Genomic DNA, 72,089 nt, shown 5'->3' with positions numbered 1-72,089 from the left:
CTGGGATGCTTCCCTGTAGGATATAGTTATAAACAATTATTGTAACAGATCATTCAAACAGAAAATAATTTATTCAATATGATCTGAAAACTCACTTTACTATAAAGGTTGAGATGACCTAGTTGAAATGAACTTTCCATTTCTACTCACTCTAGTTGTCACTGCGTAACATTAGTCAGTTACAGCACTCCCTGCAGAACCCTGATATGTGCATTTAATGTTAACCAGGCCAAGGAAGCAGTAAGGTGAGGATGTCACATATCTTCTTGAAGAATAAAACAAATCATGAATTATGTAATGATGCAGGCATAACATTTCTACAAGTAGATATCCTGTAAAGTATTTTTCCTACTGAGCTATCCTATACCTTATTGAAAATGATAGTAGCTCTCTCTTATGGAAGTGCTTGTAGCCAACTTAAAGATGACTGCAGATGTAACTGAGCGAGCTGTGTTATAATTAGAACCAACACATCCGACATTTCAAGGCCTTATATGATTTATCCTTCTGAACTTTACAAGGCGTGTGAGATCAGTTTTAAAAAAGGCTGAATTAGTGTTGATTTCGTTCAGTATTTTTATCTTTTAAACATTTGCATTTGGGTCAGATGATGGTCAGCTTTACCTGCTGTTGCTGGAGCCACTGAGCAGGTAGTAGTGTTGCACCTTTCTTACACCTTGTCCAGTTGAACAGAAGTTAGGTTACCAGCAAAAGTACTGCCTTAGAGCAAGTAATAATTCAGATTATAGATTGTGTCTATGTACACACACACACACACACACACACACACACACACACACACACACACACACACACACACAAACTCAGTCATCATTTTCAGTTGATCTTTCTCTCTCTGTCTATAATATATATATATATATATATATATATATATATATATATATATATATATATATATATATATATATACCATCTCTGAGATCACACAACAGTGGGGAAATATATTTCACATTCCCTCTATTACAGTGATCTTGCACAAACAGCATCAACCAGCTGATCTGTTGGATACATGGACTTGACAGAACAGCTTTTAACTATATACACTCATCTATCAACTTGGAGAAACCCATATGTGTGTTGTATGTATACATACACACACGCACACACACACGCACACACACACATATATTGTATGACAGACTAAAATGTTGGTGCTACTAACGCTGTACAAAAAACATCAACAATGTAAATGTTGGCACATTAGTACACATATGGCAAGCAGTAACCTTTGCACATGTAACATTAAAATAAAAAAACAACAATAAAATTTTTTTGCATGGGGCAAGCTCCCTGCACATCTCATGTGGGGAGGGCTGTGCCCCAACACACCTGAAAATTATATATAATACCCCCAAGATTGCAGAATATTAAAGAATTGGCATATTGCCCAACCCCAAGAACTGGGCGAACTTGCACACCTTTTGACCATCTGCTTAGTCAACCAACTAAACCGATGACTAAAACTATATTTGATTCCTCCAGATATCTATGGATGCATGCATGTATTTGTTTACAAGGAAAGCCCAACTTGGAACAAAGCCAATTTTTCAGCGGTGGCCCAGGATGAAACATTCCAGACGCAGGTCTTTGAAATGTGGGAGGAAACCCACACGAACACAGGGAGGACATGCAGACTCCACACATAAGGCACCCCAGCCAAGAATCAAACTGAAGAATCTCTTGCTGTGAGGTGACAATGCTACCACTGCACCATCTATATACCTATCTATCTATCTATCTATCTATCTATCTATCTATCTATCTATCTATTTAAATGTATAATCCGTATGAGGAAAACTGTAACAAACTTAAAAATTATTGGGGTATTTTCAAAGAAAAATATGTGAAGTGAACTATGTTGTGTTAAAGCCATATCAGATTAAGAAAAGGTAAATCATTTTAAGATATAAGAATCTGCATTGCACTTGTCTTTTCAGTAAATGCAATATGTGAAAGAAAATGTATAAACTGGTATATAACTATATTTTTTCTGTTAAAATGTGCTACAATTTGAAAAGTAAACTTATCTCTGCTTCACAAATGTGTGCATGTTGCTAGGTTAATGTTTCTTGGAGACACTGAGCTAGGTCAAAGATCATTTCCTTACTTGGACTGTGGCTTTCTAAATCTAATCCTTCCACTTAGATACGTAACTGGGGAATCAAAAAAGCATCTTCCAAAATTTCAATCAAAGCAAAAGATACATGAAATACTGTTTGAGTCTTGTATAAAAAGTGACAGGGGGAGTTATTAAGAAAGAAGACAGCATGACCACACTGCTATAAATAGCACAGTTTAAACTGCACAATGTGGCCCAATTGGGATTAAGTATGTATAACTAATGACATAAAGCAGACATGCCAGGGACAGTGCTGCATAATGAAGCCATGCATCTGTGAAAACTGCACTGAACACACATGCGAATAGGCTGCACTGAAATAGTTTGAGTGGTCATCAAGCAGTTTACATGCTCAATGCAATAAGTGATCACACACCCATCAAAGTGTTGCATATATGCAACATGGGCAAAACTTTATAACGGTACAATGGCTACAGAACAAAGAAACAACTAGTTTTGTTTTATAACTGGGAAGGAAATGGTTGTTAGAAGAGACAGTAAGGGAAAGAGCAAGCAGAGAAATATATAAAAGCACTGTGAGAAGAAAAAAATGTCAAGGGATCGAGAAAGGGGTAGTCTTTTTCTGTGGGACAGAAGCAGAGAATAGAGATGGATGTAGGGACGGACACATGGACATATAACACAAAGACTGGCAGGTGAAATAGTGATACAAATGGAGGAGCAGCAATGAAAAGAGACAGACAGACAGCAGGCAGATTACTAATGATAAGAAGGACTGGACAACAAACAGGGGAAGCTGAATGACACACAAGGAAGGGGGGGCACAACCTGAATGGTCATAGGGTGAGCTGAGGAATGGCTGCCAATCCTTCCCAGCAGGAAAGCCCCCAGAAGTCTGTCACTGTCACTTCCATGTCTGACATCATTAGATGGGCTACTTCACCGATGGCCTAATGGTCAGGGCTGGTCAGCTTTGTGATTCTGCTAGCCACATGTGGATGTGCCCCAGGATGCCAACATGAATACTGAGTCACTTGTTCACCTTAACCCTGACCAAATGCCACATGTCCTGCCAAATGACACAGGAGGGCCCCTCTGTGCCACTTTCTAATAAACAGCCCACACCACTCGCTAGGGAAGCTGCACCAGATGTTAACCCTCTAGGTAACCTTTCACAGGATGACATTTGTCACTCTGTAGACAGGCTGGCCTTTGGAGTGCTGAGGACCAAGCAGTCAGTTTATAGGCTGATGCAAGGCACTGTGGCTCCTGCCACACCACTTCCTACTCCACATCTGATGCTGCAGAAGAAATGAGTGTAAATGGATTGACATAAAATGAAAAAGAAACAAAATAAAAAGAAGATTATGACAGATAGAAAGAGAACAGAATACAAACATCAATGGTCAGTATGACATGGTACACAGGATACAAACAGAGATGGACAGTATGACATGACACACTGGATACAAACAACAATGGTCAGTATGACACAGTACACAGGATACAAACAGTGATGGTCAGTATGATGTGGTACACAGGATACAAACAGCGATGATCAGTATGACATGGCACACAGGATACAAACAGCAATGGTCAGTATGACACAATACACAGGATACAAACAGCGATGGTCGGTATGACATGGTACACAGCATACAAACAGAGATGGTCAGTATGACATGGTACACAGGATACAAACAGCAATGGTCAGTATGATGTGGTACACAGGATACAGACAGCGATGGTCAGTATGACATGGTACACAGCATACAAACAGAGATGGTCAGTTTGACATGGTACACAGGATACAAACAGCGATGGTCAGTATGACATGGTACACAGCATACAAACAAAGATGGTCAATATGACATGGTACACAGGATACAAAAAGCAATGGTCAGTATGACATGGTACACAGGATACAAACAGCGATGGTCAGTATGACATGGTACACAGCATACAAACAGAGATGGTCAGTATGACATGGTACACAGGATGCAAACAGCAATGGTCAGTATGATGTGGCACACAGGATACAAACAGTGATGGTGAGTATGACATGGTACACTTTATTAAGACATGCCCTGACAGGAGAAAAAAAGCAGTCAGCAGGTTATTGTTTATGCAGACTGTTTGGGAACACCTATGAAAAGACAGGGAATAAAACTGGAGGGTTAAGATTGGCTGTGTCATTCACGCATGGTATGTATGGTATCTAGTGTGTGCGTGTGTGTGTGTGTGTGTGTGTGTGTGTGTGTGTGTGTGTGTGTGTGTGTGTGCGTGCGCATGCACACGCAATGGACAATGAAGCAAGAAAAAAAAGAAATAATCAAAGTGAATACAATAAATGTCCAGCACTATAAAAACAGTAGTACATGGCATTGTCATACAGACTGTGGCAAATGCGGAGATGTGTGGCATAGGGCTGGCAAAGTACCACAAATGAAATAATACAAATAGGTAAAGGGCAACTAATTACTGTTGTAAGAGTCTATATGGAAAACTGAAAGTCTGATTGCAGTGGTAAACAGCTGCAGTACAGTTGTCATACTGATACCATTTCAGGAATAGCAAGTTCACTGAAGGAGAACTGCACAGGTACAAATGTGTTTCAAAATGGCAGTCTGACAAGGGCAATGAGCTGCTACAGCAGTAATCACATACCTAGGAGCCAATGACAATGAAATGATGAACTACTACAAAGGAGAAAAAAATCAGCCTGATTTCAAGGGTGTACCAAGGACCATGAGAGTTAGTAAGCCTATGTCAATGCCAAGAACAACTAGTCAAGGGCATTAGCACGGCTACAAATGCATTTAAAACCATTTAGCAGTCCTATAGCCACTAAAGAATTATGAAATAGTTATGAAATAGTTACTTTTAAATCATAGTCCAAAACTGAGTGGTGCTGTAATAAGCAGGTAAAGCAGATCTACAGATCAGCAATACAGTACACTTATTCTGACCACTGGAGAGTTTAGCATTCGTCCTCTTGAAGGTAAGTCTGCTTTCTGTAATTTCCTCCTCCACTGCAAAATACAAAACAAAACACAATAATGAATACAGTATACCCATGGATATCACAAAGAAGCTATATCTATCAGTAAGGCCTGTTGTAGGATGTGAAAAATATAAATGAAGCCTTATTGTAATACTCCAGTTGTCTTTCTGCCTCTCTAACCTTTTCTTCCAATTGATTGGTTAAAAAACACAAAAAGAAAAATCTAGCAAAGCTGGACTTTCCACTGCATGATACCTTAAACCTCTTGTGTCAGAGGCAACCTGGGATATATGCAAATGACTCCTTAAGGCTATCAGGTGTTTCAGCTAAATGGCAGTTTTGAATGTGCATGACTTTTTATTTTACTTTTAAGTCTATTTATGGACAATTGCAGGCCAATAAACCCAAACCCCTCTAGCTGTGGACATGCATGTTTCTGCCTTCATATGGCATCATCAGCATGGCATATCCAATTGATTGGTGGAAAATTTTATTTATTTATTTTTACATTTGATTACTGGGAAAGTCTGACTGGACAGAATGTCCATTTTCAGCAGAGGCCCGGGGAGAAAAGCTCCACAAAGAACAAAGAAAGAAAGAAAAGAAAGACAAGATGTCTAAAGTAAAGATAAAAAAGAAGGAAGATTACAAATAAAAAAACAGTTGTTGGAACAGGCCTAGGTGGCACATCTTCATATCACTATAACTGTGCTGGCGCTGCTCACCAGAATATTTAAAGCCTGCTCCATCATTCGCCACCCTGACAAGTGAGCACCAGGCATCAGCTCTCATAACTAGCAGGCATTTCCTGTGGTATATGTGCAACAGGTACAGAATGATTTTATGTTCCACATTGCAGCATGCAGGAGCCCTACTGTGCACAGATCCTGCAGATGCAATGTCCACTCACTAGTTCAAGTGTGAAAATGATAGTTGGGGCATAATGCCACAAGTCACAGGCATCGTGTAATGTACAACAATGGTAGTACAGTACTGTGATGCCCATCTATGGCAATGTGATGCATTTGGTCAATAGTGCAGGACAGAGTTACAGCAGGGCACACACCTTTTGTGACCTACATGCCTGAGCATGGCAATGATGGATAGCTGCTGGGTAGCGTGATAATCATGTCCATTACCACACTGCAGATGTGTAGTAATCTGACCTGGTTGTAGAGCTGTGCACATTTTAATTGCCCACAGTGCACATGCAGGCAATTTGCAGTATAGGGAGCAACAGGGCATTCATGCATTGCATTTATGGTGCGATTATTCTCATTAGCATAATCATCATGGTCTGATCTCCTCAAAAGTGTGATGAACAACATGGACACTATACAGTGAGACACCATACTATAGACAGCCACGGAGGATAGTGAATAAAACTAACATACAAGGAAACTGGCAGCAAACATTGATGGGATAAATCCATGGTGTATTGTTGAAACAACAAGGCCACAGAGAATATTGTGGTGGGGTGAACTTTCACTCATGCCTCACTGCCCAAGAATTCCAAGGTCCAATGTTGGAGGCTCCCTGTGTCCTTACTGATTAGTTTCATGATAAGTCTTTCCATGGCTGTGCATATGAGGTCTTATGGGTCTATAATTGCCTTGGGATGCAGGGGAATAATTGTAAGCTGTTCTTCATTCACTAGGTACAAAAACTCTATGGAGGCTGAAGTTGAACAATCTTGTTATGGGGTAGCTAAATCATGCTATTTAAGATGCAACCAGGGATAGTGTAAGAACCCATCAATGCTGATTTTTATTTTTTGATAGCGCTTTTAGAAAATTTTCTTGGTCTTGTTTGACATCTGGAAGTGAGTCCGTTTCAGGTGTATATTGACGGACTGATAGAAGGGAAAAAGGAGTAAAGTTACAGATGAATTTATAGACCCTTTGGTTCATTATATCTTCGGCCTTGGTTTGGGTAATACTGATCACAATCATCTTGGTGCATTGCTCCTTTCTGCTTTTGAGATTATAAATATAACTAAAAAAGACCATCTCATTATTTTCAGCTTAGGTAGCTATTTTAGCCTCAAACTAGACCTTGGTCGAGTTTATTAAGCTCCTCTGTTGTTTGTTTATTTCACTGGTGAGGGTTTTATCATTTGCGGAATTACTCTTCTTACATTTGGACATGGTAAAGCTTGTTGGTATTACAGTTCCACCATATAAGTTTGATTCAGGGTTTAGCCTGTACTTGTTCCTAGAGGAAGCTGCTGCAGCTGTTTCTATGATGGTATAATGTGGTGGCGCACATTTCCATGTATTCAATGGAGTTAACTGGTTTTGGTGGGGATTTGAATCCTGCAGATGCATCACTTTGGTAGTTTGTTTTAGAAAACTTTCTAAAGGTATCGTAAGTGAAGGTGATCTCAGGTTTTAAGTTTATTTCAAAGGGAATAGCTTTATAGTCATACCTAACAAGTGACAAAGATACACAGGGATCATGCAGGATGCCCTCATATTAGTAAGGACAAGATCTAATATGTTGTTCCTCTAGTGGGTACTTTGAATAATTTTTCTAGTTTGCTTGTACTGACAAAGTCAAGGAATCTTGATGCGTGTGCACTAGTGGTGGTGTAGTGAAAAGGCATAACATTTATTTAAAAAGCATCTAGCAACCCATTAAACTACAAGAAACACGCTGGGACTCATAGTCCAATTGCATATAGTAAAGCACTAATTTGTGGCTATGTATGCAGGAATTCAAAAGACAAATGTGTAATGCATTTGCTAACAGCCTGGTATAGCCCACTGGACCCAAGTGTCCCTTTTCAGGGACAGCCCTGGAGCACTGTCTGCTGAAGTATATGGTAGATCCCTGCACTACAAGAAGCAGTTCATTAATAGCTCATAGCATTATTAGTCTGCACTAATGAAATGTTAAATACTGTAGCTCTGATTCCTAATTTTTCTAATAATGCAATCTTTGGAGAAGATTTTTTATAAGTTTTAGATAACTATAGAATCTATGCTTTGGCCAGCTGTACTTCCAGGACTACATGGCCATAGTAAATAGAAAAATGAAGGGTTTAGAAGACACACAGTGAGGTATGATTTGGCTCTGGGTGGAAAGGTTAGATAAATCAAATACTGAATTTTGTCAAACACTCCTGCTAAAATATTGAAGGATGTCAGTGTAAGAATTGTCTGGAAATGTGAATTTTAACAAAAGGATCTATCAGATAAAGTGATAAATAAGTCAGTGTGAAGACTGAGAGAGAAGTACCCCTAATTTAGAATAACTTAAGTGGAATAGCAATTTAAATTTTGGAAGAGATAGAGTGCTCTCATACTGAAGGGAAACACGCCAGGAACCTGAGCAAAGCTGTAAATGCCTCCCTGCTATATCAAAGCAGACAGTTAGTTAGAACACAAGATACACTTGAAGGGAAAAGTTAATAAAGCCACACCTGAAGAAGAGAAATGGAGGCAGTTGGTACCACTGATGGAAGAAATATTTTCATGATTTGCCATTTATAGGAGATGGAACAGTCAAGGGAGAAAGCCCATGTCTGCATTTGTAGGAGAATGGGCTTTGGTCTCCATGTCATGTCAGATTATTGAATAACTCGTTCAAGTCTGTAATGCCTTTTCTTCTATCTTTTCAGTTTACACCCTTAGCTCCTTATGGCATCCAGAACTTTTTTTGAGGGCTAGCTTCTTTAATTAAGCAACTTATCAGCTAAAAATAGGCAGCATTAGAAAGTGCAACACATTAGTAATAAAATAATAGTATGACTGTTAATCTAGGACATGCTGTGGCAGAGAAAATAACCAGTATTTGTCACCAATTATTCATAGTATTATATTTATGTTTATATTTTCTTAACTGAGAGCCCTACTTGTTATTGAGGGGTATGGTGAGATGGGTCTACCTGACAACACCGACACACCACAACACCGACAACAAAATCACACAGTTCACAAACACGAAACCTCACATGCCCGACACACCATAATACCGACAATCAACAAACAAAACAAATCCCCTGTCCAAAAAGCACACACACAACACAAGCACACCAAAATCCTTACAAACCCACACTAAACCTCACATACACAACTATCTACAACCTTAACCCAAACCCTAACCCTAAGGTCCGTCACTATCGCACACTCACCTAACCCGCACCCTAACCCTAACTCACTTAACCCGCCCCTAACCCAAAGACTATCACTACCGCTCACTTACCTAACCCGCGCCCTAACCCTAACTCACTTAACCCACCCCTGTCCCTACAGACCGTCAATATCGCACACTTACCTTACTCGCACCCTAACGTCCGTCACTACCGCATACTTACACAGCCTTTTCCCATGTCGGTGTTCTCAGCATCGGGGTTTTCATCCATCGGTCTTCTCAGTTGTTGATCTTCTTGCGTCAGTGTTCTCATTGTCGGCGTTCTAAGCTGTCGACGTTGTCAGGTAGACCCGGTGAGATATACCGTGGTGGGAGACAGGGAAATTCATTGCCAATGTCCATTTATATAACACTATACCTGAGATACTGCTCGTTTTTTGTTAGCAGTTATGAAAATAAACAATATTATCTTATGTGCTTAATACTTCAAAACCAAGGAACTTATAAACTGTTGCATGACATCATTTTAAACTTTAGATGTTATTGAAGAAAACTATCTTTGGTGTTTGCACTGTGAGTTACACATCTTGTGAGATATTCAGTGTTATTTCTTTTGTTAATTATACAATTAAGCATGTTTTCATATTTCTATAAATATATACATAAACATACATTCATAGAGAAATTTCTATGGCTGGTTAACAAAGAAATTTTAACAATATATGTCTATGTTGTACAGTCTCCAAGATATGAGAATTTGTGAAGGTTTAGCAAAAAATATAATTTGAAGTTTGTGTGCATTATAATATATTATTTGTGGAATGGCTATGAATGTACTGACTGTTATGACTGTAAAAATATCAACTCTTATTGATAGATAACATTGCTATCTGTGCAGTTTTAATAGCTTTTACTGTTCACAAAACATTTACATTTCTTTATCTAATGCTATTTAGGTGTATTTTTCAGAAAATATTCTGGAATGCAAGCTGTGTGTAGTCTGCTAGAGGTATGACATTCTACACCACACAGGTGTTAAGGAGATAATATACTGATTTTGCATGACCTTCAGATAAGCCGTGTCAATTTTGAGAAAACTCAGTGGGAATATGATGTAATAAGTAGAGCTAGAGAGGAGATGAGAAACCAAAAGAGCCAAAGAGTCCCACTGCAGATTCTTACTCTAAAGTAATAAATGACCTGGTAATCCAAGAGAATGAACAGTTACTGATCCCGTTCTTAGCTTCAAAACCTTTTAGAATACTTGTAATGAATTTAACATGCAGTCATATGCTGGGTGGTCATTTAGGAATGGACACAGAAAGAACTAGTGTTCAGTCTAGGTTTTATTGGAGTGGTATTATGAAGCCTGTCCAGAGTACAAAGGGCAGCACCCAATGTAGGATTTAAGAATCCTCTCATACTTCTGCCTGAGGTCCCATTTGAATGAATAGCAATGGAGATTATGAGTCCACTTGTAAAACTGAATAATGGCAACAGATATATTCCTGGTAATTATTGGTAATACAGTAAAATCCCTGAGGACATATTCTTGTGAAGAGTCAGCACAAAGTCCTCAGTAAAAGAATTATAATCATCTTTTTTAGTGCAGGAGCTCCCAGAGAAGTTCTTCCTAACCAAGGCAACCCCTTCATGCCTAGAGTGATGCATGAAATTTGTTAGTGTTTTCAAGTGAAACAGTTAAGGATATATGCACTCCCCCCTCAGACAGATGGGTTAATTGAACACATTAATGATACTTTAAAGGTTATATTATGAAAGGTTACATTGTTAGATGAGGAAAGCTAGAAGCACCTTCTGCTGCTCTTTGATTCACACCATTTGAATTGCTGCATGGTAGACATCTCCAGTGCTTGCTAGATATAGCAAAAGAAACACGGGAGGAAGAAAAAAACATTCAAAAGTATGATAACGAATTTTATGGATCTGCAGGAAAGATTAATAACTGTAATACCTGTGGAAAGTGAACAGATGGAGCAGGGATAACATAGAAAATGTAACAGAAATGCTTATCTGAGAAAATACAGACAAAGAGATAAGGAACGTCTACTAGTACCAACAACTGCAAACAAGTCCCTTACAAAGTGGCAAGGTCCTTTGGAAATGGTAGAAATTAAATGAAGTGAATTATAAGGTAAGATAACAGGAAGACAGAATCATTCTATTGTATAAATGCTATGAAACCAGGGTCAGAAAAAGAACTTTCTGTAGTAAGTATGCTCATACAGGCTTTACAGGAAATTAAGGTTCCCACTTACATCTTGAAGTAAAACTAGAGGAGAGACTATCTGGATCTCATCAATAAGAAGTGAAAGTATTTGTGCTTAGGAAGAAAGACATATTATCAGAGATGTTTTTGTGAAACTACTTTAATTCAGCACAATGTAAAACAGTGCATGGAGAAAAAGTAAAATTAAAACCATATAAAATACCAGAATACCAAACTGAAGGCCTTGTGGGTCTATAAGTTTTTGCAATGACTTCAGAAAGTAAAACAACAGATGCAAACTTGATTCATATCCCACATCCTGAGTAGACAACTTGACTGAGAAAGTGAGGGGAAGGCTAGGTTTTGGTTCACTTTAGACTTAAACAAAATCAATTTGGAAATCCCATAAATCCCAGATGCTAAGGACAAAATGGCAGTTTCCACATCAGATGTGATTTTTTCTTTGTTCAGTGCTACCTTTTTATCTTCATGAAACACATACTTCACTAAACCAGTGTGCCATGCAGTCACAGCCTTTAAGGCAAAATAACATACCCAACATACTAGTAATAGGTGACTCTATAGTCAGGCACACTGACGTCCCACTCACTAGGCTGAATAAGGAGAAGGTTACTGTTAGCTGCCTGTCGGGTACCAGGATCTGCCACATAACATAAGCACTCAGGTCACTCCAGAACAAGTACAAATATGACTCTGTCATTGTCCATGTTGGTGTGAATGACCTGAGACGTACCTCACTGGACTTTATGAAAAGAGACATGGAAGAGCTCTCTGATCACATAGCCCAGGCTGGTATGCCCTGACCCTGAGCAGCACCCTGCCCTCACCAAGAATGATACCACGGTATAAAGAGAAAATTCTCGATTTCAACAATTGGCTAAGTTTCTGGTGTCATTCAAAGGGGATCCAGTGTCTGTCCACCTGGGATGACATGCTCGACAAGCCACGCTGCTTTGCTAGAGACGGCTTGCACCTGTCACCCTTAGGCTTTCGAATACTGGCCAAGACTCTGGCCACCTCCATAGTGCCTTTTTTAGGCAAGGCTCAAAAGACAAACCCACCGCCATAAATAGCACAAGTAACAAAAAACTGAGGGTAATGCTACTCAATGCCAGATGTCTAAACCTCAAAATGCATGCACTCTGGGCACTCCTCAGTATGGAATAAATCTATATATGTGCAGTAAAAGAAACCTGGTTTAAGACCCCAGAGAGCACCCCAGCACTACCAGGCTACAACTCATACCATACATTTCGGCCACAGAACCCGAACCGAAATACAAAAGGCGGGGGTGTATCCATATTCATCGAGGATACCCACACCTCCAGGTTAGTGGCATAGCATGATGCTTCAGAGATCATCCACGTGCAATTAACAATGGGAAAAACTGCAATTCAAATTGTAGCTTGCTATAGATCACCCACCATGTCCCAGGACCCCCATTCTGCATTTCTGGAAACACTGGGAAACAAACGTCCTACCAAACACCCTAATATTGGGTGATTTTAATTACCCAAACATTAACTGGGAGAACTACTCAAGTACTAACTCCCTTGCCCAACATTTCCTAGAATTTATAAACTCAAGCACCCTGGTTCAACAGGTCAACACTCCCACCAGAGGTGACAACATATTGGACCTGGTCATCACCAACATGGGCGACCACACCAGAGGTCAACCCCTCAGTGGTTAGATCTGACCATAAACAAATCACTTTGGATATCCACATTCCACCTCCACCCCCAGACAAGGAAACCACAGTGAAAAACTTTTCAAAAGCAAACTTCACGTTACTTAAGACCGAGGTGGAAAGTTTCAAAGCCCCTATGCTGAAGGATAATGCTGGCCAAGCTGCAAAATCCTTTACTAATGCATTCAACGGGCACCTACAAGAATGCATGGATTGTGCCATCCCAAGAAAAAACAAGACTCACTCCTCCAAGAAAAGAAAACCAGTCTGGTGGACCCCTGCCATAAACAAGCTATACAATAGAAGGAGGAAACTAGTACAGAAAAGAGTAAAATCCCAGTTAGGGAAGACATCCCTGATCAGTATCAGCAAGAAACTACGATCCCTCATAAAATCATCCAAGGCGAGCTTTGAAAGAAAAACTGCCAAGGACTCCAAAGATAACCACAAATCATTCTTTAGCTATGTCAAGAATCTAAGTGGCAATGCTCAGATCTGCTCGAAGTTAGTGCAGAATAGCACAAAATACACTGAACCAACCGATATCACCAGCATCCTGGCAGACAGGTTCAGCGCAAACTTCACCCCCCTCTCACCCCCTAAAGGGCCCATAACCATACCAGAAGAATGTAGAGTCCATGAAATCACAGACACTCAGGTTAAAACAGCCCTCTCCAAAACCAAAAGCACAGCATCAATGGGACCGTACGGTGTCCCAGGATGCATCCTACACTAGCTCAAAGACGAACTAACCCCTCACCTAAACACACTGTTCAAACTCAGCCTCTCCACAGGCTACATACCCATAGCGTGGCGCACAGCAATGGTTATTGCACTCCACAAAGGTGGAGCCACAACAGATCCCGGGAACTATCGCCCTATAAGCCTGACTAGCTTGGTCTGCAAGGCTATGGAGTGCATCATCATGGCACTCATTAACAGAGACATTGGGAACCTCCAAACACTGGACCCTACCCAGTTTTGCTTTGTTAAGGGCAGATCATGCCTCCTAAACCTGTTGGACTTCTTTGAGACAGTTACCAAGGCTATAGATGAGGGAAAGGTGGTACACACAGCCTACCTAGACCTCGCAAAGGCCTTCAACACCATTCCCCATTCTGGTATTATAGACAAGCTCACCAGCCTGAACATAAATCCCTATGTCACAAGATGGGTTGCCAACTGGCTCACGGACAGAACCCACATGGTGAGAGTTGTGGGAGCTAGATCCGACTCTGAACCGCTTACAAGTGGGGTTCCCCAGGGCTCAGTCCTAGGACCCCTCCTGTTCGGCATATACTTCTCAGAGGTACAGGCAAGCACAGGAGGACTATGGCTGACCAAGTTTGCAGACGACTGCAAACTAGGGGCTATAATTGACTCTCTGGCTGACAGAGACATCCTCCAAAAAGGTCTCACTGAGACGGATACCTGGTGTCAAAATCATGGCCTCAAGCTAAATGCCATAAAGTGCATAGTCATCCCCATTGGAAAAAACAAAGTACCCACAAACTACCACATAGGTGGTAGTCCCCTAAATATGGAAGACATAATAAGGGATCTGGGGACCCAAGTAGATAGTAATCTCACCTTTGATAATCACATTGCCAAAGTGGTTAGAAAATCCTTCTACGTGGTCCACCTAATCACAAAATGTTCACATCCAGATCAAAAGAGGTAATTGTACCCCTCTACTCATCACTCATCAGACCCATCATAGAGTACAACGCCCCATTTGGGATGTACCTTACAAGACACCTGCAACAGTTGGAAAGACCACAGAAGTACCTCACCAAGAGGATCACTGGCCTCAAACAGATGCCCTATGCAGCTCGACTGAAGAAATTCCAGCTGTACTCGGTTGCATACCACCTACTCAGAGGTGATCTCTGCCTGACATACAAGGCCATGTCCAACCCAGAATTGATGGACATACTCCACCTAAAGAAAACCTTATCCCCTCGAGCCACATGCTCTAGGGATCTAAACCTCATCACAACAATAAATAGGATGTGCTGGAGGGATAGATTCCTGTTCCAGAGACTTCCCATGGTTTGGAACAAGATTCCAATCTACATTAGGCAGAGCTCCTCGCTAACACTCTTTAAAAGAAATCTTGACGAGTGGATGGGAAACAGAAAGTTTACCCCGGGGATCACTTCAGTGGCTCTGCTGGACAGATGCACAGGGAACTAATCTAAGGGGGCGGTGAAAGCCAACACATTCTGGCTAGGCTTATAAATGCCTTCAGGAAGATAACCTAGTACCTTCCTATGAACCTATATTGTACTGGCACACCTGCAACATTCTATAGTGGGATGGACAAAATCTTTAACCCCCCAACACCAAATATGCAGCGGCCTACCTGGATTATGTTGTCATATTCCCCAAAGTCTGGGAAAGCCATCTACCTACAGGTCAGGCAATTTCAAGCTGTTCTACCTCAAAGTGGATGGAAAGTTAACTGAGCTATTAGCAAGTTAGGAATGGCAGAAGGCTTTTTTGGCTATGTAATAGGGCAAGGGCTTTTGAAACCACAAGCTGAAAAAATTAACTACTCTAAAAGTGACCCAAACCAACCCCTTAGAAACAAGTGAAAGCTTTTTTGGGGCCTGGTTAGCTATTATCATAAACTTGTTCCTGATTTCTCTAGTATTGCTTGCCCATTGGCTGGCCTGACTAAAGAAAAGGCTCCTTTAAAGGCGAAGTGAATAAATGCACTGAAGCAATGGTTTAGGCAATTAAAAATATGTTATACTCAGAGTCTGTTCTAATAGCCCCTAATGTCAGTAAACCATTCCTGACACACATTTAAGTCTCTGAGGTTGGTATAAGCACATCATTGTCTCATGTCATACATGGGGAGGAACACCCTATTTATTATCTTAGAGGAAGCTCAGTGTGGAGAAATTTTATTCAGTCATGAAAGGAAACTTTTTGGCCATAAAGTGGTTCCATATTTCCTGGAATGCCTCTTTTTGGGGAGACAGTTTTTCCTTAATTACAAAGCATGCCCCTCTTCAATTGCTATTCTGACAAAAGGACACTAGGGTGGAAGGTTGGCATAGTGGTTAATTCAAATGATCACATAGGGCATTGACCCTCAAGCCCTTCAGCTTTAAGATCTTACATCAGGTGACCACAGTCACAAATGCAAACAGGCCATTTTAGGCATACAGCCCATCTGACTGGTTTTGAACTGATGGTTCTATGCTGAGAGGCATTATGTAACAGTAGTAACTTGTCCCTTCAAGGATGGTAGCTCAAAAACTGGCAAAGAGGTTAGAGCTAGTGAGGGTCAGCTGCATGCAGAACTATGCAAAGCTCTGTGCCTGACAGTAAGTAGATTCTCGACCTGTGGATTTGGAAAAAAGTTGTGAGAATATTTGAGAAGGTGCCACCTGTGTACAAGAAGAAAGGCAATCTGATGGGTGTCTCTAGAAGGGAAAAGGAGTTGATTACTAGCCAGTAGAGAAGCCATTAAGCTGCTTCTCCTCACATGTAAAAGTACAAGGATTACTATAGTTTGTTTCTGCCTATGTAGGGGAGTAAAGAAAGCTACTTTGCATTTGTGGCCTTTAAAAGTACTATTTTTTCTAGACAGCTTTGTGCATGTGCTCTTAACATGACACTCTGCTAAGCAGAAATTAGTATATAAACTGATCTTTTGGAGCTAGTCTAAAGGTTGCAAAACCTGAAGTGTTGTTATTTACATTAAAGCTAAGTATTTCAGATAGGACTTCCTCTGTAAACAATTGCTGGTCATTCAGTTTGCCAAATTCTCAAAGTGGCATTGCACCTGACTTAATAGCACTGAGGATGTGGGTTATATTCCTACACTAGGGAAATTGATTGCTGACACTGTAGTACATAAGGGATGCTACACTCTTAAGCATGGTGTCCTTCAGATGAGATGTTAAACCAAGGCCCCATCTGCCTGAGATTGTGGTAACTCAGATGGATGTAAAAAATCCCACGGCATGTGTCAAAAAGAGTAAAGGTCCTTTATTTAATACAACACAAAAACATCATTTGCACATTTACAAAATGCAAATATTTACATATATAAAAATTTCTATGTGTTTGCTATTTATCATTTTTTTATAACGTTATCACTCTTATTCTTCTATAATTGACCCCCCACTCCTTCTTCCACAACAATAATATATATTTTTTGTAATATATCTGCCAAAATCCATTTCCAATTAAACAAAATTTAATTCAGTCTTTCATTCCACACCAGGGCTTAATGATAAAGTGCAACTCAAACCATTTAAACTAATAAGAGAAGATCAATTGATATAGTAAATCAGTGTAAGAATGTAAGATAAATAAGGTAATGATAATTTTACTATTAGTATCAAATTAGTAGTAAATCAGTGTGAACAATAGTCCTGTAGACTGAATATAATTATTTAACTAGAAATGTTCTGTTTCCTTATGAGGTTGATTTGTCTTTAGCTTTCTTCTTACCTCATACCTCTTTGCCTCACATACTATGTTTTTTCTTCCCTTAGCCTTCCACCCTCTTATATTAGACATAGTATGTTTTTCATCCCTCCTTTCTCCCACAATATATATATATGTATATATATTTATACATATACATGCATATATATATATATATATATATGCATACATATACATACGCTGTTGTTATTTTGCTCTTACTACACAGCCACATTTTTTTTTTGTTTTAGATTGAGCTTAGGTTAGTTAGACAGTTTTGTTTTGTTTTTGTCTTCACATTTATCTTACTATTATATTTTTTGTTGGTTTGTATATTTCACTCCAACTATGCATATTTCTCAACTTTGCTTTTATTAGTTAGGGACCCTAATATGCATTCCTGGAAGTAGTATTTTTTTATTATATGGGACCTTATTTATCCATAGAGCTTTTATGTGTATTATTTTTATATGTTGTTTGCTGTTTATATTTTTTTATCTATTTTATCTGTTTATCTGTTTTTATCTTTTATATTTTTTTAATTGTTTCTCTTTTATCTTTATTTTGCCATTTTTAATGATAACTCTTTCTTGTTTGTTTTGTTATAACTTTTTTGTTTTCAATATATGTACATGTTGCCACTTTTTCTAATCTATGACACTTGTTTCAATATATGCTCTCTAGGCATAATCGAATATATATACTGTCTACTTTAGGCATTTATTAGAAATTTAAACATTTACCTTTATTTCTTATAATTTCTGCTTAGTTGCTGCTGTTCAGTACTTAGATGCTTGCGACGGTGCATTATGGCGTTAGGTTGTACTCAATTGCATTATGGTTTGCAAGAGCATTTTACATTCCTGCACAGGGCTGTTACAACTTGTTTTAGTGGGTTTTTTTGGAATCTAAGAGGTTCTCCTTTGTTTTTTTTTTAATCTTCAACAACAGCTTTCTCAGATGAGGAATGACTGATGATGAGGAATGATCGCTATTATGGCACAAATACATTATATTTAATTTGTTTTTAGTAAAGCAAATTTTTTTATCGCTATATTACTTATTTAAGTTTATTAACCTGATATATGCAAAGATGCACACTATCTTCAGTTGCATTACTAGATTACGAAGAGAAGATGCCAGATTTTGAAAGGATTGTTGATCTGTTTCTTCTGATTTTTGTGGAATGTTAAGAATGAGGAGAGGGGATGAAGAAATTTTAATGAATGTAGCAATAGTTTTTAAATGATTGTAGAATGATATAAATGCTCCTTTTATTTTTTTTTTCCTTTTTTTTTATTTATAATTTATTTATATATTTATTTTTACTTATTTGCATGGACATTTGTATTGTTGGATGTATATATTCCTTCTATATTCCTTCTAAATATTGTTGTTATAACTTTTTGAGTCTTTGTTTTTAAGACAAGAAGTAAGACAAGATAACATGTGACATATCAAATTGTAAAAACAATGCAAGGAAAAGATAAAATAAAAATAATTCATTCAAACAGTTTTATTCATTGTTTAAGAAAGAGCCTTTTTTTGCGCCTCACTCATTGGGAATAAACTTTTTTTTTTTTAATGCATCTTATTTGAAGTTCTTTTGAATTTCTGCTTTTCGTTTCATTGCCACTGGAGGGTCACACACTTGGATTTGGATTGCTTTCATTCCAAATAACCCATATTACTTAAAATAAATTATCTACCTTTCTCACATATTCTTTCTTCTTGTTCTTATAATTTCCATACATAATCATATTCATATCTATATCGTTTATGTCATTAATATTCTCAAAACATTTTTCTTCACACAACTTTTTTTCAGAGTTTCACCAACATTTTACATTAAAAAACATGCTCTGTTGTCTCTTCCTCCCCATATTCCCATTTACTGGTAATTTATTTATTACCACTCTCCACAGGAAATCCTGACACCTATCTTATTTATCCTAGTACACCACTTTTCCTTACTTTAATGGCTATAATCATTTATTCTGGTAAAATTTCCTATGGATTTACATAATAATATTGTTTCATCACTTTATTTTACCACATCCTTCTACCTTTCTGTATATCATACATTTTTATCTTCTATGTTAGTATTTTTAATTCATAATTTTGAATTTTTTTCATTTTCATAGTTATTTATTTATTTATTGACATTTGATTACCAGGAAAGTCCGATTGGGTAGGAATCCATTTTCAGCAGACACCCGGGATGAAAACTTCTAAAGTATTGCAAAACATTTTAAAAACAATCATTTTACAGTCTTTAAAAAGAATACAAAAAACAAATACAGTTTAAATAATTACACCAAACTAGACATACTATGAAAACATTGGTTAAGAATATATATAAGATATATGACATGATTTAATAGTTAGATAAATTTTAGGCATTCTGTAGAGAAATTAAAGGTAAGGTACTGTAATTCAAACAGCAATTGCAATACAATGTAAGAGAAAAGTAGGCTTATGGTATATTTAGAGAGAAAACCAGGGAAGAGAAACTGATAGAATTAAGGATGTGAGTGAAGAAGGGAGAGCAAGGAAATGTAAGGTATGAATAGGTATTTGCTCACATTTAGAGATATAGTTTATCCTGAAGATGAGGAAGAACAGAGTCATCTTTTGGCTAGGAAGTCTTTTAGAATGGCGTGAAGGATGGAATGGAGGCTAATGACCTGATGGACAGAGGTAAGGAGTTCCAAGCCTTAGTACTAGTATAGACAATGCCCAGCAGATTTGATAGGCTTGTGGATAGACAGCAGGCTTTGGTCATTGGATTGTAACATAGTAGTGTAGAATGTTATTTAGTGCTGGACAAGCAGATGGATTCTGGATAATTTTATAGCTGTTAAGAAGTTATGTATATGTTAGTTGATGGGGTAGTTCTAACAAATTTAGGCTTTTTAGTGCTATGAAGCGGTGGGTTCTGAAAGGGGTATATTGCTGCAAATTTAGCAAGTTTGTAACAGCATTGATCAAGGTTTTATTTTTGTGATTGCTGAAGGTTAGTAAGCACCATAAAGAAGTGTGGGGAGGAGATAAGTAGTAACAAGAGTAGCTTTAGTTGCGTTGTTGAGAATGTTTTGGGTTCTAGAAAGCATCCTCAGTTTTTGATGAGTTTTTCTTATGCAATTTTATATATGCAAGTCGAATGTAAGATTATCATCCACTATTATCCCCAATAATTTGCTATGAAAAGTGACTTCAATGGTTGTATTATTGAGAGAGAGAGTACTTTAAATTTTGTTTTTTTAGGGTTGAGCAAGAGTTGTGAGTTACAAAGTCATGTTGCGGTTGCTGTTAAAGCTTCTTGACTAATTTGTTGGAGGTGTGACATGTTTTCAGATGTGCAAATGAGTGTAGAGTTACCTGCATACTGTATTAGGGTGGCCTGTTGTGTGGATGTGTGGAGGGTGTTGGTGAGAATGTTAAATAGGAAGTGACTCAGGATAAAGACTTGTGCTACACTGGTGGTGACTGGCAGGTATGGAGAGAGGAGGGTGGAGTGCCATTTTACTGACTGACACCTATTGGATAGGTAGCTTTTGTACCATAGAAGGGTGGTCTGAGAGAGACCTAATGACATTTGAAGTAGACGTTTGATGTGAAAAACTGTGCTGAAGGCTTTAGACAATTTTAGAAATAAGAAGACTTGTTTCTCTTTACCTATAGCTTTATTGACAGTATCTATCTTGGTTAGAAGTGCTGTGTAAGTAATATGGGAAGTATGATTGCGAAGCGTTCGGAGGTTTTCAAGATATTGAGGTGTTTTATATTTTTCCCATTCTTTCCATGCATTTTTCTCTATCCTGGAATAGCATTCTACTCTTTTTGTGTAGCCAAATTGCATTATTGTTTTTAGTCTCTTCCTTCTAGGAGGTGCAGGGCTATTTAGGATATCAGAGATGTTGTATTGAATTCATTTACAGCTACATCTAAGTGGATGATTTTTAGGAAATTCCAGTTAATAGATGATATGTTAGTAATGAACATTTCTATGTTAAGCTTGGAAAGGTAAAGTTGTTTTATAAACATGCTGTTTAAGTGGATGTGTGAGATGTCTTTTTAATTTCTCCAAGTCTTTTGGGTTTCTAATACCATGATGGAAATTCACCTCCTTCGTAAGTCAAAGTATGATAAAGTTCATGAAATTAGTATTGTTTCAATCTTTGATGTTAGCCAGAAGTGCTCTTTGCAACACCTACAATGTGCCCAGTAATGACTCCTTCTGCAATTCATAAAGAATTACATGTATCGGTAACATATCTAAGTACAATTGTAAATTCTTTTCTTATAAGACTCATTGCTCCTACTTCTACTGGAACTGTCTAGGTATCCTTCTTCCACATTGTCCTAATTTCTGCCTGCAAATCTTGGTATTTTATGACTTTGTGTCTGTCTGTTTGTAAGACACTGTAGTCACTGGGTGTAGCAATTTCAATGATTAATATTACTTTTGTCTTCTTTTCTTGGCTACTATATCTGGTTTTCTTGCATCTATTTTTTGAACTGCTGGCAATGGGTGATCCCATGTGATATAAACTACATACTTTTCTATAATGCTTTGTGGCTCATGTTTTCAGTGTTTTTCAACTACTTCAGTATTATAACATTTGCATGATCCCCAGTGCAACAGTCTTGGCACAATATTATGCCTTTCAGTATACAGCCCTTCTGCCATTAGTATATCACAACCAGCAATAAGATGTGCAACTTTTTCCAATTCTGTTTTACAAAACCTTCATTTGTTTATTTCTCCTACATGTTCAATGGACTTTGTAAACCAACATGTACATAGTCAGCTATAACAACACAACTGAACCAGGAACCCAACGAACCACAGAAACACTTTAAACTGAAATTGCCAGAGAAAACAAGAAAACCAGCACGACCACCCAAACCAGTATAGAAGTTTAATAAAAGGTTTAGTGCTTTCGTTAAGCTTACAACACTGACTTCATCAGAAATTCGTGTTAAAACATTGCAAGGGTTATAAATACTTTTCAAATACTGTCACATGTCTGAAGACAACCAGTCAAAAATCACTAATTTATCACATTTCATTTAAAGCACCAAACACTGTGATTTAAACCTAAAACATAAACACAAAACACATGCAAATAAATGAGAATATGTAAATAAAAAATATATTTATTAAGTAAAAAAACATGTTCCAAATCTTATAAATAGAATGAGAACTATGTTTTTATACTTCTAAGGACTTGAGTTTTAGTATAATACTGATTGAAAAGTTCACATTCAACCCAGGGGTGGTGTATGCATTTAATTTAATCTGCCATACAAGCTATTTGTATTCTAGTAAAAGTTTCCAAGCTTCACCTCGGGGGTCTTCTCTTTCCATGTCAATACCCATAAATGAAAAGTAGGGCTCAGGAAACTTAGCCACGTGTTTCAACAAAGAATTGTTGTCACTGTTATTCCTGATATCTAATGTGTGTTCATATATGCGTTCATGAAATTTTATCTGAGTCTTACCAATATAAAAGCTGTTACATTTTTCACATAAAGCAACATATACTAAACCAGTGGTGTTACAGTCACAGTGGAAGGGTGGTCTGATCATAATATTGTTTATTGAAAACATTTACAGTTCAATACTTTATTGCTTGCTTCCAGTTTCCATCCAAAACACAGCATTTATAACATCCCTAAATCACAATTTTTACGAATACACAGAATCTGTTCCTCTGATCAAACATTTGATTATCAACAAAAGGATTTGATTAACAGGTTCTGTGAATGTGGGTACAATAAGGAACACATTAAAACTAGTTTTTGGGCTTCAGGTCAGGATAGGTCTTCTTTGTTGAAATACCAATAAAGGGACCAGAGAATGTACAAGACTATCCGGTTAATTACCAGCTATGGTCACAATACATATGATTTTATTGATGTTATACAGAAATATTGGGATATCTTGTTTTCAGATGACAGGTTGTAATAGTCTGACTTCCTTATGCCTCTTTTCATTTTGTATGGGAAAAACATTGGGGGGTTTCCTTCATCATTACAAAAATAAGAATAAGGTTTATTCTTGACACATGTATCAGACTATGATGGAGGGCTACTTATGGTTGTGGCCCATGTGATCATTGTTCTTTCTGGAAGTATGTTGTCAAATTGAAACAGTTTACCAGTAAGAATACACCTAAGGCTAATGATATCCAGTTTTTGGGAAACTGTAGCACTGACTAGGTCATCTATTTAGCAACATGTACCCGCTCTGCTTTCTATGTGGGACAAACTTTCCATCCCCTTAGAATGCGGATTTGTGAACACTGAAGTGATATAAGAAATCAGAGATTGTCCAATGCCCTTTATATATACTGTATTAAACGTCCTACGGCACGATTTAGGTTTGTCATTATTGATAAAATTGAGGGAAACAGGAGAAATAAAATTGGTTGGCATAATATATTAAATAATAAGGAAAATTGTTGGATCATTAGATTAGGAGGTTTATTTATTCCAGGACTTAATGAACATTTGTAATTCTCCAATCATAATGAAGCTTTGGGGACGGGTGACTATAACATGCATGTAATACATTTTTTAATTATTCACTGTTGAAGACTTGCATGCTGAAACCGGTTTGAATAGTTTATTATTGTATGTGTTATTTGGACTGTTTCTATTAAAAGGATTTGGCTCCACTTAGTAGTGCTGGCTGTTTTTTGCTGTATTTTGTGCACTTGTTGTACTTGCGGAGGCTTTGTTTTGTACTGCCGCCAATATTAACCTTTTGTCTTTTGGTTTAAATTCACCTCTCCTTAGCCATTCCTGTGTTTGATCCTGATCAACACGGATTTGTTCAAGAGTTTTCTATACTTGTAACTATTTATGCACTTTCCACATTTTTTGCCTTCTCATCTGATCCTTTGCCTTATATTCTTTCATTTGTTTTTTGGCACATTCAGTTGCTGCGTGATTTTTATCTAATTCTGGTTTGATTTCCATTCCAGCTTGACACCAATATGCTTCTGCTAATCTAAGCAGGGAAGTCATCTTAGACTCATTCTCCTCATGTTTTAAAACTTTCACATGTTTGGGTCTTGTTGGGTCAGCAGATATGTATGTAACCCCACGACTGCAGATCTATACATGTAATCAATTTCAAAGAGGCTCACATCTTCTTCAGAATGGGGAATATATAGTCTTGGTATACACTGATTTTTATAAATCATTTGATGAACATGAAACATCCTTCTTGTTTTTCTGTCCAACAAATCCAACACCTTTTGGAGCCAGTAAAGCACTTTGAAACTGTAAGTCAGGATAGGAAGAGCAAATTGGTTTATAACTTGGACTTTATTCTTAGACGTCAATGTTGTTTTCAGTATTAATTTTAGTCTTATAAAATATTACTTACTAAGTTTTATTTGCATGTGTTCATGTTTTATTGTTGATCCTTCATCAATTTCCCAATATTCATACGCTCCCTCCTACTCAAGTTCCTTTATATCACATTCCTGTCCCAAATTGATATTTTCTTGGTGCTGCAGATTTCCTGCTTTAAAGGTTGCTTTTGCACATTTATCAAGACCAAATGACATTGTTATATCATCTGAAAAAGTTCTTCCCACTTGCAGTTGTGCTTTCAGTTCCTCATCTGAACAACTATACAATTTAAGTCACCTTCAAAACGAGCATGAAAAGTCTTTACACTTTGCTGTTTTCTGGGAGCCAAATTGTAGCTATGACCTAATCTTTAAGTAGACAGCCTCACGCGTTAAGGGCAAGGCAATTCAGGTTTTATAGATTAGGAGATGATCACTGAGATAGTCAGATATTGTACCTGAGGTGGTGTATTTGCTAGGGTATGATACTGGGATCCAAGTCTAATAGGGAATTCGATGTCTTACTATAATATATTGGGCATTAATTAGCTGTGTAAAACCAAATAAGTTCACACTAGATGTACGGGAGTTAAGGTCTATGTCTAACCAACTGACATTCACATCACCTAGTAGTAGGCTCCCTATTACGCTGTCGGAGACGCAGGTTGTCGAATGTGTCTTTGTCAAACTGAAAAGTGCGAAAAGGCAAAATAGCAAAGTGGCTTTTTAGCGAATTCTTTTCCTGGGAAAGAATTTGTTTGGCCGCTTTCGCTACTTTACCTTTTTGGCACTGTAGTGTGATCTCAGAGTTGGTATATTTAAATAGTGGGGGTGTGGGGGGTGAAGCCTCCCACATTATGTAATGTTTTACAATTTTTTTTTTGTTTTTTCGGAACAGCGATTTTTTTCCCTTGGAAAAAAATCACTGTTCTCAGGTTTCGACGTTGTTAGCTTTTGCCTACATGGGGTTCATTATGTGTTGTTCACTCTTCTGAGTGTGTGATATCATAATATAGACCCTAGTAGTAGTATTTCTTCTGAAATGGTTATGGATGTCCAATGTAGGATATCTCCCAATATAGCTGTATTGTCTCCAGGAGGGATGTAAAGAAAATTACTACATATTTGTTCATAATTGAGCAATTTCAGGAATGTAATGAGAAGCTCTGCTGAATTGAATTTTGGTACTGTTTTTTTGTAAGGGGAAATGTAGTAATTGTTGGGAAATATTAAAGCAATACCACCACCTTTCCTCTTTATACAGTCATTACCAATAATATTATAGCCAGAAGGTGTAATTTCAGTCATTTATGCTGGGTTTAAGCCAAGTTTTAGTTACAGTGAGAATATTAGTTTTATGTTGTGCAATCCAGGCATGTAGTTCAGCAATTTTATTTCTTATGCTTCTAACATTTATAGCATCAAAAGTTAGATTACTGGAGTTGGGGGTTGACAGGTACAGGATTAGATTATTGTGTACCAGAGAATTGTCTTGATGTTCATTGTGATAGGAGGAACATATTCTTTTTCTGTTTTGCTTATTCTCATCATTTGCCAGAACTTTTTGTACTTATTTTTAATCATTTTCTATATTAATTTTTCATTTTCTTCCTTTATAAAGGATAGTAACTGTACACGTTATTAAAGCAGAATAAACAACTGGGTTTAACAACCCCAATCCTCTTTCATTCCTTTACCCACTCTAATACACTGTACACATTATTAAAGCAGAATAAACAACTGGGTTTAACAAGCCCAACCCCCTTTCATTCCTTTACCTACTCTAATACACTGTACACATTATTAAAGCAGAATAAACAACTGGGTTTAACAACCCCAACCCCCTTTCATTCCTTTACCCACTCTAATACACTGTACACGTTATTAAAGCAGAATAAACCACTGGGTTTAACAACTCCAACCCTTTTCATCTTCACTCATATTCAACACACCTCTTTTTTCCCTGGGTTTAATCTTGAACCGCATATGAAAGAAAACATCAGTTGTACAATTTCCTTTTCATATTTTATGAGATAATATAAACATTTGACATATATGCTATTTTCCTATTAATACTGAATTCACTAGATAAACCTTTTCCCTAAATGCTAATCTATACTCCCTCCACAGAAGATATATTTCTTTCTTTTCTTCTATCAAACCCTCCATGTGCATCATAAGTACATAATTTTTCCCAAATTTTATCTCTAGCAAAGATACCTCATTCATTGAAGAAAGCACCCCCCCAATTTTCACCACATCACCCAAACCCTTACTTGTATCTTTATTCAAGGTCATTCCATTTTCCTTTAAACATTCATTCCAACAAATCAGCACTTCCTGCATCCATATTTCTTCTTAGCAACTTTAACTATATCATCTGCATATGTCAAAACTACTGTAATCCCCCCTTCTTTTTGGATCACATATCTAGCATCCTTCATTTTATAAGCTAGTTCACTCACTATTGCATTCATTACCAGTGCAAACAATATTCCACTCATGGGACATCCTTATCTTATACCACACTTCATGCATATTTCTGTACGCAGCCACTCATTTGCTAACACTCTCACTCTATTATTTTGATATGCTGACATACCGACTCTCCTAATTCTATTACCTATTCCATACTTCTCCATAACATCTCACAATATATCATGGCCAGCTGTAGCAAATGCCTTGCTAATCTCACCTACCATATATTTCTCATCCTCCCTTTTACTTATATCATCATGCACAAGTTCTCTCACAAGCAATAACAATTCTTGACATCTCTTCCCTTTTATCATGTATATACTTTCTTCCTTAATATTCCCCATCCTTCCTTACATTCTTATCTATATTATTCTAGTAAAAAATGTAATCTGTGTTATTTAGCGTGAATGATCTCATAGGTTCATAGGTAGGTACTAGGCTATCGGCCCAAGGGCCTACATAAGCCTAGCCAACAAGGTTCCATGGCTTACGCCACCCAGAAAGTTATTTTCCTGTGCCACTTTCGAGCAGAGTCACAGAAGTGATCCCCGGGGTGTATTTCCTATTTACCATCCACTCATCAAGATTTTTCTTGAAGAGTGTTAATGAAGAACTTTGCTTGACATAGATGAGTAGCTTGTTCCAGAGTATAGGAAGTCTCTGGGACAGGAATCTATCCCTCCAGCATGTCCTGTTTATTGTGGTGACAAGGTTTAAGTCCCTAGAGTGTGTAGCTCGGAGGGACTGGGATTTCTTTAGGTATAGCATGTCCAACAGCTCTGGGTTTCACATAGCTTTATATGTTAGGCAGAGATCACCTCTGAGTAGGCGATATGCTACCGAGTAAAGCTGGAGTTTTTTGAGGCAGTCAGTGTAGGGCATTTGTTTGAGGCCAGTAATCCTCTTTGTGAGGTATTTCTGTGGCCTTTCCAGCTGCTGCAGATGTCTTGTGGGGTACATTCCAAAAGGGGCATTGTACTCTATAATGGGTCTAATGAGTGCTGAGTAGAGGGGAACAGTGACCTCTTTTTTCCTGGATGAGAACCCTTTTGTGATGAGGTGTGCCACGTAGAAGGACTTCCTGACTACTGTGGCGATGTGACTATCAAAGGAGAGACTACTGTCCACCTGGGTCCCAAGGTCTCTTATCATGCATTCAGTGTTAAGTAGATTGCTGCCTGTGTGGTAGTTCATGGGTACAGAGTTTCCCATTTCTTATTTCTTTCTTCTCATCTTCCTTCCATATAACTTTTAAGTCATTGTAAACAAACCCTCCCTTCATCCATTTATTCAGCAAATTTACAAAATACTTTGTTTGTCAGTCCATTCATTTCTTATGCATTCCATGCCCTATGCCAACTGGCCCTGATCCTGAATCAACATTTATTTTTCCATTTACTTTTCTAAGTACTTCATCCAATTCACTAATACTAATTTCCTTTTCAAAAATTTCCTTAACTCATTCTGGATTTGTTTTTACTTTCCATTTCTCTTATTTTCCTTCTTTTTCCTCTTGCACATATTTTCCACATGCTGTACTATATTACTCATAATTTGCCCCTGTGTGCTTCTTACTTCTCCTTTTACATTTTTCATTTCCTTCATTATACTAATATCCTCCTTTACTGGTTTACCCAAATATGCAGATACCTCCTCCCTTCTTCCTTGTAAATAATATCTCTGCCTAAGCGGTAATGTCTTATGTTTTTTATTTCATTTATATATTTCTTTTTCCATACCATAATACTTTATTGCATTATTCTCTAACTTCTCTATCACATTTCAATATACTTTCCCATACTCCACTATCTCTCCCTTTCTTAGAGCATCCTGTCATTGAAGAAGGAAAAAAACACTTTTTATACTTCTTTTCAAGTTCAATCCACCATTCAGAGCAGGCTTTATAGAAGTCCTTCATGGTTATATAGTCCTTCCATAAATGAGGTTTGAACAGACCATTTTGTCCTGGGACATCTTCAAATGGGGCCAGATGCATAGTTTAGTAGGAATTAAGAGAATAAGGGGAGGATAGGGTTAATGGGATGGAGGGAGGTTAGGAGGAAATGAGGTGAGGGTAGGGAGGGGCTTAGGGGGTTTCGTCAAGTGTAACTGAGGCAGGAGTCACATTTTTGGCGTGAACTTGCTTTTAGCACGTTTACATCCCAGACGACTTGTAGGTAACTTGGTGGACAGGTCATGGAGGGGGTGGATGGTAATTATGTAATAAAATAGTAGTGGACTTTTATTTATTTATTTTCCCTCTTTCTTGTTCGTTTGCCTTTAGAGTGGTAACAATAAAAAGGAAAGAAAGAGAAAAATAAAGGTGAAGGGAGGAGGGTGTGAGACCAAATGTGTTGAAATTGAGACAGGCTTATGTGACGAGTCCAGCTTCATAATTTGATGCAGCTACTGAGGAACTCAGTAAATAATGATGTGCATTTGGGTTCGGACTTAGCATGCTGACACAGATTTTGTTAATCTTACCCTAGCAGATGGAGAGGTATCCCCTAGTTTAGGCCATTGTGCTGCATTGAATTATGCTTTCCTAGATTTTTGCACTAAGAGGAAGAGAGGTTTGATGAGTGGTTGGGATGTTTTGCGGGCTTGGGCACCAGCATGTAATGGTGCTGCTTTTGTTGCAGGTTTGACATGGATTCTCTACAGTGTGGAATGAGTCATGGTTGGGGGCATAGAAGTGGCTGCAGCTGTCAGTTATTGTGGCTGTGGACCCATGAATTGCATGGAAGGTCTGGATTTGCCATGGGTTTGCTGTTTTGTCATAGGGTTGTGCATTTCTAGCAGGTTGGTGGCAGTCATGGGAGAGTGAAGTTAGGAATTGCTGACAGGCAGGTACGTTTTAGACTTGGTGCTCTTCAGAGGTTTCATACTACTGCAAACTTGTATTTTATTAACTCTCTGGGTTTGTGGGAGCAATAATTTGAGACTTCTCACTGTTTGTTTATGGCTTTGTCAGATTTCTTGTTTGAGCGGTGTGATGGGACCGCTTGTCAGTTGATGTCTGGGCTCATCTTTTCGGTCTGTTCCTCAGACAGTTTGTGGTCTTCTGCCTAGTCGCTGGGATGATCTGAGGATTGGGGTCACTAAATAATAAGGTTTTTCAGGGGAGGTATGCTGGAACAAGCGCAGTTGCTCTGGCTTGGAGGGGTTGTTTGCTGCATACCTTTGAACTCTTCAGACTTTCCTTGAATGGCCACATTTTAAGTACTGGGTTGTTGCTGACAAGTGGCAGGTTGTGTCAATGTGATGTTGGTGGGGGATTGTCGGTCACATTGGGGATTATGGTCCAGGGGAGTGTTCATTGTAATAAAAAAAAACAAAACAAACAAAAAAAAAACATAATAAATACATTTTTTTTCCTGGGGCTGTGAGATGCCTGTGAGTGACAGTCATTGGCTGCATATGCACATGACATGACTGCAGAGGAAGGGGAGAGTTGATGTAATACATTTCAATTTCACACTCTGGGAAATGTGAGTTAGCACAACCCTGTGGCACTGGTAACTATCTGAGTTATGAGGAATATTTTCTCCAGCTTTCCTGCACTGTGAGGCTGAGAGGTGTTGTGTGTTGGCTGACAGGTAACTGTGTAGTTGGATGAGGGCTAGGGGCCATTTGCTGTGTACCTCTCATCTCTTCATACTGTTGCTGAATGCCCATGTTTAGGTTACACTGCCCTAGTGCTTCATAGTTTGAGCTATTCCTCATAAGATTGTGCTTCCTGGCAAATCACAGGGATGATCTAGAATCGGAGTAGCTAAATTGCCAGAGTGTGTTCTCGGCCACATTCCCTACATTTGTACTGGGAATTTAATAATTCCCTGCTTTTGGTCTGGTGAGCATGTGAGGAGGGTGACTGAAGTTAAGAATAATACTGAAAAAAAACAAAAAAAAACAGAAAACTGGTGCAGTGGCAGCTGTGAGGGGGGAGATTTGGGAGTCTGGTATCCGTGGTTTGAATTTTGCTGCATCATGTCCTTCATGCCCCTCAGCTGTACAGATTTTGCGGGGTGTGCAGATTGTGAGAATGTGGGTAACAGACTTGGTAGAGTTATGCTTGTTATTTGGAAGTGCATATTCCTGTTTGGGGAAAGCAACCATTTTGTGGATTGCTGTTTCGGTGTGGGGAAGCCTGAGTTGTGCCCTTCTTGACTGTGGTCAGTGCTTTGGTTACTTGAGCATGGATGGGGGGTTTGTTGGCACCTAAATGTTGTGGGAGAAGGGCACAATGCATTTGTTTATATCACTGAAGTGACCATTAGCATTTAGGTAGTGACAGTCTGTTTGGCATGCTCCCTGAAGCAGTACTCAAAATGGCTGCTATAGAGGTAAACAACATTTGCGGAATGTGCAGTGTCGGGCAGCATAGAGTTGGAGATGTGTGTCGGGTGGTGGCTTCAAAAATAAAGAAAAGTGGGACATGAATGTAGGCTGTCAGTGTTACTGTTCTGTCTGCTCTGCAAATAAAATGATGAATTGTTTGTTTGGGATTTTTCAGCAATGTTGTCATTTTTACAGAATTGTTAAACTGTGCAGAGCGTTCTTGGTCCCTGGGTCTGAATGAGCACCAAAGTGGTGACTCCTGCAGCCATTTGGCAATGTGGGGAAATGTGCTTAAGGGTGATAGCAGGGTGTTATGTGAGTTGCCATATTATCTTCCGGGATTTTGACATGGCACACAGATGTCTGGTTGATTTGGGCTGTTCGGCATGGGATTTGGGGTGGTATTGGTTGTGATGCTGTTGCCCGGCATTTTCAGCAGTTAGAAGGTTGAGAATACCAAGTTTTTTCACAGACTTTGGGCTGACCGAGTGAGGGCTTTGACTGGGTTAATGTGTAGTTCCACACATGCATGGGGTCATAGAGGTCAGATCTTAACAATGCTGATTGTAAATGGAGGCTGTCTTGCTTAGGAACAACATGCCAGATGTGGCAATGAGGTATCCCAAAGTTGTATGAGATTCAATTTTGTAAGGAAAGAGAAAATTGCCTGTGTTAGGTTGTGGTGGTTTCTTACCATGCCATGGCTTTGAATCCATGTAAAGTCAGGGTGTATCACAGGACATTCCCCTAGCCTTTCACTGGTTTAGATTTCAGCTTCCAGACCTAACTGCTTTGTCTGAGTTGTTCTACAGTCTATATGTAGACAGCCGGATATTGGGTAACTTGATTACATGTGGTACAGACAAGGAATGTCTGCAAAATAATTTGACTAAATTGTTCATTTGGTCTCAGGAGAATTGTACATTGACATATACATCTTAATCTAAACATATGAGGTTTGGTGGGCATAAATTGGAAGGTGTTTAGTCTGATCGAAGGGGAATGAGTACAATGGAAATATACCACGGGTATACATGGAAGTGATAATTGAGGAAGTTTGGAGAGAGTTAACTGCCTTTTTTTTTTTTTTTTAAATGGATATGTGGAGAGTTTGCAATTTAATGGCAGCAATATGTTTAATTTGTTTTCTTTGCAGGTGGGAAAGAGCAGTTAGATCAGTCAGTGACCTGGGAAGTGGGTCAGCATTGGAAGTGCAGGTACCAGTGGCTGTCTCCGTGGATAGGTTGGGGTACAAAGGTGCTCATGTGGGAGAGCATGTGGTAAGTAATAGTCGCAGGCCTGTTGGAAGCAGTTAGATGTAATTGAGTCTAGAGGGCTGGAGGCTTTGGGGGTTGGATTGGGGTATGAGGAGGTCACAGGTAAGTTTTTACTAATGGTTCTTTAGAGCATGTATGTTGTAACTGGTGCGGTCTGGGTAATGTGTTGACAAGTGAAGAGGGCATATCTAGGGCGGGGTTAAGCATGGATGGGGAAGTTATGAGGGGTCTGGGGTTATTGTAGGTGGGTTGGAAGCATAGTTATCATAGGCATAGGCAGTTGCTAGATTGTTGGATTAGGTTTATTAAGCCAGTTATTTAATTAATGTGTCAGTATAGTTATTGCGCAGTTTTAGTGGAGGTAGGTTATGCTACGGGGGGTGGCTGGTTTGAGGTGTGGTGAACAACATGATAGGTTTAAGTAATCGATACTTGGGGGGGGGTGTTCAGATTAATGGTTTTAAGGTTTTCATGACTTAGCCATGTTCAGGTAAGTGAGACTTCATTATCTAGAGTGCAGTGCATATTGCACTTTAAGATAGACAAGGACAAATCTTGTCCTTCTCCTTGTCCTAAGAGCACATAGGTGGAGCCGTAAGGGGAATTTGTATCTCTGGCATTTTGTAAATGGCAGTATAATGGGATTGTGTCCAGTTAATTTTCTTTCATGAATCAGCGCTTTTGTTAAGACCCCCTGTGTCGGTAAAAGTTATAATTTTAGCTATAAAATGAGACCTTGTTATTTTGCAGGGGTATCTATTGTACCGTTACTATGGGAGTTAGGGGGTAATTTTATGGGGATTTTTGGTAGGTCAATTTTATTTTCTGGGTGCTGTGCATCTCGTAGTGATGTCATTTTATGGAGTTGATGAATGAGTAATGCCCTTGGTGGTATCATGGCCAGCAGGAATTTGGATTATATGTGTGTACATTATTTACACTCTTTTCTTTTACAGATCACACCGTGTCTGATTGGGACATGCAGAGTTGGTATTATTTGGGGGATGGAAGAAATGTGGACTGGACAGGCGTGAGAATACCATGAGGAAGGTTTTCAGCTGGCAGAGTAGTATGAAAGGAGGTCACAGGTTGCCAGCAGTACAGCTGAATATGTAGTTGTTGCTTTGTTGTGTTTTTTTTCCCTGTAGTCACAAGGTAATGTCTTGTTTTGGCTTACTCTTGAATAGGGTGCATCAGGGTTGAATTTTACATTATTTTATTGGTAGCGTGGGGTTGTTTTTGGAATGGGTCAGATATTGTTGTACACACCGGGGTAGGGGATTACAGGGTTGCACTGTGTAAAGTTAGGCTTGTAAGTTGGATGGGGGTTTGATGGAGGGATTTAGCTTTGAGTTACTAGATTTTCAGGTGCTAATGAGTTGGGTTGAGTCACAATATTCTGGACAGTTGTAGTGTGGCACAGGTCTTGGGGATTAGCTGGCATCAGGCACTCTCCAGTTTGTTTGGCATATCATGTTGGTTAGTTTTCTTGGCTTGGTATATTGTTAGTGGTGTTTGGGGTCATGCTCCTAATGGGCATGATGGTGGTTTCAGTGTTTTTATTGTTTATGGATAGTTGGTGTAATACCAGCATTTTAATAAAGGGAATTTAAAGAAAGTTAAGAGGGGTATTACATTCATTAAGGAAACACAAATAAAAAATAACTAAAATAAAATAAAATAAAAAATTTAATTTTTCATTGGGTGGTGAAATGGGGTTGCAAAGTGGCATGGTGGTAGGCAATTGCCTCGGCATGGCTTCAGTGTCAGTGGATTTAGGAGTGGGTTCATTGGCTGGTAATGCTTTTGGTGTCATTGAGAGGTTTTCATTGGTTGGATGGTACAGCTTAATTAATTCATGTGCAGCAGTTCTGTAGGTGAGGAGCTTATGGTCCACTACCTTCACACAGAGTGGAGTCAGTGGTTTGTGCTCAGCCGTTAGGTTCTTGACTGTCTTGTTAGTTGTGTGTAGGGTTAGGTGGTAAGGACTTTGATTCCGTTTGGTTACATGGGATTGGGTACACAGAATGATGTTTGGCTTAGTGCCTTATTAGTGATTTGATTGCTGAAGTTGGGCGGAGAGAGGGGAAGCAGTCTGGTCAGGCTGGTGGGTGGAGAAGAGGGGCAGGCTTGCCCTCTTCTGTTCCCCCTGTGATGGTGGATGTGCAATTCAATAAGTTGGGAAGGAAAGTGAGCAGATTCTCTGTTGGATAAGTTAATAAGCAAGCTGAGCTGCTGATTTGGATGGTGGTATAATTCAATAAATTGAAGGTGAGCGGGGTAATGCTGCCTTGTTAATGCAAAGATAAGTGAGCAAGTGGGGGACTTTGCTTATTGAGGGTGAGTGGGTACACTGCCCATATGGTTATTTATATTTCTTTCATGGATGTTATTTTACCTGTGGCATGTTTTTGGTTGTTGTGTCTTTCAGCCTTTCCCATTAGGGGTCTCCACAGCGGAACTCCGGTCCGCTAATGATTGGCAGTAGATTTTTATGTATTTACCGGTTGCTCTGACGCCATCTCTGGCCTGAAACCTTGAATGATCCATTCGCATGTCTCCACGCAGAAGACGCTCTAACTGAGAATCAAACCAGACAGCATCTTACTGTGAAGCGACAACACTACCGCAGCACCACCACCGCAGTTCACTGAAATTTGTAATTATTGGTCAGCAATCATGTGTATGGACGTTCAATAAAGGTCATCAAATGTCATTCGGTGTTGAGTTTTTATTGAAGTGACCAGGACAAATGAAGTTTGGAACAGACCATTTTGTCCTGGGACATCTGCAAATGGGGCCAGATACATAGTTTAGTAGGAATTAAGAGAATAAGGAGAGGATAGGATTAATGGGATGGAGGGAGGTTAGGAGGAAATGAGGTGAGGATAGGGAGGGGCTTAGGGGATTTGTCAAGTGTAACTGAGGCAGGAGTCACATTTTTGGCATGAACTTGCTACCCTCCCATCCTCCCACTTTTTATTAGTGAGATTGTGGTCATTTTAATTTTGGGAAGGCAGAGAAGGGGCAGGCTTGCTCTCTTCTGTTCCTCCTCTGATGGTGGATGTGCAATTCAATAAGTTGGGAAGGAAAGTGAGCAGTTTCTCTGTTGGATAAGTTAATAAGCAAGCTGAGCTGCTGATTTAGATGGTGGTGTAATTCAATAAATTGAAGGTGAGCGGGGTAACGCTGCCTTGTTAGTGCAAAGATAAGTGATCAAGTGGGGGATGCTACTTATCAAGGGTGAGTGGGTACGCTGCCCTTATGGTTATTTATATTTCTTTCATGGATGTTATTTTACCTGTGGCATATTTTTGGTGAAATTTGTAATTATTGGTCAGCAATTGTGTATGGTAGTTCAATAAAGGTAGTCAAATGTCATTCGGTGTTGGGTTTTTATTGAAGTGGACCAGGACAACTGCAATACTTCACTTTCTCCAATTTCAACTCATAAGTTTTCATTTATTTTTCATTACCTTTCCTATTTTAATATAATCCCTTTCTTCCATCACCTCCATACATATTGACAGAATTGTCTGAAAACCCATCACAACTGTATTACCATCTGCTACCCCCAAGCATTCCAATAATACAAAACAATCAATTCCAGATCTAAGTGCCCCCTTCTGTAAATCCATTGACATTTGTTCCATACAGTTAATTCAGTGCATTTTATCACTTCCTATTTGTTTTTAAATCTTTCCTTTTTTTTTTACATTTCCCCCTTAAATCACAATTAAAATTCCCACAATTATAATTTTCATGTTAACCACCACATAGTCTAATTTACTGAAACAAATTCCCTATGTCCTTGCTACTTATAAATGCATAGAATGCTGTAATTCTAAAAATATATTTTCTGCACCTCACATTCACAGCAGTTAACTTTCCCATCCTTACCAATGTTACATCTAGTATTTTCAGTTTTTTACACAACACAGCCAGTACAGAGCAACATTCACTTCCCAAGTTCCATATTATATTTCCATCCCATAATTTATCTGTTTTCTGTTTTCTGTCTTTTTTCATTTGTCAGGAATCTTACATCATTTAACAGAATAACATCTACATCACATTTAGCACACAATTCCAGTGTCCCTGTCCTTCTTACAGTATTTAATACTTTTCACATTTACTGAAAGTACTCTAACATTATTGCTTTTCTTTCTTTTTTAAGTTTAGGGGAAATAGTTTTAATATTTGTTTTTTTATTTTTACTATTTCCCCAACTTAACATTTTTTCCTGGGTTTATGTAAAATAATCCTTGATCCCCAGAATCAGATTTTTCACTGGCTAGAACCTCAAAAAATATTAGTATCAGTCCCTTCTCCTGACATCTTTTCCTGCATGTACTTTCTCTCTCTCTCTCCTTGTTTTCCCCTCCATATTGTTTTCTTCTTCTACAGTTTCTTCTTCACCTATTTCACCTTCTTCCCAGCCTCTTGTTGCCCTTCCTCATGTATGTTTTCTTCCCTTTTACCTTCTTTTTCATTATTTACTGTTTGCTCTTGACAAGTCACTCAAAAGTGTCCACTTTTTTACACAACCTGCATTCAATAAAATATCTTCTTGCTGTATGTCCTTTATCCCCACACTGGTTACATTGTACCTTGTCACAATCATTAGTTAAATGAGAAAAGTCCCAACAAAAAAAACATGATTTAGGTTGGCCAGCATAAGTGTTTCGACATGTTTTTTTTTCACATTTCACAAAAGCTTCCAACTTCCAACCTCAATTCCATAAGTTTCTCTCATCCCTTGCGTTCACGGTATTATCAAGTTTCAAACAGACCCTGCATGCATTTTTAAATTGTCTACTTCCATTTTATCTGTTCTAAATGACAAAGTATTTTTTAACATTTAATTTACTTCCAGAAAACAAATAATTGTGCCACAGATATGTCATTCTTTTTGTTACAAGCTCTAGAAATTTCATCAACAGTTCATTAGTTTCAAATGTTAAGTCACAAAAAGTCTCTGTCCCAATATGTATAAAATACTAAATTTCTTGATTTTTAGAACCCAGAACAGTTATTAAATTGTTCCATATATAATATCAGTCTACTACAGTGCCAGTTTTTGTTCTTATTCTCACAGGTGGTCTCATCTCTTCTTTTTAAAATTATTTTTACTTGCAATTTGTTGCTGCTGTGACTGCTGCATATGTTTTAGTTACTACATTTTCTGCTGCCACAAAACCAGACACCTGCACAGTTTGTTGCTGCTTTCCTCTTTTGAGCAAAACCAAAAAATAAGTGGTTAAGGTAAACTGTGCTTCCAAAATCCAGTCAAATAGCATAAATACACTGGAAGCAACAGACCAAGGAGGACAAGCTGAGGGAACACGGTGAAAAGTTTTCTTTCTTCCTGTTGAGTATTTCACTGTTCCCTCAGCTTGTCCTCCTTGGTCTGTTGCTTCCAGTGTTTTTATGCTTTCCTCTTTTGCTTTCTGTCACTGCTTCATAAGTTTAAACTGTTGCATTTGTTGCTGTGACATCAGATGATTCCTTTTCCACATTACTATCTTCAGCACTTCCAAAACAGTTATCTGCCATCTCAACCCATGAAACATCAGAACTGTCCCCTGGATCATCCTGCTCAATTATTTTAAAATAGAACATCATCTGCAAGCCTTCCTGATACCAATTCTGTCTGCACCACTTCAACAGACTCACTTATGTCTTTCTTCATAGATAGCTAAATGCTGCTCATGTGTAACATCGACCACACAGGAATCTTTGTTTAAATTCTGAAACTCCATATTGAATCATTTTTTCTTCAAATTCTCACTTTTTTCTGCCGCTAAACTCTGCATAACATTTCTGTCCTCCTCCATGCTGCCACTTCCCTTAGGCCTCTTTCTTGTTGCATAGGAGCCTTCTGGCACCATCTAGCAGCTCCAAAGAGTTGGGAAATTCCCTGATGTCCTAGCCAAATATTCCTTAGTAGTATTAATACCATCTCAGGTTTGTTTGTTTCTTTCGGCTTTTCCCGGTTAGGGGTCGCCACAGCGGAACTCCGGTCTGCTAATGATTGGTAGTGGATTTTTACATACCGGGTTACCAGCCCTGACGCACAACCTTCAACGAAGGCATGCCCCATTCACGTATGCCTCCACACAGAAGACGCCCTAGCTGAGAATCGAACGGGACAACGTCTTGCTATGAGGCGACAATGCTACCGCAGCACCGCCAGAAAAGAGGCTAGTAGCCTAGTGGGAATAACCTGGTCAGGAAAGGATAAACCACTCACTCACTCACTCACTCACTCACTCACTCACTCACTCACTCACTCACTCACTCATTAAATAAATGCATGCATGCATACATACATACATAAATAAAAAATGCATCTGAATATAAGGGAAAACTGTGTTAGAATTAAATGGTGCTTGCCAGTGAAGTACGTATATTCATGTTATACATAGCTATCTATGAAGAAAGACACAGGACACTAAGGATAATCACAAGGCTTTCTTTAGTTATGTTAGGAACCTGGGTGGGAATTCCCAGATATGCTCAGAATTAGTCCAAAATGACAAAAAATACACCGAACCCACAGACATTGCCAACATCCTAGCTGACAGGTTCAGCGCAAACTTCTCCCCCCCCCCCCCACCAAAAGGGCAAATATTTATCCCAGCAGAGTGCTGCCCCCCTGACATCTCAGATGCTCAGGTAAGAGCTGCCCTCTCCAAAGCAAAAAACACAGCATCAATGGGACCAGACGGTGTCCTGGGCTGCATCCTACATGAACTCCAAGAAGAGCTAAACCCAAACATAAAACTACTGTTCAGTCTCAGCCTTACTATAGGATATGTACCCAAAGAGTGGCGTACAACAACAGTGGTCCCTCTCCACAAAGGTGGTCCCTCAACGGATCCTGGAAACTATTGCTGATAAGCCTGACTAGCTTGGTCTGCAAAGCTATGGAAAGGATCATCATGGACCTCATAAATAAAGATGGATCCTACCCAGTTTGGCTTTGTTAAGGGCAGATCCTGCCTCTTAAACCTGGTTGATTTCTTTGAAACAGTCACCAAGGCCATTGACGAGGGGAAGGTGGTCCACACAGCCTACCTGGACCTCGCAAAAGCCTTCAATACAATACCCCACTCGGGCATTATAGATAAGCTCACCAGCTTAAATATAAACCCCTATGTCACTAGATGGGTTGCAAACTGGCTCAAGGACAGAACCCACATGGTTAGAATTGCTGGAGCCATGTCAGACTCCAAACCAGTTACAAGTGGCATCCCACAAGGCTCAGTCCTGGGACCTCTCTTGTTCGGTATATATTTCTCGGAGGTACAGGCCAACACGGAAGGACTGTGGCTAACTAAGTTCGCAGATGACTGCAAACTGGGCGCCATAATCGACTCTCTAGCCGACACAAGCATCCTCCAAAAGGTCCTCATAGAAACAGGCAACTGGTGCCAGAGCCATGGCCTCAAGCTCAAGCTAAACACCAAAAAGTGTATAGTCATCCCCTTTGGCAAAAACAAAGTGCCCACAAATTACCACATAGGTGGTAATCCATTAAGTACAGAAGAAGTAATTAGGGACCTGGGGACCCAAGTTGATAGCAATCTCTCATTTGACAACCACGTGGCCAAAGTGGTTAGAAAAACATTTTATATAGCCCACCTAATCATGAAGGGATTCACATCTAGATCAGGGGAGGTCATCGTGCCTCTTTACTCATCCCTCATCAGGCCCATAATTGAGTACAATGCCCCTTTTGGGATGTACCTTACCAGACACCTGCAGCAACTGGAAAGACCCCAGAAGTACCTCACCAAGAGGATCATAGGGCTCAAACAGATGCCATATGCTGCCCGGTTAAAGAAACTCCAGCTCTACTCAGTGGCATACCGCCTGCTCAGAGGCGATCTGTGCCCGACGTATAAATCCATGTCCAACCCGGAATTAATAGACATGCTGCACCTCAGAAAATCCAAATCCCATCGAGCTACGCGCTCGAGAGATTTGAACCTCAGCACTGAAATAAATAGGACATGCTGGAGGGACAGATTCATAACCCAGAGGTTCCCTTCACTCTGGAATAAAATCCCAGTCCAGGTTAGGCAGAGTCCCTCATTGACTCTCTTCAAGAGGAATCTTGATGAGTGGATGGGAGATCGTAGGTTTACCCCGGGTATCACTTCTGTGTCACGGTTAGACAGAGACACAGTATACTAACCTCGAAAAAGGGCATAGCAAAATAAATTTAAAATGGGTGGCGAAAGCCAAACACATTCTGGCTAGGCTTATAAATGCCCTAGGGCAGACCTAGTATGAACCTATGAACCTATGTGCTGTTGCAAAAAGAAACAAATGCCTTTGTTTTTCATTCACCTCATAAATAACAGGTATTAAACAACAAAAGTATCTTCACCCTGGCTGTGGAATGAGTAAGGTGAGCATTTGATTTGCAATTTGTACATTCCAGAGTGGCATTCATGCTCGGGGTAAAATTTTGTAAGATAATGTCTAGATAATTTTCTGACATTTAGGAGTGACACGTAAAGAAGTGACTTTTTTCTGTTCAGTAAAGGCTGCATGATTCATAGCGCAACAAGTTAGTGCCTTTAAAATTAAAAATACTACAGTGGATAGTGTAGTTTTATATTATTTTTATTTTATTTTATTTATTTATTTACATTTTGTTGACCGGGCTAGTCTAACTGGATACATGTCCATTTTCAGTAGAGGCCCGGGGAGAAAAGCTCCAAGAAGGGCATTAATTATACAAGTATAGAAAACAAAGCTCCAAGAAGGGCATTAATTATACAATTATAGAAAACAAAGCTCCAAGAAGGGCATTAATTATACAATTATAGAAAACAAAGCTCCAAGAAGGGCATTAATTATACAATTATAGAAAACAAAGCAATAGAAAACAAAGCAATATCAAGCTATAAGCATATACAGGTAAAACATAAGATAATTGCAAATGAATGTTAAGCAAATATAAAAGTAATTAATAATTTTTTTTTTTTTTTTTTGGTAAATCATAGTGCAGCGAGAGAGGCCATGGAAAGAGTGGCAATATGGTACCCTGAAGGTACCATAAAAGGGGTTAGCAGGACTGTTTAAGGTGGGGAGATCAGTCGGGGTTGGAGCAGGAGCAGAGCCAGTGAGTTTTAAAATGCTGTTTGAGGTGTTTTTTAAAAAGATATGTGGAAGAGATAGTAGAAAGCTCACTTGGCAGGTGGTTCCAGGCCTTTCCAACTGTATTAGGAAAAAGAGAGTCTCCAGCTTTGTTTTTATATTTAATAGTGGAAACGAAGTTGATCAGCTGAGCGAAGAGTGGTAAGGTTTTTTAAGGGGTAGTAAGATTAGTGAGGATTGGGATATTATTAGGGTGGAAGAGTATCTTTTGGGTTATAGTAAGTTGATGATAGAGTAGTTGGTGTTGCAGTTCTAGCCATCCCAGTTGTTTGAGGTTGAGACAGTGGTGTGTTCTAAAAGGGTTGCCAGTAGCAAATCTGGCTATGTTGTTGTAGCTGTTGGCAAGTTTGTTAAGTTTGCTTTTGGAAAGGTTAGTGTAAATAGCAGAAGCATACAGTAGGGTAGAGATCAGATGAGTTTGGGCTATCGTGGTTCTGGCTATAGTTGTAAGGAAGGGTTTGATTCTATACAGTGAACCTAGTTTTTTGTTAACAGATTTTACAGTATAGTTGATGTGGTCATCATAACTAAGGTTGTTATCAATAGTTATGCCCAAGAAATGGGTTGTGGTATCAGGGTTTATGGTGGTTCCATTGTTTGAGGTTATAGTGAAGTGAAATTGTGGTGATTTTTGAGTGGGAGTAAAGAGTAATAATTTTGTTTTTTTTTTGCATTTAGGGGGAGGCAGTGTTGCATGAACCAATTTTCAACGGTGTTAAATACAGACTGGGTAAGGGTGTGGAGTGTGGTTGGGGAATTGGCGGAGCAGATTAAAGTAGAGTCGTCAGCATACAGAATGCAGGTGGCTTGAGGAATTGTAGTGTTTAGGTCGTTGATAAACATTGAGAAGAGAAGAGGGCCTAGTATGGAACCTTGAGGTACTCCTAGGTTTACGGGGAGGGGAGTTGACAGCATATTGTCCCAGAGGACTGCTTGATGATGGTTTTCTAGGTAGGATTTAAACCAGAGTAGTGCCTGTGTGTCTAGTGAGTGGGCTTTTAGTACCTCTAAAAGCAGATTATGGTTGACCATAATGAAGGCTTTTGAAAGGTCAATAAACAAAGCTGAGGGAAGGGTGTTATTGTTCTGATTTTTGTTTATAGAGTCAGAGAAGGATAGCAGGGCAGTTGATGTACTGTGGAATGGTCTGAAACCATGTTGGCAGTTGGCAAGTAAATTATTGTGGAGAAGATGGTTAAGAAGTTGTAGGTGGATACATTTTTCCATTATTTTTGCTATAGGAGAGAGTAACGCAATCGGTCTAAAGTTGGAAATGTCAGTTGATGTGCCACCTTTGTGTAAAGGAATGGTGTGAGATACCTTCCATATAAGGGGGATTTTACTTTCTGAAATGGTTCTATTGATAAGGATAGAGATAGGGTAGGCAATGACTTTAGCTGCAATTTGCAGGTATTCTGCTGGTATACAGTCAGCAGAGGGGGTACATGGTTTGAGTTTTAGAAGGAGGTTACAAATGAGGGATGTAGAAACAGGTTGTATGTGAAAAGGAGGAGTTGAGTTTGTTGTAGCATTAGGTGGGATGGAGCTGGTAGGAGATAGAGAGTTTGCTAGAGTTTGTATGGCTTCGATAAAATAGGTGTTAAAGGAATCAGCTATTAGTTTAGGGTTATTTTGGGCAATTCCTGATGGTGTGGGAGACTTGGTGTGGCCTGGATTAAGTAGTTTGTTGATAGCTGACCAGAAATTTTGTGGTTTTTGATTGTGGGTTTGTTGGAGGTGAAAGTAATAGTTTCTTTTGTCAAGTTGGATGTCTTTTTTTGTAGCATTTCTTAGTTGTTTAAAGTAAAGGTGGTCAGAAGGGCTTTTAGAGGTTCTCCACTTGGCCCAGATTTTATTTCTTAGGAGGATTTCTTTGCCTAGTTTGTTCTGTGAGCCATGGGGCAGTTTTGGTCTTTGTTCTTGATGAACGATAGGGGGCATGGAGGTCTAGGATTTGAAGGAACTTAGTATTAAAGTAGGTGACTCCTTCATCAAGTTGAAGATGAAGCAGTGGAGACCAATCACAAGCCTTCAGTTCTGTTTGGAAGTTCTCAGGATGAAAGTTTTTTTTTTGAGCGTGAGGTTTTAAAAATAGTCGGATTGGGTCTATGAAGTTTTTGTTTAATTATATAGGTAAGAGCGTTGTCACTGATGTCGTCAGGAAGGATTCCATGTTTATAAGTTGAGGGACGACTGTTAATGAGAATCCAGTCTAGTATGGTTTCCTTGCAACTTTGTTTATGGATTCTTGTAGGGGTGGTTATCATTTGTGAGAAACCATAAAGATTTATGTGGTTAGTGGGATTTGGGGACATACAAGTAGACCAGTCTATATTAAAGTTGCCTAAGACAATGGTTTCCTGGGGTAGGTGTATAGATAGGCTACTAAGTATATTCTCTATATTACTGATATTGTTACCTGGGGGAAGGTAGGAACAGATTATGTAGATGGATTTATGGTTATTGATTTGAAGTTTGGCTGATAAGGTTTCTGTTGTGGAGTTTGTGGGTAGCAGGACATTGAAGGTAGATAGCTGGATTTCTGATTTATAGAATATGGCTACACCCCCACCTTTTTTGGTGGTACGATCTTTTCTCAGGATGTTATATCCTGGGGAGGTTATTTCATGATCTTTGGTTGAGGGTTTAAGCCAAGTTTCAGTAATACAGAGGATATCAAATTTGTGCACATCTAGAAGTGCATGAAGATGGGATATTTTGTTGTTGATGCTATGGATGTTAAGGTAAGCTATCAGAAGGGAGTTCGATGATCTTGTTGTTCTTCCTGAAAACAAAAATGGCACAGTAGAGATGAGTACCAATGGGAAGAAGTTAATGGCAACAACAATACATGCTCTTGACTTCTTTAATGTACATAATTTATTCTCATAAGAATTGGAAACATTTTACTTATACAGGGATCAGTGTTGGACACTCTTCTACTTGGCATCTATAGCTCACACCTTCACTCATGGCCTTTGGTTATCTAAGTTTGAGATGATTTCAAATTTGGTGCTGTTATTCATTCCTCCACTGTCTCATAATTGCTCCATCATGGTTTATATTATGTTAGCAGTTAGTATAAGAACAGAGGTTTCTATCTAAATGTGAAAAATATAGTACAGTTTCTTTTGTTAAGCAGAATATTCCCATATCATATGATATAAGCAATTTCAGACGAATGACTCACAAAAGTATGACTTAGAATCACACAAGCTAATGTGCACCTTTTGCCGAAGTGCGTGATGACAAGCCTAGCCAGAGTTATTACATTAAGCAGTGTGCAACAACCTATGTCTGCCTGAAGAAAACTATAGGTGCTTTGTCTTTGTGATAAGTTGTTCAACATATTGAAAATAAGCTATAATATAATTTTTCTATATTGCTAAAATCCAGGGTAGAAGAAACGGTTGGACTGAAAATGCCAGTTGTCATTTGTAGTAACAGATTGCATAAAATGAGCTGGACATTTATAATTTGGCCATGTTGGATATAATAGACACTCAGGATTAGTGATTTAGCATATTTTGCCTGATGTAACCTATTGGCTTTACATATTGCTAGAAAGAAAGAAGCTATGTATTATCTATAATCAAAAGTAACACTAATTTATGGCAGGCATCAAGTCAAAGTAAAGAAAATGTTAAACCACCATCCCTCAGTTATGACTGAGATAAGACAGATAGATAGACAGACAAAAATGCAACATTGTTTGTGGCACAGGTACCCTACAATTAAGAAAACATAGTAATGGAACAAAGTAGCAAAGAATGACTGCCTTAAGCTCTAATTTATTTCTGTATCAAAACCATGAAAGAGAAGAAATAGCAAAGAAAATGAACATTTTCCATTTAACAGAATTTCTGTAAGAATATTCTTAACATTTGAACTCACTGTTTGAATATTTTATTCATGCAGGCAAAGAGAATGCATTTCTCTGTACCATTATCAATTACTGACTCTTGCTGTCTGTAGGGATTGGGCTAGAGTTTTATCATTCTGACATAAAGGGTTTATTTTCAGGTTTTTCATGGCTGTAGTGGGAAAGTTGGCCCAGGGCTCCGATACCGCACTTAAGCAGTGATTTGTCTAGCTGGCATGCATGCCTTGGTTTTAATCAGGAATTTTTGACTAAAGCAGAATTAAACTACAACTAATCCTTTTAGTCATAAGAAGCCCAAAGGTATCGGTAAACCATCAGGTACCTCATTATTAATATGTTCAGAAATGAAATTGTGTGTAAGTAAATGTACTTACAAACCTGCATGTGTGTGTGTGTGTGTGTGTCTGTGTGTGTGTGTGTGTGTGTGTGTGTGTGTGCATGTGTGCGTGTGTGTGTGTGTGTGTGTGTGTGTGTGTGTGTGTGTGTATGTGTGTGTGCGCTCGTGTGTGTGTGTGCTCGAGTGTGCACACATGGATATGTGCATATGTGAATGTTGGGAGCATCTTGTTTTAAATTATTTTCCAAATAGCATGTGTGTGTGTGTGTGTGTGTGTGTGTGTGTGTGTGTGTGTGTGCACGCAGGTGAGTGCGGTTGTGTGTATGTGCATGTGTGAATGTTGGGAGCATCTTGTTTTAAATTATTTTCCAAACAGCACACAGAAATGGACACTTTTATTCTATACAGGATAGCTTTATCCTAGTATAAATAATAAGTAAAAATGTGATGGTACAGACAACTAGCTCTGTTTGTGGAAATCATAATATTGACATCCAAACGAATAATACTGAGGTCAGGAGTTCAAATAAACAAATTGAACAAGATGCCCAGAAGAAAAGCAATACTGACTTTACTCTCAGGGAGGTGGTAATCCAATTCAAGTCCATTTTTGAAGTCCAAGTAGTTGCCAAACACAATTATGTAAGGTTGTCCTCACTTTAATGATTAACTAATGATTTAGTTACTAATGGTTCTTTTAGTCCTAATCAAAATAAGAGATTATGGAATGATATGGAGAAATTAGAAGAAGAGGACCAATTTCAGGAGGTTACAAAGACAAGAAGAAAGGCCCTTTGGGGTTCTGGCAAAAAAGAGAACAATTTACCATCTTTTGTTGTAGGTAGTGAGCCATCATAATGAGGCAAATAACAGTGTCCTCATTTTGGGTGATTCCATGTTGACATGAATTCTTAATGTTCACCCAAGAATGAATCAAGAGCAGGCTACTGAATGACATGTTATGTAATAACTCCTCTTGTTATGATACAGTTAGCAGAGCACTAAACTGAGATGTTTGAAAATGTGGTTTCTGAGATGGTGGGATTAAGTAACTCCCAAGGGTTTAGATTTCTATTTAGTGATATTCTTATGAATCCCTGATATGCAGGTTTAAAAAGAAAACAGGTTAGCAAGGTAAATGACAAACATTATACATAGAATTTCATTTATCACATCTGTCAAAGTTATAACTACTTGTGAAGATTTAGAAGTTAAAAAATGACTGCTTCAGTAGGAACTATCTTCATCTGAGCCATGCTGGAAACAGATTAGTTGGTAATCCCTTGGGAAATTATTCATCCTGTTTTAGGAACTATGGGGAGGCAGAAACAAAGACAAGCTTAAATCCCTTAAAAATTATTTTGTAATTGTAGAAGCTTAAACAACAAAATTGTAGACTTAGAATGTATAATAGCAGTTGAAAATGATGATTTGTTGTGCTTCACTGAAACATGGTTTAATGATTGCAGTAAACTTCGAATTGTTAAAAGGTTTAAGGGGCTTCATGTGGTGTATCCATATAGCTGTCCATTACATTTGTCTCCACTACTATTCATTCTGATGACTTGTTTGAACATTTGATGGTGAAGTTAAGTTGGGAAAAATATGACTGGAGGGTAGGAATATTATACAGACCATCAGCTCAGAAAAATAACATGATAGAGTAAATGGCAATATCTGGAAATTATTTAATCAAGGATCTGGTATAATCATGGGAGGACATTAGCCCTCTAGCGATTGATTGGAAATTCCTTTCTACCTTGTCTGCTTTTGCAACAAAATTTTTGAAAATTGTATTTTATACAACTATGAACATAGTATTAAACATCGAACCAGGGATGATATCTTATTGGGTGCAATTTGGAAAACCACAGGATTAATTCTTTTATAAGTTGTAACACTGGTACCCCACCTGGAAAATCAGATTACTATTCTATTTGATGTGAAATTCTGAGTAATAGTGAAAACTGTATTAGACCAGGTGTACCTCTTAAGAAGTTTTGTAGAACTGACTTTGAGTCTATAAATAAAGAATTTAGCTCTTGGCCATGGGAGAGGCAACTGGAAGGAAAGTCAATTGAAGAAAAGTGGGATACTGTTTATGGTAAATTAAATACCTTAATAAGCATATTTGCTCCTGATGGTGTGGCCAGTCATCACAACAAATGATTCCCTCCATGATGACAAAAAAAATCTAACTGAAAAGTAAAACAAAAGTTCTCTGGATGAAGTATAAATGTTCTCAGTATGGCTCCATCAAATACAGATATAGCACTGAAAAAAAACCTTCAGGAATTTATCTCTGATAACTAGAACTGACTATGAGAAATGGCTAGCTCTTCAAGCACTTAAGATGCTTTAGGAAATAAAATACTTCCCACATTAGTGTTAAGTATGGGGATTTTGCTATCACATACTCAGTTGAACTAGTGGATTCATTTATTGAAAAATTCTCACATTTAAATGGGTGTAAGGGTTACAACTATAAGGTAGTTAGCAGATCTGGTGCTTGTCTGAATAACCCTTATGAGTTAGTTTCAAAGGTGTTGTAGGTCAATAAAAAAGTGCAGCTGCAGACCCTGATAGCTTAAATGGATATTTTCTTTCTAGCAGAGTAAGTGGCTTGGGCCATCTTAAAAACATTCCACTTAAATTGGCAATTCAATATTACAATGCAGCATGTCTAAATATTCTTAACACCTTAGCCCCACAGTGTACAAAAAGAATTAAAATGAAGCATACCCCATGGCTCACAAACCAATGCAGACTCCTTAAGAAAGGCAGAGACAAAGCATGGATTAGCTGGCAAAAGAGTAAAAGTGACAAAAATCAGCAAGTATTCAGACAGTTGCAAAATTAAGTCATGAAACAAGTTAACAGAGATAAAAAGATATATTATACTCACCTACAAGATAGCCATAAAAACAACCCTAAATATTCTGGTCCTCCATATCCTGTCTCATCAATCCAGGTACAAAAAAGAATCCCAGCCCATACCCAGACATTCCCCCTCTTCAAACAGCTACCTATTTCAATGCATACTTCATAGAATTCATAGCCAACTTAACCTTAAACTCACCTAATACACCCCCTCCCATGCAGCTAACCTCTCCTGCCTTAGACGCCAGCACATCCATCCATCCATCCATCCATCCATCCATCCATCCGTCCATCCATCCACAACCCCTTTTTTCCCATTTTGTACATCTCTTTCACAAAATTCATCTAACTGCAACCTTTCTGATACAGATATGGACAACTCCATCCATTTTATCTTTCATGCAGTTTCTATAACTCTCATAAACAATTTTACATAAACTTAAACCTTGTTCCTGCTCAGCTGACAGCCTTTCCCCAGAATACCTAAATCTAGCTAGAGCTGCAATAACATTGCCAATCAACATTCTTATTAATAGACCGATTACAGTATCCTGTGCCCTTAACTTATGGAAAATGGGTTATATTATCCCATTGCATAAAGGAAGTAATTCCACACTGATATTACAAATTTCCATCCCATAGCCATCCTGTCTCCTCTCTCTAAAATCCTTGAAAGATGTATACATCAATGACTTCTCCACTCTCTCTTACAAAATAAGCTAATCACCAGTATGCAACATGGATGTTGGCCAGACCACAACACCTCCACTGTATTATTATCATTTACAGCCACTGCCAATAAAGCTTGCATTTCTCATCAATGTGTATCTGCAGTACTTCTAGATCTATCAAAAGCCTTTGACCTGGTCTCTCATGCTAAACTCCTCAGTCAGATTTCCACCCTCTGTTGATCATCTCCATCTATTCAATGGTTCTCTAGCTACCTTGCTAACAGACAGCAAGCTGTTAAATGGCAAAGGATCATCTCTGCATACCTTCACAATTCCATAGGAGTCTCACAAGGATCCATCCTTGGCCCTGTACTATTCAATATTTTTATCAATTACCTACATTCATCTTCTTGCAAAATCACCCTGATTCAATACCATCATCTGCTCTTCAAACATATTAACTCACCTCCAAGAAATCACTCGATGGGCTATCATCTCTATTGAAACCTGGTTTACAAAGGCCCAACTCTTATTTACAACCCCCCAAAAAACAAACTCTTTCTCTTTACTCCCAAAACTCACACCCCTAATAAAGCATCTTTCAAAATATTTTGGTAAATCACACTGAAATTTAATTAGTTCACCACACCAAACTATTAGGAGTCATAATAGATTGTACCCTTAAATTGTACCTCCACATCCAAAGCATTATCTAGGCAACCCATCAAAAACTAGGCATGTTATACAGATACAAATAATTTCTGAACACACTCACAAAAATTACTGTAGCCAAAACCTACCTTCTGCTCTACCTGCTCTATGGTTCACCAATTCTAACTAATTTACAATCCTCAAAAAAAAAGAAAAAAAAAACTTGAAAGTTGCTACAACAAAATTGCCAACTTTGCTACTAATTAATTCTCCTTTACCAACCAGTGCAAAGTTCTGCATACCCTTAGCTGGCTGGAACTCTCCCACTACCATTCCTACATTCAACGTATAACAGTACATAAAATCATACACAAACCATTAGCCTGCCCAGCTCTTACCCCTTTAATAAACATAAATTTCACTAAAAGAACTCTCAGATTAGATGCCAAACAACTTCTCACCATAAATAAACCAAACTGGACAAAACCCCTACTCATACTTAATAGGAAAAAAATGGAACTCCCTACCTGTGACCACCAGAACTATTTCTAACCTACCCACCTTTAAATGCTCCCTAAAAGAATACTTTACAAAATCATGGACCTGCTCTTGTGCCATTCCTGGCTGAACTTACTCACTATACTTCACTCAGCCCCCTTCAACCTAAGTCACACTTCACAACCCTCTCCAACCTCCTACTCCACTCCATTCTTTTGTTTTCCCCCCTGCCTTACCTTATTCACTTATCTCTGCATACCTTTCCTCTACCTCTTTCTCTTTCCTCCCTGCTCACCTAAGCTACCTGAAGTCACTCTACCCTGCACTCTTCTTATAATCGCCTTTTTTTTCTCCATCCTTCTTCCTTTCTTTCTTCTGAAACCCTAATATGAGCACTTTCTCTCATACTAAGACATCATTCAATTTCCCCTCACTGTCTGTAATAATGTAATTTCTTTTTTTAAAACAGGTTTATTGTTTTAACATATAAGAGAAATATCATAACAATTTTATACAAGTAATTAAAAATAGGTATTATTATAACATTCAACAAAACCACTAAAGTATTTACAAAGACATCCACTACAATCAGATCAATTAATTAAACTAAAATACCATGCTATTGAAATTAACATTTTTTTAACAAATTTTGTAAATTATCCCATACAATATAATAAGATGTTTTTCTATTTGTTCTTGTCCCAATTGTGTTTATTTCCATATGGCACACTATATTCATAACATTTTTAAATTCATTGAACGAAGGAGGTGTATCTGAAATCCAATTTCTAGTTATTATTTTCCTAGCCACTGCTAGAATAGACCATAACAAGGGAAACTTGACCTTTTTAACACTTTGAGGTACAGGTGTGTTGAATAATATAAGAGATTTAGAAATAATGAAATTATCTGTAAAAAGAGCCTGCAAAAATTCATTAATTGACTTCCAGAATTCTTTCAATTTTATACAGTCATAAAACATATGAGCCCAGTCAGCATTAATTTCTACATTACATCTCTTACATAAATTATCTTTATTATTTATTTTATTCATCATCAAAGGTGTATAAAAGATCTATGTAAAAATTTCCATGTATAAAGTCTCCAGACAATGGAAGACGTAGTTCTATAAGCAGATTCCAATATATATTGTTTATCTTGTTGATTTGGTGGGTCCCCATTAATAGAAGTGAAATAATTCCAGTATGAATCTACACTGTAAAAAGTTTCTTGTCTAATAATTTTATGTATGTATGAAAGTTTACCTTTATCAGAAACTTTATGTTGTAAATTTAATATCAAGTAATCAATCAGTGTTGGAATAGATTATTTAACTGTTATAGACATTAGATCTATTTTATTAATGAGATGTTGTCTAAAGGTCTAAACCTCTATCCAGCGAGTTTCTCTTAGATCAAATTCTTGTTTTAAAAAATCTAGATTTTTAACTTTATTATCAGATATCAACTGATACCAGTACTTTAGATCATTATCTATAGCTAAATGAGTTCCTTCAGAAGTAGATGACAAAAGCATACCCTGAGTATGCATTATAGGGAATACAATAAAATTCCATTCCCTATACTTAGGGTGCATGAATATAAAGTTATGATAACTAATAATAATATTTAATGGGTAACAAACCATATGTTTAGGTGTAATAGGTGAAGTACAAAATTCCTTTAGTAACCATAACATGGAGTTATTTACAATCATATTTTTATGTGTTAAGGAGATTTTCATGAAGTGCATACTAATTAGCTCCCAATAATCTTTCCATTTTGTGACATATGACTGATCTATTAATAAAGTAATAACTTTTACAATAGAAGAGATAGTATATAAATTAAAGTCTGGAAAAGAAATACCCCTTGAGACCAGCTATTAGTATGTTTCTTTAATGCAATCCTAGGTCTATTAGGTGCCCATAGGAAATTTAACATTAGTGTATTTAGTTTCTTGATAATTATTTTTGTAGGTAGAAGTATTATTGATTGTATTAAGTATAAAATCTTGGGGAATATTATCATTTTAATAATTGTAAGTCTCTCCTCCATAGTAAAAACATATTATTCCAGGTATTAAAAGATTTTGTATATTAAGAAAACAGGTATTATAATTATTATATATAATAGATTTAATATCTTTAGATAGTATTATACCTAAATAAGTTATCTGACCTGAATTGGGTACATATTTAGTAAAATCACTAATGAGAATATTTTTTCCTGTATATATAGGTAGTATTTTAGTTTTTTCTTCATTGAATATTAAACCAGAAATACTTTTAAAATTCATCATGTTATCAAATAGAGACTGCATAGAAGAATTAGATCCTGCTGATGTAATTAGAACATCATCTGCAAAAAGTTGAATTTTGGATGTTGTATTTTTATCTATTTCAAAACCCATGTCAGTACTGTTTCTGATCAAATTAGCCCAAGGCTCCATTACTAAAGTGAATAATAGTAAAGAAAGTGGACATCCTTGTTTTGTACCTTTAAAAATGGGTATTTTTTGTGAAACATATGTTCCTACCTTAATATAAGCCAACGTTCCTTTGTATAAATGCTCAATTAGATTTACAAATGCATCTGAGAAGTTTGTGCACTTCATTAAGGTAAACAGATAGTCCCAACTTACTGAATCAAATGCTGAACTTATATCAAGACTAATAAGTGTTAAATCTTTCTTTTTCCTATTTGCAAAATCTATTAATGTTAAATTTCTTCTTATATTATCAAAAGTATTTCTATTTACAATGAAGCCTGTCTGATCTATATCTATAATGCCGGGAATGATTGTCTTCAATCTAGCAGCAAAGATACTCATAAACATTTTATAATCAACATTAAGTAATGAGATGGGCCGATATGAAGAACATCTAGTTGGATCTTTATTAGGTTTTAAAATTGGTGAAATAAATGTATATTGCCAAGATGGGGGGTTATTAACTCAGTTTGGGCCAAAATAAAAACCTTATGTATTAATGAATATGTACTTTTAGAAAGGATTTTATATATCTCTGGTATAATACCATCATTACCTGGTGCTTTGTTTGATTTAAGCTTATTTATTTGTGTGATAACCTCTGTATATGAAATACTTTTGTCCAATAGTTTAATCTGTTGTTTATTAAGCTTTTTATTCATGTTTGTGGTTATAAACTCCTTTATTTTATCTTTAGGTTCCATGTTAATGTTATTATGGTTAATTTTGTGAAAGTGATTTCTAAATTCATCTAGTATTTCTGGTATACTAGAAACATTCTTCTTTTTCCTTAGAGAAAAGATTTCTTTGATATGGTTTTGTTTATTCAACCTTTTTGTTTTATTTTTTAAGTCTATGTAAGTATTTGGGGCTTATTGAATAAGACAAAACTTGTATTCTCTAAAGTTATTTTAACTTTATGAGTTAAAATTTCTTTGTATTTCTCATTTAGTTTGTTTATTTCTTCAATAACTTTCTTTCTTTCTTGTCTATAATATTTTCTTTATTATTATGTTTATAGGAGTCTAATTTACTTTGAATATCTAACAATTCCTTATCCCAAGATTTCCTTTTATTATCCCTAACCGGGAAAAAGCCGAAAGACACAATTATACCATCTGATACTTTGTCCATATAGATATGATTTTAAGGCATCCCAAACATAAACAATGGAGACTTCAGGAGTATTATTTATGTCTAAAAATGTTTTACTTCTGAAAGTATATATTCTTTATAGTCTTTTAGTTGAGTTAAGTATGCTGGTATCCTTTTGATCTGAACATTATGAGTATTTTTTATCATGAATTCAAAAACAATTGAATTATGATCAGATATAGGACATTAAATGATTTTGGAATTAATTAAATCTGTTACCATCCAGTTAGAAATAAAGACCCTATCTATTTTTGAATAAGTTTTGTATCTGTTAGAAAAAAAGGTGTATGGTAATGATTTTGAATCTATCTGATTATTAATATCATTCAAATGATAAGAATTAGCAAAATCATTTAAATGTTTTGCATTAGATGTAATTCTTCTTTTCCCTATAGTGGTAGTATCACTTTCATGTAGTATACAATTATAGTCACCAGCTAAAATAATATCTCCTATAGAGAATGATATGATCTTATCAAGATGATGTTTCACTGTATTAATACCAATTCCAGGTATCCAATATACATTAATTAAAGTGTAAGTCTTCCCATTAATTTGTATTGTAACCATACAAAACATTCCTTTGTCATCCTGATAAGACTTAATGGTTTTAGGAATGGGCATACTTTTATTCCATAAAATAGCCACTCCTCTTTTTTTCTGAGTGTGCTCTGAACTAACCAATACTGTATATTTGTTTGTGGCTAGTTTATCAATATCTTTTTTTCAAGAGATGGGTTTCTTGCAGGAAGACTAAGTTGGCCTTATGTAAATTAATGTATCTTATTAGGCTTGCCCTTTTACATGGATTATTCAATCCATTAATGTTTAAAGAAATTCCTTTTAAAGATGTCATTTGGCATTTTTAAAACTTAAGAATCTTATGATCAAAATAACAAATAACAAGATAAGTAATGTTACATCTCCTCCTTTAGGTGTACCTTTAAATATAGCTGTATTTATTGAATCTCTTATGGGATTTCGTATAGGATTCAATTTTGTTTGTAGTGACAATGAATGTACAAAATATATTGTGGATGTCAAAACTATATACAAATAACAATGAACAAGTGAAAATAATGTAAGGATTAAACCTTGCATCCAGCCTGGAGTTATAAACTCCAACTTAGAGTAGTATTTACCACTCAAGTTAACCCCCTACCCTAAGCAGCAGTACCTCAGCTACCACCTTATCAATGTAATACTAGTTATATTTAACTGAGGTTAACAGTTTTCAATTCAATTATCTAGCAAGACAAGACTACACATTTGGTAAAACAGCATCATATAAACTAAAATAAACCTTTTTTTTTTTTTTTTAAAACTGTTCATACTACTATATACATCCATGTAATATAAAACACTTGTATTCAAATAGCATTCAAATAATCTTGATGTTAGAAATCAAGAGGAGAGAAAAATAAGTTCTAACATTCATTTAAATCAAAAACTTTGGCTAATATGATTCAGACATTACATATATTAAGATGCATCTATTTTCTGTCATGTAAATGCAATTAACGGCTTCCAAAAAAACCTTGAATTGCTTGTATATGAACATTTACTCAAACTCATTATTGTCAATAGAATAAAATATTGTATTCATAGAAATTGTTATAAATCATACTGCATAGTTATGCAGATTCTCAGAAACACTTATATACATATATACATACACACACACACACACACACACACACACACACACACACACACATATATATATATATATATATATATATATATATATATACATATACACACACACACACACACACACACACACACACACACATATATATATATATATATATATATATACACATACACACACACACACACACACACACACACACAGACATATATATATATATATATATATATATATATATATATATATATATATATACACACACACACACACACATACATATATATATATATATATATATATATATATATACACACACACACACACACACACACACACACACACACACACACACACACATACACACACACACACACACACACACACACACACACACACACACACACACACACACACACACATATATATATATCTGATCTCACTGAGTTGTGTCCTTACTTAGCACTATCTTACTTGCTGTCCCTATAATAAATCTGTCTGCTTTATACAAAATAATGCACAGCAAACACATTTTAGTAACCAGATTTTACAACCATGCTATACTACTGCTTTAAAATATATCACATGACAATTTCTTCCAGTATAGAGTTATAAAATTATTTATGCTTGTCAATCAGATGAATTAAATGAGTTATAGTAATGTATATGTTTGGAACATAAGTTTTTAACACAGATTATTAAGCTGCTGTTAATTAGATTTTCAAAAACACTTGAATAAATGTTTCATTTTCTATGCCTTCTAAAATAAGACATTTACTTACTACAAGAAACTGTATCATTTAAATTCATTATAACTGACATATTTTATGAATTATAACATAGATATTTAAGTAATTATATAAAATAACTCACATTTAGATGTTAAAGAGTTCATTTTCCTTCACATAGTCGCATTTGTATAATTTCTATTTCTTGGTAGAGTGTCATTCCTGAATTTGTGATGTGTCAGTGTGATATCTAGGTCAAAGGTGAGACTAGCTGCTTTCAGCTTCTCTGTGAGAATTCTGAGAGTTGAAGCTTTTGAAGTAGCTCATGGACACTGTGCATGAGACAGCCCACATCCCAGATTGTCTCTCTTAACATTTTGGCGGGAAACTTATTAAAAACTAGTGACAAACATTCATTTAGCAGTGTAAATGCATCTAAACATGACAAAACCTTCACAATGTATTTTACAGGTTATTACAGCTTCTATGTAAGTGAAATTAAGCCCAAAATTATTAATAAGTAATAAAACTCAATATTTTTGCCCCAACTCAATTTTTATGCAAATCTTATTATTTACTGTGTCTATATGATCAAAAGCATTTCTATATATTAATAAAGAAAAGAAAAAGAGAGTAGAAAGTAAAAGGGTGTAAGGCAGAAATAAAAAATGTAAGAGAAATCTATAAGAAGTATATACAATGGAATATTACTTACTGTTTATATTAATAGAGTTAAAAATAAAACATATTATTTACTATTATTTAGTTCTAATTATTATTAGTTAAAGCATGACAGATTATTTACAAACAAGCATAAGCAGTGTAATCAAGAAAGTATAATTAGGAATAGCATTTGAAGAACATATAAACTTTTTACAAGGAATAAATATGTTATTATTCTATTAATCATATTTTCATTACTCTTCTCTCCCTGCCCTCCCCCACCCTTTACCCACTACATAATCTAAATAGAATGTCATTGTTTAAACAAAGAAAAGAAGAAAAGAAGAAGAAAAAAAAGATAAAGAAAAAAAATGTATCAAATTACTGACCTTACTTCTCCTTTTCAGAAAGAGAAACCAGTTGAATCACAACTTGCCATTAAATCTCCAGGTATTTTGACTAGTTATGAAACAAAACATTTCTTTGCACACAGAGAATAACTTTGAATAAATCTTTTTCAAAATATTTGTTGCTTCTTGGAAATGCAGGAACTATATTTAGAAAGATTAATAATGAAATAAAATGATGAGAGAAAAAAAAACATAGAACAAATCATTTGTTTTTTAGTCTCTTCTTCTCTGAAGTCTTCCACGAAGTTTCAGTTGCCAGTCTCTTTAATGAAGGACTAGCCCATTCCATTTCTTCTATTTTATCCAAAATCTTATTTTTTTTGATAAACAGTAAAGCAGAGCCTAAGTCATCGAAAATTTTAGGACCATCAGGAAGGAAGATTTTAAGCTTGGCAGGAAACAGAAGGTATGTTTTAAACTGTGCTTTTTAAGCTCCCTTATTAGTGGCAGAAAAACTTTTCTTTTAGCTATTACCATGGAAGAATAGTCATTGTCAAAATGCACAGTTGTCTCATTAATCTTAACAGGAGCTTTAGCCCAAGCAGATTTAAGAACCATCTCTTTATCAAAAGATGATAGAAATCTAACTATAACTGATCTAGGATAGTTTTTGTTAGAGTTAGTATTAGCTATAGATCTATGTGCTCTTCGATACCAAAAGAGAATGCTTCTGGTAAGTCTAAAGTTTTAGGGAGCCATGTTGTTAAAAAAGAAGTAATATTGTTACCTTCAATATTTTCTGGCAATCCAAAAATCCTAATGTTATTGCGCCTAGATCTATTTTCCAGGTCATCCAGCTTTGTTTGTAAATGTGTATTTTGTTTCAGCAGAAACTCAATGTTGATTTCCTCTTCTTGTATTCTATTTTCCATGTCATTCACAGCTTCTTCTATGTCTGTCATCTGGATCTTCTGTTGTTGCAGGTCTATATGTAACAAGTCTATTTGTTTTGTAGTTTTTTCTATGAAGGTGTCTATTTTAGTATCCATTTTATCCATCTTAGCAGTAAGTTGCTGGATTATTATTATCAGAGACTGAAGTTCTTTCTTGATGCTGGAGTCTTGAGAATTTGTCTTACTGGAACTCATTTCAGACTGATAAACTGACAGGAAAATTTCCAAAGTGATTTCTGACAGGAATATTGTTAAAATTTCCTTTCTTTGTTAGATATAGTTCAAGAACTATATAAAACAAACATATTTAGAAAGAAAGTTACTTAAAAAATTATTTTTTTAAGTAATTAATTCCTGTCAGTGTAATGAAATTGGTGGAGCTGAAGAAATCTGCTGCTATCCTGTGTTCATCCTTGGCCACGCCCCCCAATAATGTAATTTCTAATATCTCTTTTAAATATTTTATTAGAATTGTCTCAGGTCTCATTCATTGCATAGTAGTCTATATAATAAATAATATTACTAATGAGTTTTTCCTCACATATTATCAGCAACTCATGTTATTGTTTTTCATTGCACTCTACTATAAAATATATGTTTTATGTTTTTCTCATTACAACATTTTTCACTCCTATGTTTTGCAGTGTTGCATGATATTTTGTGATTTAAAACATTTGTAACTGATTTTTGAAAGACTGCAATTGTGGATCTTTTCTCCCCGGTCCTCCACTGAAAATGGACACTTTTTGGCCCAGTCAGACTGTCCCAGTAAACAAATGTCAAATAAATAAATAAATAGATAAATAATCAATCAATCATAGCTTCAGGTACTCTTTTTAGCAATCACTGGAAGAGGGATATGTTCCCAAATTATGGAAAGAAGCAGTTGCTGTCCCAGTACCCAAAGGATGTGTACAGCAAGCACTGGACAAATACAGGTTTATCAGTTTGACCTTAATACTGGGTAAATGCTGAGTGAGAAATTTGTAGTCTGTTCCAGGGGATACTGGACAAAGGACTGATATATATCAACATGGTTTCCTTGTGGGGAGATCATGTACATTAAAAAACTGAAACCCACAGTACTAGCTCCTGATAACTTGCCATCAGAATATCTCAGTATAGCTGTTGACACAATTTCTTATCCTATATCTATCCTAATTAATAGATCCATTACAGAAAATTACAACCCAGCTCTATGGAATGTTTCCTACATAATCCCATAATACAAAGGTGGCACATCCACTGAACTGTCAAGCTATCGCCCTATGGCAATACATCCTTTCCTCAACAAAGTATATGAAAAATGCATACACCAGAACTTCCTAGTCTTTCTACTTGATAACCAATTACTTTCTCCCACCCAACATGGCTTTTGACCCCACCAAAGCAGCAAAACTGGCCTACCACATATCCCAGACACCATAAAGTAAAAACGTAGGTAATTTAGTCTCTACCTTTTTCTTGGACTTGCCAAATGCCTTTGACATGGTCTCACATCAACTACTTCTCCAAAGACTAAATTGTATGAGCCTCACAACTTCCTAAACTAGCTGTTTCGCCAGCTACCTAAACATTCACACCCAGTCTGTAAAACAGAATGACTCCCGCCTTCCTTCCAATCATTACAGAAGTCCCCAAGACTTCATACTTGGGACAATACTTTTCGATATCTTCACTAATGACATGTACAAGAAATCAAAGCTCACCACCATAATACAATATGCTGAAAACGTTATGCTTTAATTTGCTCAGCCCCAAATCTTTCCACCATAGAAGCCATCACTCAGGAAGCTTTCTCCTCTATAGAAAACTGGCTTAATGTATCTCAATTGTTCTTAAACCTCAACAAAATCAAACTAATCCTATTCCTTCCCAAAAACATACATCAAACGTACACTGACCTTAATATTATCATCTCAAACAACATAAAAATGGAAAATATCGCCAACACAAAATTACTATTAGTTATCATTGCTAACAAGTTAGAATTTGATCTACACATTGACACTGCAGTCAAAAAGACACACTGCAAACTAAGTTGTCTTTACAGAACAATGCACCTGCTAAGTGATCATAGTAAAAATAATAGCTGCACCCTCCCTTCTCCTTCCTACCCTCCTATATGGCTCAACAATATTCACAAATCTCACATTTTCCATCAGCTACAAACTAGAAAGCACCTACAACAAAATTAGCTAATTCACCTACAGCCTCCCAAACTGCTCCCACCACTGCATGGCACTCAGTATCCTCAAGTGGCTTGAACTTTGTTAGCACATTACCCTTTCACAGCTACTTGCAGCACACAAAATGCTTCACCATGTACTTAAAACACCCTTGCTGTCAAATCTCATCCAATGTCATGTACAATAGAGCCATAAGTTGCTCAGAACTTAAAGTAACTGTTGCTAATAAATCAAATTATTGTTACAGCAACTGTTTTCTGTCACCATCTCCAAGGCATTGATAAAACTTCCAAAATCATGCTTTTAAATAACTTGCAACGATCCAAATTCACCTTAAACTATCACATGGCAACTAATAAACTATGCAACTGTACCATACTTACAGACTGAAGTATAGCTTAACTCTGTCCACTGTGGATAGTATACAGTGTATTAATATAATATTTTTGATTTTATTCACAATATCCTGTGCCTTGTGAATAATGCATGTTGACTGTTTTGCTTTTGAATAGTCAAAAATGTATTCCTATCCATGTTTTGGAGATTTTTCTCCTGGGACCGCCACTGAAAATGGATATTTCAGTTCCCAGTCAAATTTTCCCAGTAAATAAAAGCAATTAAATAAATAAATAAATGTGTGACTAATCTTATTCAGTTTTATGATAACATATATTGCTCAATGGACTTGGACCTTGCTAGTGACTTAGTTTACCAGGATCTGGCAAAGGCCTTTGATTCAGCCCCTCAATGACAGACTATTTACTGTTACATTAAAATGTATATGAATATCTACATTACATGCTGGATAGCTAACTGGGTATCAGAAGGAAATTTAGGGTTCAATTTTTTTTTCAAAAATAAGTAATACTGATTTGGGGGTCCCTCAGAGGTTTATCCTTGGTCACATGTTGTTTTGGCTATTAACGTCTGAATTCCCAATATGTGTTAGCACCTGGCTAAGTAAATTTGCTGATAGAACTAAGGTGGGGGGTATAGTTACAAATATGTGTGTGCATAATAAATTGCAAGATTACCTGGACTTTTTATTCAGGTAGGTCACCAAAAGTGGGATTCCGTTTAATGCCAAGAAATATAATGTGATGCATTTCGGTTTAGGAAATAACTATTATCATTATGCCTTGAATAGTAAAAGTTTGACCTCAGTAAATTCTGTCACTGATTTAGTATGAGAATGGACAATGCTTTAGACTTTGATGGTGTGCATCTCAGGTCACTCCAAAGCAAGTACAAATATGACTCCGTTATTGTCCATGCTGGTGTGAATGACCTGAGACGTACCTCCTTGGACTACATGAAAAAAGACATAGAGGAGCTCTCTGATCATGTGGCCCAGGCCGGTATGACCCTGACCTTGAGTAGCATCTTACCCTCACCAAGAATGATGCCACAGTATAAAGACAAAATGATCAATTTTAACAATTGGCTAAAGTATTGGTGTCATTCAAAGGAGATCCAGTGTCTGTCAGCCTGGGATGACATGCTCGACAAGCCATGTTGCTTCTCTAGGGATGGCTTGCACCTGTCACCCCTGGGTTTTCGAATACTGGCAAAGGCTCTTGCTTCCCCCATAGTGCCTTTTTTAGACAAGGCTCAAAATACAAATCCACCTCCATAGACAACACAAAGAAAAAAAACTAAGGGTAATGCTGCTCAACGACAGAAGTCTAAACCTCAAGATGCACGCACTCGAGACTCTCCTCAGTATGGAGAATATCGATATCTGTGCAGTAACAGAAACCTGGTTCCAGGCTCCCGACAGCACCCCAGCACTAACAGGTTATACTTCATACCATGCTTTCCAGCCCCAAAACTCAGACCGAACCACAAAAGGAGGGGGAGTATCCATATTTATCAAAGATACCCACACCTCCAGGTTAGTGGCACTGCACGAAGCATCGGAGACCATCAATGTGCAACTAACAGTGGGCAAAACTGCCTTTCAGTTTGTAGCCTGCTACAGACCACCCTCCCAAACACAGGAACCTCACTCGGCTTTCCTGAGTACACTGGAGAATATGAAGGTCTCTCCAAACACCATTATATTGGGTGACTTCAACTACCCAAACATTGATTGGGAAAATTACTGAAGCCCAAACACCCTCACCCAATGGGTCCTAGAATTTATAAACTCAAATGCTATGGAACAACTGGTCACCACTCCCACAAGAGGGGAAAACATATTGGATCTGGTGATCACCAACATGGGGTCTTTATGTTCCACACCAGAGGTATACCCCTCATTGGTAAGATCAGACCATAAACTAATCTCACTGGACATCCATATTCTGTCCCCACCCCTAGCCAAGGAAACCACGGTGAAGAACTTCTCAAAAGCAAACTTCACACTCCTCAAAACCAAGGTGGAATCCTTCAAAGCCCCCGGGCCAGTGGAAAATATGGCCCAAAATGTAGAATCCTTTACAAAAAGCATTCTATGGACACCTACAGGAATGCATGGAGCATGCTATCCCAAATAAAACCAAGACTCACTCCTCCAAAGGCAGGAGACCTGTCTGGTGGACCCCGGCCATAAATAAGCTATACAACAGAAGGAGAAAGCTACTACATGATAGAGCAAAATACCAAAAAGGGAAGGCGTCTCTGATCAGTACTAGCAAGAAACTACAATCCCTCATAAAATCATCTAAGGCCAGCTTTGAAAGAAAAATTGCACAAGACACTAAAGATAATCACAAGGCCTTCTTCAGTTATGTCAGAAATCTGGGAGGCAACTCCCAGATATGCTCTGAGTTAGTGCAAAATGACAAAAAATACACTGAACCCACAGACATTGCCAACATCCTGGCAGAAAGGTTCAGTGCAAACTCCTCCCCCCTTCCTCCCCAAAAGAGCAAATGTCTATCCCAACAGAGTGTAGCCTTCCTGAGATCACAGATGCACAGGTGAGAGCTTCCCTCTCCAAAGCAAAAAACACAGCATCAATGGCACCAGACGGTGTCCTGGGCTGCGTCTTACATGAGCTCCAAGAAAAACTAAACCCTCATATAAAGTCACTGTTCACTCTCAGCCTTACTACAGGATATGTACCCAAGGAATGGTGTACAGCAATGGTGGTTCCATTCCATAAAGGTGGTGCCACAACAGACCCCAGAAACTATTGCCCTATAAGCCTGACTAGCCTGGTCTGCAAAGCTATGGAGTGTATCATCATGGAAATCATAAACAAAGACATTGGGAACCTCCAGACACTGGATCCTACCCAATTCAGCTTTGTTAAGGGCAGATCCTGCCTCTTGAACCTGGTCGACTTCTTTGAAACAGTTACCAAAGCCATAGATGAAGGGAAGGTAGTCCACACAGCCTACCTGGACCTTGCAAAAGCCTTTGACACAATATCCCACTTGGGCATCATAAATAAGCTCACCAGCTTAAATATCAGCCCCTATGTCACAAGATGGGTTGCAAACTGGCTCAGGGATAGAACCCACATGGTCAGAATAGTAGGTGCCATGTCAGACTCTAAACCACTTACAAGTGGCATACCACAAGGCTCAGTCCTGGGACCTCTCTTGTTCAGTATATATTTCTCCGAGGTACAGGCTAACACGGGTGGACTATGGCTAACCAAGTTCACAGATTACTGCAAATTGGGTGCCGTAATCGACTCTCCGGCTGATGCAAGCATCCTCCAAAATGGTCTCACAGAGACTGATAACAGATGCCAGAGCCATGGCCTAAAGCTAAATGCCAAAAAGTGCATCGTCATTCCCTTTGGGAAAAACAATGTGCTCACAAATTACCACATAGGTGGTAATCCATTAAGTACGGAAGAAGTAATTAGGGACTTGGGGACCCAAGTAGATAGCAATCTCTCCTTTGACAATCATGTTGCCAAAGTGGTTAGAAAGACCTTCTATATAGCCCACCTTATCATGAAATGATTCACATCTAGATCAAGAGAGGTCATTGTGCCCCTCTACTCATCACTTATCAGGCCCATAATTGAATACAATGCCCCATTTGGGATGCACCTTACCCAACACCTGCAGCAACTGGACAGACCCCAAAAGTACCTCACCAAGAGGATCAAGGGGCTCAAACAGATGTCCTATGCAGTTTGGCTAAAGAAACTCCAGCTCTACTCAGTTGTGTACCGCCTACTCAGAGGCGATCTGTGTCAGATGTATAAAGCCATGTCCAACCCAGAATTAATGGACATGCTTCACCTCAGGAAATCCAAATCCCTTAGAGCTACATGCTCCAGGGACTTGAACCTCAGCACAGAAATAAATAGGACATGCTGGAGGGACAGATTCATATCCCAGAGGCTCCCCTCACTCTGGAACAAAATCCCAATCCATGTTAGGCAGAGCCCCTCACTGACCCTCTTCAAGAGAAATCTTGACGAGTGGATGGGAGATCGTAAGTTTACCCCTGGGATCTCTTCTGTGTCCCTACTGACAGAGGTACAGTAAACTAACCTTAAAAGGGCTACCTTCTGTGACCTACTATACAAAGGCACAGTCAACTAATCTAAACGGGTGGCAAAAGCCAAACACACTCTGGCTAGGCTTATAAATGCCCTAGGGCAGATAGCCTATGAACCTATGGTCATATTAAGACAGCAATGAGGAAGTGTTATGGTCCTTTAAAAGACACCTTGAGGGGTGTTAGTGGTAGAGAGAAAGAAGACCTGATTTCAATTTTTACCTCTAGCATACCGCTTATTATGGAACGCTGTGTATCTCTTGGTTGTAATAATGCTTGCAAAATAAATAGACTTGAGAGAATCCAGAAGGCGGCTACTAGGCAAGTGAGAGAATTGAAAAATCTTGGTTATGAAGGGACACTGGAGACTGTTTCCCTGTACTCAGTTGGATATAGGTCCTTAAGAGATAACTTGATTTCTGTGTAGCAATCACAAAGAAATGAGGCAATAGCAGCATCTCTTTGTGTTAAATGTTTAGAACAAAGTATCAGTACCAGGAATAACTATATATACATACATACATACATGCATACACTCGGGCTCACTAAGCTCCTCTACCCTACCCCCATTCCCACCCACCCCCACACCAATTACATTTATAGCTAACTAAACCACACCCTGTCCCACCCAGCTTATCCACTCTGATCTTGCCACCACTCCCACATCTACTTAACCCCACCCTCTCCAACTCCTATCCAGCACCACCTGCTAACTATTCTATTACATAACTACCTACGCTCCACCATGTATGCATTCCATACTGTACCCAATATATCCCTGGTCCTTCTTTTGTACCTCACCTACAGTATGGAATGCAGTCCTAGCCACATACTCCCCAGACATAGCATTCATCACTGAAACCTAGTTAAAACCTCACATAAAAGACAGAAGTCACCACAACAGGCTATAACATCATTAGACAAGACAGACTAAATAGAAAGGGGGGGGGTGTAGCCATAATATTTAAGGACACCGTACTCCCCCAGTCCAGCCCAACTCAGAAATGCTACCTGCCTGCATAGACATCAACCTAAACAAGTTGATAATTATCATAGCCACCTATCTTCCCCTAGGAACAACCAACACACAATTGAAAGCCTACTTGCATGGACTTCAACTAACTTCAGCCAGGAAACTATCATCCTAGGAGATTTCAACTGACTGGCACTCCTGTGCATTCAACAACCCCACTAAATTTCTAAATCTATTCGACTTCACCCAAACATTATACTGTCCCACCCGCATCGACAAGCATTCCAAAAAACAATCTACACTAGACTGGATCTTAATGAACAAGCCCAACTGTGGTTACTTATCAGGGTGTCTCCGATTCACTCAGTGACCACACTTCTTCCTCAGAAAACGTGTCTATTCGTAACACAACATAACTTACAAATACACACGCAGTACGAAAAACTTCTCCCCCTCTCTATTCATCCAGCTGCTTCAACAGCACAACTGGGCATCCCTCAAAGCCCTCCTACTTGATCTAGCAGTTGATTATTTTAACAGTACCTTCCTTATGAAACTAAACAAGCTAGCGCCCATCAGGAAAATTTGCATAAAAGCCAGACCCTTACCCTGGTTAACATCAGAAACAAAACTGTTGCTAAAACACAGAGACAAGGCTTGGGCCACATACCACGCCACCTGAGATAAGCCAAGCCTCTCTATCGATAGCTTAGAAATCTAGCTAAAATACAAATCAAGAAAGACAAACAAAACTACTTCTTAAAATGTCAACAAAAGAACCAAAACAACCCCAAAAATTTTGGCAAAGCATCAACTGTCTCCTCAAACCTGGTCACTCCTCTACCCCTGACCCAACCACCGCAAACAGCACTGATCCAATAGCTAATCAAGTCAACTTCCACTTTATAAATACTGTTACTCTCTGCTAGGTGACCAGCCTGACAAAGAACTCAATCTCCTCCTATCATCTCTAGATAATCCCACCCATTCTCCTTCTCACCCATCCAAACTACTTACATAAAAACACTCCTAGCCAAACTTAAACCCTGCTGTGTTGCAGCTGATAAACTCCCAAATGAATTCCTAAACTTAGCTGCCCCCGCTATCGCCTACCCCATATCCATCTTCATTAACTGATCCCTTTCAGAACAATATGTCCCATTGATATGGAAGCTATCTCATATCATTCCCCTATACAAAGGTAGACCTTCCAAAGAATTTACAAACTACTGTCCCATAGCCATCCTGTCTCCCCTCAATAAAATTCTTGAAAAGTGCATCCACAACCAACTCCTCAATCACCTACTCACTAGCAACCTATTATCCAGTTCCCAACATGGATTTAGACCCAAGCACGGTACATGCACTGCGCTGCTATCATTCACCAATACCATTCAGCTACTGTTAAATGAAGGCCAACTTGTCTCCTTCATCTTTTTTGATACGTCCAAAGCTTTTGACACCATCTCCCATCAGTTACTACTAAACAAACTCTCGTCCTATGGTCTAGACTCTACTACCCTGTCTTGGTTCAAGAGCTACCTCTCCAAATGACAGCAAGCTACTAAATGGGAAAATGACCTCTCCCCTCTTCTCCCCATTTCAGTAGAAGCACCCCAAGGCTCTATACTTGGCCCACTTGTTTTTCAGCATATTTACAAATGATCTCTCCTTGGCTACTAAACATGCCTCCATTCTGCAATATGCCGACGATTCTACATTTTTTTGCTCAGCCCCAACCCCCAAGGACCTTCAATCAAATATGCAAACTTCCTTCCTAAACATAGAAAAATACCTTGCAGAACATCAACTTATCCTAAACCCAAACAAAACTAAGATAATAATCTTCACTAATAAGAAATCCAACCCCAGCCAGTCTCTACTCTCAATCCACACATCCAATGGCACCATGCTAGTCCCCACTACCCATACTAAACTCCTAGGGGTAACAATTGATGAACAACTAAAATTTGACAAACATATTTCCTTAACTATCAAAAAAGTGCATACCAAACTAGGTGCCCTCTACAGAGCAAAGCTTTTCCTAACCCACAGTGCTAGACTAGACAATGCCCAGTCTCACCTTCTGTCAACACTACTCTATGGCTCTCACATGTTCACCAACTTGCGTAAGACTGACCTCAATAATCCAGAAGCTTGCTACAATAGAATAGCCAAATTCGCGACCAGTCAGCAAAATCAAATTCACCACTGCTCATCTCTCTATCAACTAAACTGGCTTGAATTACCTAACATCCTATCCTTCAGTCAACTCACCATAGTCCATAAAGTTGTCCGCAAACCAGACAATCTCCCTGCTCTAACAAACCTAGTGCTGCCCAGCTGCAATGCCAGACCCCTCAGATCATCAAGTAAACTCCTGTTACAAGTTAACCATTCCCACAACCATCATGGGGAATCCCTGTACTCACACAAAATGGCCAAGCTATGGAACTCACTTCCTCAACCCATCTAAAAAAAAAACAAACTGCCATGAGTTCAAAAAACTCCTAAAAAAATTCTTAGCAAATCATTGGCTCTGTTCCTGTCTCAATCCAGGTTAATTGTCACCTTTTACTTCTCCTACCTCCCTAAATTCACTCAATCTTTAATCCCCTATACCCACCATCTCTCCTACTCAATCATCTGCCTGCCTCTTCATACCTCTCCTCTCAACAAGGCAACCAGAAATAAAATCTATACTAAGCATCTACCTGTCTATTAACGTATCTTCTCTCCTGTAAATAAGAAACTCTCTACTAGAAGCACTGGCTGTTGTCACTTCTCTGGCTCCTCAAGCCAACAGCTGTCTTTCTGTTAAATAAACTCACATGCTTAAATGTATATTACAATGAAAACGTATACTAGCTTCCTAGCTATGCCTGTATTTACCTGTAATAATTTGCATTACTGAATTGTTTAGTGTTTTAAATAGTGGAGCTTTTCTCCCCGGGTCTCCGCTGAAAACGGGCTCCTAGCCTAGTCGGACACTACCCCGTTAACAAATGTAATAAATATATATATATATATATATATATATATATATATATAAACATACACACACGTATACATATACATATAAAGACTGCCAGATATCAGCTAAGAGCAAGCATTCTGTGTCATGTGACTTTGTGATGTATGTATGTATGTATACATGTATGTATATATATATATATATATATATATATATATATACACATATATATAAATATATATATATATATATATATATATATATATATATATATATATATACATACACATATATATATATATATATATATATATATATATATATATATATGTATATATACAGGTTTATATGTATATATTGTCAATGTCTTTAACTGATGTATGTCTTGCCTGAAGAAGCCTGTCCATGAAAGTTTTAACTTGCGCTCATTAAACTTACATCCTTTTGTGGTTTCCAGTGCTTTATTTGTTTGCACACAGCAAGTATTTCTATCCTAGAGCAGGAGCATTATGATACTTTCTCCTCTCTCTCTCTCTCTCTCAGATGTATGTGTGTGTGTGTGTATGTGTGTGTGTGTGTGTGTGTGTGTGTGTGTGTGTATATATATATATATATATATATATATATATGTATACATATACAGGTGTGCGTATGTGTGTGTAGATAGATATATGTATGTGTGTGTATATAGATATATATATATATATATATATATATATATATATATATATATATATATATATATATATATACATACCGTGGTTATAAAATTATAAAATGTTTACACACCCCTGTTAAAATGCCAGGTTCTTGTGATATAAAACATGAGACCACAATAAACCATTTCAAACGTTTTCCCACCTTTAATGTGACCCATAAGCTGTACAATTCAATTGAAAAAACAAACAAATCTGTTAGGGAAAAAATATATAAAAAATAAAAAATAAATGTGCTCACCCTTAAACTAATACTTTGTTGAAGCACCTTTTGATTTAATTACAACATTCAGTCTTCTTGGGTACTTACCTGCCATCAATTAAAGAGACTCTGATTAATCTCAAATAACTTTCAGCTGTCCTAGTAAGATTTTCCTGACATTTACTCATTTGCCTGCTACAGCAAAAGTCATGGTTCACAGAGAGCTTACCAAGCAACAAAGGGATCTCACTGTTGAAAGGTATCAGTCAGGAGCAGCATACAAAAAAATTTCCACAGCATTGGATATACCATGGAGCACAGTGAAGAAAGTCATCAAAAATGGAGAAAATATAGGACAAAATTGATATTGCAAAGAACTGGATGTCCCTCCAAAACTGATGAAAAGACAAGACAAAAACTGGTCAAGGAGGGTGCCAAGAGACCTACAGCAACACTGAAAGAGCTGCAGGAATTTCTGGCAAGTACTAGTTGTTAGTAAACGTGACAACAATCTCTCGTATTCTCCATATGTCTGGCCTATGGGGTAGGGTTGTAAGACAGAAGCCTTTTCTTACACAGAAAAACATCTAGGACCAGCTAAAATTTGCAAAACAATACATCAAGTCTCCCAAAAGCATGTGAGAAAATGTGTTATGGTCTGATGAGACCAAGGCTGACCTTTTTGGCAACAATTCCAAAAAGTAGGTTTGGCACAAATACAACACTTCACATCACTAAAAATACACCATCCCCATGGTGAAGCATGGTAGTGGCAGTATCATGCTTTGTGCTTGCTTTTGTTCAGCTGGAACTGAGGCTTTAGTCAAAGTGGAGGGAATTATAAATATTTCCAAATACCAATTACTTTTGGCCCAAAACCTTCAGGCATCTGCTAGAAAGCTGAAGATGAAGAGGAATTTCACCTTTCAACATAACAATGACCGCAAGCAAACATCCAAATAAACAAAAGAATGGCTTTACCAGAAGAAAATTAAACTTTTGGAATGGCCCAGCCAGAGCCCAGGCCTAAATCCAATAGAAAATCTGTGGGGTGACCTGAAAAGGGCTGTGCACAAGAGGTGCCCTTGGAATCTGACAGATTTGGAGCGCTTTTGCAAGGAAGAGTGGGCAAATATTGTCAAGTCAAGATGTGCCATGCTGATAGACTCCTACCCAAGAAGACTGAATGCTGTAATTAATTCAAAAGGTGCTTCAACAAAGTATTAGTTTAAGGGTGTGCACAATTATGTAACCAGCATATTGTACGTTTTTTATTTTTTATATTTTTTCCCCTAACAGATTTGTTTTTCAATTGAATTGTACAAGTTATAGGTCACATTAAAGGTGGGAAAACTTTTGAAATGATTTACTGTGGTCTCTTTTTTTATATCACAAAACCTGTCATTTTAACAGGGGTGTGTAAAA

Source organism: Protopterus annectens, chromosome 12.part0, assembly GCF_019279795.1.
Source record: "Protopterus annectens isolate FY-2018-M chromosome 12.part0, PAN1.0, whole genome shotgun sequence".
Classification (NCBI taxonomy): Eukaryota; Metazoa; Chordata; order Ceratodontiformes; family Protopteridae; genus Protopterus; species Protopterus annectens.
The sequence above is the reverse complement of the archived record's forward strand: the minus strand, read 5'-3'. Positions refer to the sequence as shown.